Source organism: Vitis riparia, chromosome 12, assembly GCF_004353265.1.
Source record: "Vitis riparia cultivar Riparia Gloire de Montpellier isolate 1030 chromosome 12, EGFV_Vit.rip_1.0, whole genome shotgun sequence".
Classification (NCBI taxonomy): Eukaryota; Viridiplantae; Streptophyta; class Magnoliopsida; order Vitales; family Vitaceae; genus Vitis; species Vitis riparia.
In genome coordinates this window covers 9,774,479-9,829,136 of record NC_048442.1, presented here as the reverse complement: position 1 = coordinate 9,829,136, position 54,658 = coordinate 9,774,479, and the positions used below count along the sequence as shown (strand labels likewise).

Below are 54,658 nucleotides of genomic sequence, written 5' to 3'. Positions count from 1 at the left end.
ATACATAATTTAAACCAAATAGGTTGTCATTACAACTTCTTTTTTTTTTTTTTTCCCAATGAAGCATGCTCATATCATTTGTGAGAGGATGATAGACATTGATTTCCTCTTACAATCATTTCTAAGCCATAACCTTTCCTAGTGATTTATCACCATGTTTAGATGAAAATATAGTTAAAAAATTGTTGCTTTGTTGTCTTGACAAAAATTATGGTGAAGGCAATATGAGGCTCCATATTATTTCAATGTCGGGTCATGACAACTTTATCTTCCTTTCACCATGAATCATAATCTTTTGAACATGTTGGATGAGGTGAATCATGTAATAATTTTAAGTTTCCTTTTGTAATCAAATAAATTTCAACTTCCTTTTAGTAAGGGATGTGATTTAAGTCATTAAATTTAAATATAGTGATACATTTACCACTTCATAAGGTGCAAAAGAAATCATGGTAATATAAATAGTTTAAACAACACAAGGAATCAAATACAGAATAATTAATGCCTAAATAAATATTTTAGCAACCTTCAAATCATAAGGTTTAACTCTAAATAGATAAGCAAACATAGAATTAGATTAGTGGCAGCAATAGTAGAGGGAATAATTGAACATTCTAATGCATGGATGTTAACATCAGTATCTAGTAGGACATGACACTACAATAGTAGGGTGGGTTCTATATTTTCCAATGTAGGATGATGGTGGAAATGTGTAAGGATTGTGTTATGTATAATAACCATGACAATGTTGATTAGGGCTTAAGAGCTAGGGTTTGATATATATCCTTCTCTTATACCATAATAAAGAAAGGAAAAACTTCATATATAGTTCTTAGAAATAATACAAATATGAAAGACTCAAGGCAACATATGAATTTAATATCAAGAGAAGCATGGTAAAGAAGCAAAAAAAGATTTGGAGAAGAAATTAGACATCAAAAGGACTAAAAAATAAGTGAAGAGAGGTTGTATTAATTTTGGGATTTTGAATGAATGCCAAAGCCAATTTGATGGAAATTCATAGAAGTGATTATCAGTTGGAGAGCCTTATTTCGACACCATTTATGACATAGGAGTTTGCTAGGGGACCATTGTGATATTAGTCCAATAGAGAAAAGGAGTTGGTGAAAAATATCAACAAGTCATCAAGGTTTAACCTAATGACTTTTTAAGCCCAAATGAGGATTGAATCAATGCCACAATGTCTTATTAATTTATAAATTGACAAGAGAGGAAATTGGTTGTAGACATCATGCTTCTATTGGAACAAATCGATAGCAAAGGTGCAAACCAACTTAGAGTTAAAAATCCCAATTTGAGCATATTCTAAGTGAATTTTAAGTTGATGACGAATTTTACATTGATTAGCACTTGTTTAACTAGAGAGTACTAGAGGAAGTGAATGATTAAGGAAAATGTAATTTGATATCAAACCAATACAAAATTTAGTTGTCATCGATTTGAAATGACAAGACTTAAAGATTTATGAGAAAGAAAATCTACTATCGATAGACATTGGTTCAAATGAACACCATTTCTAACAAGAGACCTCTTAGTAATGCACAGTCCAATGTCAATTTTGAAGAGCCAATCAACCACTAATTCAATATGATCTAAAGAGTGTTCATGCTATTGGTTTAAGTGATACTGCATGTATTTCATGTATATTCATTTTGATATTTGCTTGTTTTTAGTTATTCCATTCCAAATATTGCTCCTCTTTGGTGTTTTGTTAGTTTTTAGGTTATTTTCAAAATTTAATATTAGTTTTTGAGGGAGAGGACATATATAAGCTTCATTATGTTTTAGTTTTTTATATATGCACACATACATTATCAATTGGACTATTTATTTTATTCAATAGAGATTTAATTTACACTTCCTTGAGTTACGATATCATTATTTCTTATCAAGCTTAATGAAAATTTACCTGAGAGGCTTGATTCATTGATGATTATTTGATCAATAATATCCAAAATCCTTGAATTAGAACAAATGAGTGGTGTAATTAGTAGATTGAGATATGAATATGAAGAAATGTGATACATTTAGGAAAAATGAGTCTGATTCCACTGAGATTAGAACTTGGGAATACAACCTACTCTTAATTGTTTACCATAAAACTTTTTTCGTTATTAATCACTTGATTTGCCTTTCTATTAGTTTATATCCTAAAAATTTTTTCTTTTAATTTATTAAGGTTAGATTGATCTATACTCAGTATTAAAACAAGTAAAACTGTTAGCCCAAGGGTTCTCCTAATTAGGTTTTGATGATAACAAACCATGGTTAAGTTACTAATTGGTTTGAATTATAAATAATTTTAGGTTTTAATTTGGAAATTCATCAAAGGACTTTTGGAAGACCTTTAATCATAGGAAACATATTTAAGATGAATGCATGGGTGCACTTAGGATTTACATATCATTTCACGCATCTTTGAAAAACTCGGTTTATTCTTTAAAGTTACATTTCCATCAAAACCCGAATTTTATCAAATGAATCTTAGGCAAATCACTTCGAAATTGGCATATTAATTTACCTAAAGACCTTGCCTAAGTGTTAGAAGAAAAAAATATATATAGGTTTTTGAGCCAAAAATGGTGAACCAATTGAGGCACTAGCCAATCGGCTCAACCAGTCAGGGTACCGGTCGACCGATTCCCTTGTCCAGATCGAGGTCCAATCAAGATTTGATCAAGGTCCGATCGAGGGTAACGGTCACCTGCCAAACATTAAATGTTCCAACAGCTAGTGAACCGGTCGACCCCCAGCTCGATCGATTGAGGCTGCTTTTTGGTTGTCTTGGCTCTCGAGGTTAGAAACCTATAAATAGAGAGCTCCACTTCATTTATGAGCAAGAGAACACTTGCATTTGTTTGTCTACCCACATTTTCTTGCCTTAAAAACTCTCATTCTTTTCTTGGTGCATTAAACCTCCATTTGCATATCCTTTAGTGCACCTTTGTGATTCATCCTAGCCTTGAGTTGTATTTAAGCCTTTGTTGAGCTAGGTTGAGAGATTCATACTTGCTAATTGAGTGTTAAAGCCTTCAAGTGAGTTGAAACTTGAACGGATTGTGTAAGAGCCCATTAGAGTCGGAATCTAAGTGTAAAGGTGATTAGAAGCTTGATTGAAACTTCAAGTTAGTGGAATCCTCACTCGGTTAGGAGCTTGAGGAAAGTGGACGTAAACAAGGAAGTGTCGAACCACTATAAAATCTAAGTTTTAATTCTCTAACTTTATCTCTTTTTATTTGCTCATCTTTTACTTAAATTTGTTGTGTTTAAAAAGATTTTTTGTTTTAATCCCAATTCACCCTCCACCCCCCTCTTGGGTGTTTTCTCTTTTAAATATTAGCCTTTATTTTCTCAATTGGTATTAGAGCTAGGTCTTTTGTTTGAGACTTAAAAGAGGAAATGGCTAATCCATCAAGCTTATCTCACATTGAAACTTTTGCAACTAATAAACCTCCATTTTTTACAAGAACCAATTATCCTTATTAGAAAACTAAAATGACTTGGTTTTTACAATCAACCAATTTAGACGTATGGGACATCATTGAAGATGACCCAACTTTTCCTTCAAAACTAGTTGATGGAGTCATGGTTCCAAAACCCAAGCAAGAATGGGATGAGCATGATAGAAGAAATTTTCAATTAAATGCTAAAGTCATTTATACTTTGCAATGCTCTATGGATAGAACTGAATGTAATAGAATATGTCAAAGCAAATTGGCTAGAGAAATTTGGAGATTGCTTGAAATAACTCATGAAGGAACAAATCAAGTGAAAGAGTAAAAAATCAATTTACTTGTTCGTAGCTATGAATTGTTTTCGATGAAAGATAATGAGACTATTGTTGAGATGATCACTAGGTTCACCGACATTGTCAATGGTCTTGAAGCCTTGGGAAAGACCTATAAGGAATCCGAAAAGGTGATGAAGATCTTGAGGTCACTTCCGTCAAAGTGGCATACAAAGGTCACTACAATTCAAGAAGCCAAAGACTTGACCAAGCTACCTTTGGAAGAGCTCATAGGGTCATTGATGACATATGAGATTGTGGACCCTCCCTCGATCCACTGATCGGCGTGACTCGCAATTTAAAAAATATATATATGGGTGGGAAAAAGTGTGATTTTCAAGTATTGGAAAATCCATCCCCGATGAGGAACGATTTTGTTTGGAGTCGCCACTTATTTTTTATTTTTTATTTTTTTTGAAATGAGGAAAATTAAGTAAGAACAAAAACCTCTCAATGACTCCAATTAAAAAAAAAAGGGCCAGCGAAACTCGATTTCTAGGTCCGGGGATCAGGTTACCTATTAAGAAGGTACCTCATATGAGGTAGCACCTCTCTAAGCCCGAAGTTCGGTCTCTACTAGTGAATTGGATACATTGGAGCATATGGGTCAAAAATCAATCAATTCCCCCTAGACTACATGGATGACAAGACTCATACAATCCTAGTTGGTATTCAACATGCATAGGAAATCAACAATTAGAACAATGATGCATACCTAAGGTCCTTAACCATGCGCTGCAAAAAGGGGTGAGTCAATAAGCACAAGCACACAACATATACAACCACCAAATCTACTAAAATTTAGTCGTATTTCTACTCGAATTAAGAGAATTTTCATCCATGAACCAACCCTATATATGTAACCTCTAATTTCCACCAAACGGACACCAAAATGCAGCCATGAAACTTCATTATGTGGCTAAAATTTAGCTATTCCAATTCCATTGATTTTCAGCTAGGAATTAACATATTTTCCACTTGAATTTCATCCACTAACAGCCACAAATTCCATAATTCTCCATAAAATAAAATAAAAAATTAGCTACCAAATATCAATTATAGGCCACCGAATTCATGAAAGTCACAAGCATTTTATCCATTAGACTCTCCGGCATTTTAGACGATGGAATTTTGGAAAATTGGAATCTTGAAAAATTGTTTTGAGAATGGAATTTCAAAAAATTAAATTTAAAAAATGGAATTTTGGAAAATTATATTTGAATATGGGATTGCTTAAAAAAAAATTTTAAAAGATAAATTTTAAAATGAGAAGGCATGTGGGCTATGTAGTGACCATATGGGCTGCCTATAGAAGATGTGGGTTGCACATGGGTGTTTCACAAGACTATATTGGACGTGTGAGGTGGCCATAAAAGTTGCATGAATACTGAACAAGGTTGTGGTCAGCTACACTAACAAAATTGCACATGAGTGAGTCGTGGGCTCACATGGGAATTGAAGGAATGACCATATGGTGGCCTTAAGGGTGGTTGTGGGTGCATGGTGGTGGTGAGGAGGCCATGGGTGAGCTGTGTGGGTTGCGTGAGTGAGTTGTGATGAGGTGTGGCTGCATTTGTGAGCTATGTGGGCTTTATGAGTGCATGAGAATGAGGTACGGCTACATGGGTGAGCTGAATAGGCTTTGTGAATGGTCATGGCTGCATGATGGTGAATGATGGTTGTGGGTGAGCTGAAGGGGGGTGGTAGTGGCCATGGGATGCATGTAAACTACATATGGGTTGTGTGTGGTGGTTGTGGAAGTCGTGGATGAGTCGTGGGGAGCATGGTGGTGGTGTGGTGGCCGTATGTGAGCTGAGAGGGAGGTGCGGGCTGCATGTGGTGGTCATGGTGGTCGTGGGGTGCATGTGATTGGATATGGGTTGTGTGTGATGGTTGTGGAAGCCGTGGGGGAGGTGTGGGCTGATCGTTTTTAGTCCCAATATCAAGCGGAGGGCTATACATAGAATTATCCCCTTCACCTTCCAAACCCATTTCAGAAAAATTCCATTCATACATCCAAGAAAGAAGTAGAAAATTGAGTGTCTTCCAAAATAGTTCCAAATCTTCTTTTTTTCACCCATTTGGAGCGTACCTAGAAAGTCGTCACTGTTCTATACCAAAAACTTGAAAAACTAATGATGATGGCCATAGAGTTGGGGATAAACTAGAGATGCTGGTGTTGTGGTGAGTTCGATGAACGGGTTGAAGAAGGTGGGTATGGTAGGTTAGAAAGATGAGATCACCAAAATCTGATCCATGGAAGTAAAGACAATAAAAAGATGACCAAATGACACAATAAAGGTGAAACAAAGTTATGATGCTCTCAAACCAAACTCACAAGAAAAGAAATGAACCAGCCAAAAAAACCAGATCTCAAGCAATCCAAAAATTAACATACTCAACCAAATAATCCACAGATATAGCAAGAGAAAAAGGAAAACATATGACAATGAAGAATAACAGGGGATTCATGACAGTCATACTTGAGAGTGTTCCCGTTCAACAAAATCAGCCCGGCTTCAGGTGACTATCCTCTTCTCACTTCCTTCTCAATCCTTCTTGCTGAAAACCTCTTCTTCTCTCCTCAAAACGTCTCATTCTTCTTCTTTCTCTTCTCTTGCTCCCTTCTCTTCCTAGATTTAAAGCCTTTAGAGGTGCCAAGAATCCCCCCCACACTTTCAGTCATCACCCCAACTGAATCTCTTCCCCAAAAAAACCAAAAACCTTTTTTTCACACTCTCTCGGAAATGCCTTTTATACCAGTTTCCCCCCTCAGCATTTTCACCACCTCATTCTTCTTCCCCTTTACCCTTGAAATCTCCTACCATCAGTCTCAGAACTCCAGCTTATTCAACTCCTTCTTCAATCATGAGGTGGGCAGCTACCCCACATAAATCCACCCTTGCTTGTCTGTCAAGAATCCACATGGATTCAGGGTGGGTTGCAATCAACCCAAAAACTGGTTGATCTGGTTGAAAAATAATCTCAAATTTTGACAAAATATTCTTTGAAGAGTAAGGAATCCAACAAAAAAAAAATGGTGCACAATTCCGAGCTTGGATGAGGAAGAAATGACTAAAACAGGCCAAAGTGCTCCAGACTTGGATGGGCTTCAACGAGTTGCCCTGACGAACCGGCTGAGCCGGTTGCAAATCGATTGAGCTGGTTGAGAAAAATTCTCAAATTTTGACATGATATTCCTTGAAGAATAAGAAATCCAAAAAAAAAAAATATTGCACAATTCTGAGCCCGGATGAGGGAGAAATGACTAAACCAAGCCAAAGTGTTCTAGACTTAGATGGGCTTTAGCGAGCTCCAACTGACGAACCAGCTGAGCCGGTTAAGAAAAATTCTCAAATTTTGACAGAAGGAATCCAAAAAAAAAAAAAAAACAAACAAACAGTGAGCAAGTCTAAGCTCAGATGAGGGAGAAATGGCTAAAACAAGCTAAAGTGCTCTAGATTTGGATGGGTTTCCGTGAGCTCCAACTGAATTGATTTTTTTTTTTTTTTTTTTTTTTAAGAGACCTTAACCTCTATCTTATAGCATGATATGAACCAAGGAGTTGGCCATGACATCATTTCATAATGGACCCAATGCTCGCGCTAAATCCAACCCTAAGTGAAATCATGTGAGATCCGAAAACCGATTAAGCCCAATAAGGGCTCCATGGCTGTGACATACAAAAATTGGGTGTGGGCAACACCCCCAAGATACATGCAAGTATCAAGGGACAAAATTGAGGGTCTACAGAGATCAATTTGGCAAAGAAGCAACTAGAAAGTGAAGACAAAAAGAATAAGATCATAGCTCTCAAACCTATAACTAAGGAAGAAAAAGAAGTTGAAGAAGAAAAACAAAGTGAAAAAAAATGAAGATTTAGCCCTCATCACAAGAAAGTTCAACAAATTCATGAGGGGTAAAAGGTTTAAAGGAAGAAGGTTCACTTCTAGAAGAGACCTTTCTAAAAAGGAATTTTCATCTCATGGAGACAAGGAGAGGAGAAGAGAAAAGAGACTTGGTGTGTTTCAAGTGCAAGAAACCGGTACACATTAAATATGATTTTCCTCTCTAAAAAAGTGAAGCCAAAAAGAGAAAGAAGAAGGCAAAGATGGCCACTTGGAGTGAAAGTGAAGAATCCTCCGAAGAAGAAAATGAGAAAGAAGTGGCAAACATGTGCTTCATGGCAATAGATGAACTTGATGAGGTAAACTCTAACCTTAGTGATGAAGATATACATGATGCATTTGAAGAATTGTATGAGGATTTTGAAAAACTTAGTTTGAAAAATATTTCTCTTAAAAAGAAAGTTCAAAAACTTGAAAAAGAACTTGGAGAAGTAAAAGAAAAATTTTTAAATGTTGAAATTTCTGAAACTCATCTTGAAAAAGAAAATGAGATTCTAAGAAAGAAAAATGAATGGTTGACCTCCTCTCTTTCAATATTTTCTTGTGGACAAAAATCTTTTGAAATGATTTTAGATAGCCAAAAATGTGTTTTTGACAAACAAGGGCTAGGATTCAAATCTTCAAAAAATCAAAAGTATTTTAAAAACTATTTTGTAAAGGAATCCATGAGTGCAAGTCCTTCCACTACTTGCAACTTTTGTGGAAGATGAGAACACATTAGTAGTACATGTCCTTTAAGAAATGGTTCTCAAAAGAATTCAAATGCAAAAGCTAAAAAAAAATTCGATTGAAAAATCCAAGGTCACTAACCCTCAAGGACCCAAAAAGATATGGGTACCTAAATCAACTTGAGTTTTATGTTGTAGGGTTCAAAGAAGGATAAGTGGTTCTTGGATAGTGGATGCTCAAGACATATGACCGGAGATGAATCCAAGTTTGCTTTTCTTACAAAGAAAAATGGAGGATATGTTACTTTTGGAGACAATGCAAAAGAAAGGATCATTGGTCAAGGCAACATTGGTAATGACACATTCTCTCTCATTGAAAGTGTTTTATTAGTAAATGGTTTAAAACATAACCTTTTAAGCATTAGTCAACTTTGTGAAAAAGGTTTTAAAGTGATTTTTGAAGCATCTCATTGCATCATCAAGGATATTCAAAATGATAAAATCATCTTCATGGGCCATAGATATGATAATTTTTACGCTATAAATATTTCAAAATATGATGGCTATGATAGATGTTTTTCAAGCATGCATGATCAAAGTTCGTTGTGGCATAGGAGGTTGGGACATACTAACATGGACCTCATTTCCCAACTCAACAAAGATGAACTTGTTAGAGACCTTCCCAAAATAAATTTTCAAAAAGATAAAGTTTGTGAAGCTTGTCAAGTGGGAAAGCAAATCAAAAACTCTTTTAAAAACAAACTTCATGTCCACATCTAAGTCACTTGAGTTGTTACATATGGATTTATTTAGTCCCTCTAGGATACCAAGTCTTGGAAGAAAGTCTTATGCATATGTTATTGTAGACGACTTCTCTAGATACACATGGGTCTTGTTTTTAAGTCAAAAAAATGAAACCTTTTATGAGTTTTTAAAGTTTTTCAATAAGGTTCAAAATGAAAACGGTTTTACAATTACTTGTATAAGAAGTGATCATGGGAGAGAATTCAAAAATATTGATTTTGAAGAATATTGCAATGAGCATGGAATTGACCCCAATTTTTCGGCTCCTAGAACTCCTCAACAAAATAGAGTAGTTGAAAGGAAAAATAGAACTCTTCAAGAGATGGCAAGAACCATGCTAAATGAAAACAACTTACCAAAATATTTTTGGGCCAAAGCGGTTAACACTTCTTATTATTTTTTAAATAGAATATTATTGAGGCCCACTCTTGAGAAAACTCCCTATGAGCTTTGAAAAAACAAGAAACCCAACATTAGCTATTTCAAATTCTTTGGACGCAAATGTTTTATATTAAACACCAAAGACAATCTGGGAAAATTTGATGCAAAATCGGATGTTAGAATTTTCCTTGGTTACTTAACTTCAAGTAAAGCTTTTAGAGTTTTGTAGAGGAGTCCATCCATGTTATTTTTTATGAATCTAACAATTCTCTCTAAGAAAAAGAGAGTGTTGATGATGATTTAGGTTTGGAAACCTCCATGGGAAGATTGCAAATTGAAGATAGAAGACAACAAGAAGAAATTGGAGAGGATCCAAAGAAAGAGAGATCACCATTGGCACTACCCCCTCCTCAACAAGTGCAAGGTGAATTAAGCCAAGACCTTCCTAAATAATGTAAGTTTGTTATTAATCACCCACAAGATCAAATTATAGGTAATCCATCAAGTGGGGTAAGAAATAGATCCTCTTTTACAAACATTTGCAATAATCTAGCTTTTATCTCTCAAATTGAGCCTAAAAATATAAATGATGCCTTAGATGATGAAAATTGGATGATTTCTATGCAAGAGGAGTTAAATCAATTTGAAAGAAGTGAAGTATGGGAATTAATACCAAGACCTTCAAATCAAAGTGTTATTGGAACTAGATGAGTCTTTAGAAATAAAATGGATGAAAATGGCATAATTGTTAGAAACAAAGCAAGGTTGGTAGCCCAAGGTTTTAATCAAGAAGAAGAGATAGATTATGAAGAAACTTTTGCCCCCATAGCTAGGTTGGAAGCCATTAGGATGCTACTTGCCTTTGCATGTTTTAAAGACTTTGTTTATATCAAATGGATGTGAAAAGTGCTTTTTTAAATGGTTTTATAAATGAAAAAGTATATTTTGAACAACCACCCGATTTTCAAAGTTTCAACTTTCCTAACCATGTTTTTAAACTTAAAAAAGACACTTTATGGTTTGAAACAAGCACTTAGAGCATGGTATGAAAGATTGAGTAAATTTCTTTTAAAAAAAGGTTTTAAAATGGGAAAAATTGACATAACTATTTTCATAAAAATCAAAGAAAATTATATGCTCTTTGTTCAAATATATGTTGATGATATCATTTTTGGTGCTACTAATGTCTCTCTTTGTGAAGAATTTCTTAAGTGCACACATAGTGAGTTTGAAATGAACATGATGGGAGAACTCAACTTCTTCCTTGGACTTAAAATCAAGCAACTAAAGGAAGAAACCTTCATCAATCAAACAAAGTATATAAGAGATCTTCTGAAAAGGTTTAACATGGAAGAAGCCAAAACAATGAAGACTCCAATGAGCTTATCCATCAAGCTTGATAAGGATGAAAAATGTAAATCCATTGACTCTACTATGTATAGAGGCATGATAGGTTCTTTGCTATATTTGACCACTAGTAGACCCGACATTATGTATAGTGTATGCTTGTGTGATAAATTTCAATCTTGTCCTAAAGAATCTCACTTAAGTGTCGTAAAAACAATCCTCAAATATTTGAAAGGGACAATGGACATGGGATTATGGTATCCTAAGAGTGATAACTTTGAATTAATTTTATTTTTGGATGCCAATTTTGCCGATTGTAGGGTTGAAAGAAAAAGTACTAGTGGCTCTTGCCATTTATTAGAACATTCACTTGTCTCATGGCATAGGAAGAAGTAAAATTCGGTAGCTTTGTCAATGGCGGAAATCGAATACATAGCAATCGGTTTATGTTGTGCACAAATCCTTTGGATGAAACAAACACTTAGTGATTTTGATTTATCTTTTGAGCATATTTCTATTAAATGTGATAATACCAGTGCCATAAGTATATCAAAAAAATTTCGTGCAACACTCTAGAACTAAGTATATAGATATTAGACATCATTTTCTTAGAGATCATGCACAAAATGGTGACATAACACTTGAATTTGTAAGCACAAAAAATCAACTTGCCGATATATTTACAAAACCTCTAAGTGAAGAACAAGTTGTTGATATTAGAAGACAACTAGGGTTGATTTCTTTATGATTTAATGATTGCTTAATGAATTCATGATGAATATACCCTCTGATTGCATGAATTTCATGTCATATGCATCATATAGAGACATACTTAGATAATGGTCAAATTTCAACCAAAAATCAAAATTCTCTTGGCATTGGGTGTAAAAAAATTGAGGATTTCAATTGAAAAGGGTAAGGAGAGGTCACAAAATGAGAAAGTGCGCAAAATTTTGAAAAGTCAAAACGTTGATCGCGTTGACCAGACTAGGACCGGTTCGTCAGGATTAAGGTTTTAAAAAGACTCCCACGCTTCAGTTTTTGCATCGCTCTCCTCCATTTCTTTAGGGTTTCTCTGATTTTGGCTTCTAAAGATTGATTTGAGTGCGTTTTGGACCGATTGAAGCCTTTTGGAGTAGATTTTAGGAAGATTGGAGGCTAGTGTTTCGGATTTAGGTTGCCTTCTCTTCCTCCCGGGTGTCACAGTCAACTTCAACACTGTTTCCTCTCCATTTTTGCACACCTAGGGTTTTAGTTGTGAGAATTTCTCTCTCTACCAGCCACTACTCCCTTGTTTTTTCTTCCTCATGGCTCCTAGGCGAGAGTCCGCTACCTCTAGGGCATAGGGCAAGCACCCAACTGAGCTGTCTTAGCCGAAGGTGCACTGGAATGTGAGGTTTGACACTGCCTTGTTTAGTTCTGTGGAGGACTACCAAAGGTACAAGTTTAGAGACGAGTAGTTCTAAGGAGAAATATTAATTTTCCCCAACTTCAGCATTTCGAATTCGATGACCTATTTACTAGGATGGGTTGGTTGCCTATGGTCACTGTTTCATAGCCGATTTTCCTAAATATGGTGCGAGCATTTTATTCGAGGGCGACTTATGGCATGAGTGGCCCTATCATTTCTACTATTAGAGGAGTTAAGATCTATCTGGACCCGGAGAACATCTGTCGTATTTTGATATTACTCCAGTTGGACTCAGAGTATATGAGTCCAAGATGTGACCCACTGTGCCAGGATTTGAGTCTAGAGAGGTCATTCAGAGAATCTGTGGACTTTCAGATGCCTAGGGGATGGGCAAACCCTCAGTCCATAGCTTGACCGTCATCAGTAGAGTGTTACACCATATAATGTGTTTTATCTTTCTACCTCAGGGCGGACATCGAGATGAGGTCTCTTAGTATGAGGCATTCCTTATTGACTCCGTTCTGACTGGAAGACGAATCTACTTAGGGTATTTGATGATGATGCACATGATTTCATGTTGCGATAACACAACTCGCGTACTCCCTTATGGTCACTTCCTCACCAGAGTGTTCAATGATGTTGACGTTGACTTGAGCAGAGAGACATATTTTGAGGCCTCCAACACTTATGACACTTATGATGATCAATCGATGGCGAGGATGAAATTTGAGAACGTCCCCGATGGTCCTTAGGTTAGGAAAGTAGAAAGAGCACCAACACAAGCCCGAGGATAAGGATAGGCACATCCCGGAGTAGAGGAAGAGACCGAGATACGAGAGATAAAGGGTAGAGTAAATCCTTAGAGTGGCTATGAGCAGAGAGAACCCAAACTTGACATTCCTCCATTCCAATCAAAGGGTGTTCAGTTTGAGGCTACCTTCTCTGAGTCGACTTATACAACGGGTCCATCTACTCAACCGTCATTCATTGAGCCTTCCTCTAAACCTGCATTCACTAAGATACCACCTCCTCAGGCACCTCTCGCTCCTTACCATTCTCCTTGGATGGATTTATCTGCTTACATTAGCTCTCTAAGCACTCGCATGGAGGAGCTTGTTGTAGTTAGTGATACATGGTTCTACTCCATGGAAAATCGTATGGATCAGTATCAGGCTAGCTTCACTTCTCAGTTTGAGTATCTGTAGTAGAGATTTGAGCGCATTATGGATCACATGGATCAACATCAGGCTGGCTTCACTTTATAGTTTGAGCATCTCCAACAGAGGATTGAGCGTATTAAGGATCACTTAGAGAGTTAGCATGAGGAGATGATGGCTTATCTATGCTATGTGTTTCCACCTCCACCTCCTCGGCCTTAATTTCTTAGAGACCCCCCTCTTTTTTTTTTATGTTGCCAAAATAGGGAGATATTTTAGGATCTAGAAGACTATAGGAGACTTACATGCATATCATTGTACTTACACTTTCATAGCATCACTTGGATCGTACATATTAGATATTGATACATTTGACTTATATATGATATTTCTATATGTTTCATAACTTACATTGTTTCTTATTACAAATTCTCTCTAGTATGTCTTGATTATCTTGGTTTTAACTTCGTAAATTTTGATTGTTGACCCATGATTGGTTTGAGGGGGAGATTCTTCTTCTCTTAGATAACCAAGGCTTGTCATCATAAAAAATGGGGAGATTGTTAGCCCAAGGGTTCTCCTAATTAGGTTTTGATGATAACAAACCATGGTTAAGTTACTAATTGGTTTGAATTATAGAGAATTTTATGTGTTAATTTGGATATTCATCAAAGGACCTTTGGATGACCTTTAATCATAGGAAACATATGCAAGATGAATGCATGGGTGCACTTAAGATTTACATATCATTTCATGCATATTTGAAAAACTCGGTTTATTCTTTAAAGTTACATTTCCATCAAAACTCGAGTTTTATCAAATGAACCTTAGGCAAGTCACTTCAAAATTGACATATTAATTTACCTAAAGACATTGCCTAAGTGTTAGAAGAAAAAAGAACATAAAAAGATAGGTTTTAGGGCCAAAAATGGTGAACCAGTCGAGGCACAGGCCAATCGGCTCAATCGGTCAGGGTATCGGTTGACCGGTTCCCTCTTCTCAATCGAGGTCTGGTTGAAAGATGCAAAAACACACACTCTCTCTCTCTTCCAGTAGCATTTCTTTCCCGATCGAGGTTCTGTCAAGGTCCGATCAAGGGTAAAGGTCACCTGCTAAGCATTAAATGTTTCAACAGCTAGTGAATCGGTTGACCTCCAGCTCAACCGGTTGAGGCTGCTTTTTGGTTTTCTTGGCTCGTAAGGTTAGAAACCTATAAATAGAGAGCTCCACTTCATTTATGAGCAAGAAAACACTTGCATTTATTTGTCTACCCACTTGTTCTTGCCTTAAAAGTTCTTATTCTTTTCTTGGTGCATTAAATCTCCATTTGCATATCCTTTTTGTGATTCATCTTAGTCTTGAGTTGTATTTAAGCCTTTGTTGAGTTAGGTTGAGAGATTCATACTTGCTAATTGAGTGTTAAAGCCTTCAAGTGAGTTGAAATTTGAAGAGATTGTGTAAGAGCCCATTGGAGGAGGAATCCAAGTGTAAAGGTGATTAGAAGTTTGGTTAAAGCTTCAAGTTAATGAAACCCTTACTCGGTTAGGAGCTTGAGGAGAGTGGACATAGGTAAGGAAGTGTCAAACCATTATAATATTTGAGTTTGAATTCTTTAAATTTACCTTTTTTTATTTGCTCCTCTTGTACTTAAATTTATTGTGTTTAAAAATATTTTTTTTTTAATCCCAATTCACCCCCCCCCCTCTTGGGTGTTTTCTCTTTTAAAGATTAGCCTTTATTTTCTCACTAGCTACCTATTTTTTCAATCCCTGTGGGATTGAACAAACCAATTGATTGGTAAAAATCAAGTCTTTGATAACACTCAATAGCCCAAGTCAAACCAATTTTGTCTTTCAAATTGTTTTTTCCATTTTTTTTTTTTGTCGTTCTCAACTTGAGTTTTGCAAGTACAAAAGCACAAATTTTACCTACTCTTTGCCTTTGTTGCCACTAATTGACATCCATCACCCGACCCCCTTTAAGTCATTAGCCTTTGCTCTACCAACTACCCCATAATATTTATTTTAATTTTTTATTATCATAAATAAATTTTGTTACTTTGAGATAATTGAAAATATGTTACATTACAATTTTCTTTTGTTAACTTATTAATTATATAAAATAAAAACAAATATAACATTTTTTTTTCTTTTTTGTAAGCTCAACCTTATTAGGTTATTAAGATATTTTTAGCATATAAAAATAAATAATTTAATACTTAATGACATTTAAACCTCCACAAAAGTAAACATATCACTCACACTTATGGATGAAGATTTATTTCATATTTTAGTTCAATTAATTTCTATTTATGCTTCGAAGGTGTTTATTTTTTTAAATTTTTGTTAAAAGTAATTTTCTTTCAAATTTTAGGTTGTTTATTCTTTTTTACTATTTATTATAAGTTTTTTACTAAATAGAAAAAATTAAAATATTTGACTTTTCTAAATAGAAAAAGTAATAGATTAATTTTTCTTTATTTTTTAATACTTAATAAAAATAAAATATTATAAAAATAAATAATTTAATACTTAACGCTATTAAATATTATTTAGTTTTAATTTTTATTTAAAATTAAGTAATAATAATAATCACCACCTTAGTGTACTTATTTACTTTCTTACTTCATACATTAATGCCTATGAGAGTGAATTTTGGTTTTCTAACTTTAAGGGTTTAGTAATATAAAATTTTTTCATAAAAATATTTAATAAATAATTTGTATTTTACTAAAATTCAAGATGGTTTGGGTATGAAAGATAGATGACAATTGGGTGGTGAAACAGGTCACCCCCATTTCAACATCACCCTATTTATTTAAAATAATTTTTATCTTCATCTCATTAAAAAAATTAAATAGGATATGAGAAATTTTCATACTTGTCACATCCCGTCCCGTTTAACTCTTTTTTGAAAATTTTAAAAATTTTAAAATTATTTTAATGACATTAAAATAAATATATTTTATAAATAATTAAATTATTATATTTTTATAAATTATTTTATTGAAAAATATTTTTATTTTTATTATTATTATTATCTATGTATTAAAAATGGAAAAATAAAAATTAAAGTAAATTAAATTTTAAAATTAATTTTATACATAGTTGGGGCGGGACGGGGTAGGACAAGACAATACCCGAATCCACCTCGAACCCATCTCGGGTTTTGAAAAAATATCTAAAACACGTCCTAAATCAATTTATTTAAATTTCAAACACATCTCATTAGAGGCAAGGCAAGATAGATATCTGGAAAAAAAACCTGCACTATTATCATCCCTAAAAAAAATATAAGAAAATAAAAAGAAAGCATATGCTCAAACATACAATCAACTTGACACAATTGTACTTTCATTGCCAATTATGACAAGTTGACAACCCTCTATCACTTTAGGAGTAGAATAACACTAGTTATATATGGTTAATCAACGGAGTATCCCAATATGAGTTCCTTATCTTTGAGTTTAAATCAATGATCTAGTGGAAGGAGTAATATCCAATATAAACCAATAGAAGGGAAGGTATATAATCAATATTTCAATGACTAGTTTAGTATCATTGCCGAAGAAATTGTGCAAATAGGCTTCCGCTAGCATAGGTCTTACCCGCATCAGGTTAGTAAACCATTACTATGGTAACATTCAACATATGCATGATCAATGGAGGGTGGGTGGCCCATGAACTAGCCTCAATGTCAAACATCTCTAGGCACCAGGTGCAAATTGATTACTCTCACAGAGGTTGAATCTAAGTATTATTGTTGAAAGATGCAAAAACACACACTCTCTCTCTCTTCCAGTAGCATTTCTTTCCCGATCGAGGTTCTGTCAAGGTCCGATCGAGGGTAAAGGTCACTTGCTAAGCATTAAATGTTTCAACAGCTAGTGAATTGGTTGACCTCCAGCTCAACCGGTTGAGGCTGCTTTTTGGTTTTCTTGGCTCGTAAGGTTAGAAACCTATAAATAGAGAGCTCCACTTCATTTATGAGCAAGAAAACACTTGCATTTATTTGTCTACCCACTTGTTCTTGCCTTAAAAGCTCTTATTCTTTTCTTGGTGCATTAAATCTCCATTTGCATATCCTTTTTGTGATTCATCTTAGTCTTGAGTTGTATTTAAGCCTTTGTTGAGTTAGGTTGAGAGATTCATACTTGCTAATTGAGTGTTAAAGCCTTCAAGTGAGTTGAAATTTGAAGAGATTGTGTAAGAGCCCATTGGAGGAGGAATCCAAGTGTAAAGGTGATTAGAAGTTTGGTTAAAGCTTCAAGTTAATGAAACCCTTACTCGGTTAGGAGCTTGAGGAGAGTGGACATAGGTAAGGAAGTGTCAAACCATTATAATATTTGAGTTTGAATTCTTTAAATTTACCTTTTTTTATTTGCTCCTCTTGTACTTAAATTTATTGTGTTTAAAAATATTTTTTTTTTTAATCCCAATTCACCCCCCCCTCTTGGGTGTTTTCTCTTTTAAAGATTAGCCTTTATTTTCTCACTAGCTACCTATTTTTTCAATCCCTGTGGGATTGAACAAACCAATTGATTGGTAAAAATCAAGTCTTTGATAACACTCAATTGCCCAAGTCAAACCAATTTTGTCTTTCAAATTGTTTTTTCCATTTTTTTTTTTTTTTTTTTTGTAGTTCTCAACTTGAGTTTTGCAAGTACAAAAGCACAAATTTTACCTACTCTTTGCCTTTGTTGCCACTAATTGACATCCATCACCCGACCCCCTTTAAGTCATTAGCCTTTGCTCTACCAACTACCCCATAATATTTATTTTAATTTTTTATTATCATAAATAAATTTTGTTACTTTGAGATAATTGAAAATATGTTACATTACAATTTTCTTTTGTTAACTTATTAATTATATAAAATAAAACCAAATATAACAATTTTTTTTTTTTTTTGTAAGCTCAACCTTATTAGGTTATTAAGATATTTTTAGCATATAAAAATAAATAATTTAATACTCAATGACATTGAAACCTCCCCAAAGTTAAACATATCATTCACACTTATAGATGAAGATTTATTTCATATTTTAGTTCAATTAATTTCTATTCACACTTAGAAGGTGTTTATTTTTTTTTTTTTTTAACTTTTTGTTAATAGTAATTTGCTTTCAAATTTTAGGTTGTTTATTTTTTTACTTTTTCATGACTTACTATAAATTTTTAACTGAATAGAAAAAAAATTAAAATATTTGACTTTTCTAAATAGAAAAAGTAATAGATTAATTTTTCTTTATTTTTTAATACTTAATAAAAATAAAATATTATAAAAATAAATAATTTAATACTTAACGCTATTAAATATTATTTAGTTTTAATTTTTATTTAAAATTAAGTAAAAATAATAATCACCACCTTAGTGTACTTATTTACTTTCTTACTTCATACATTAATGCCTATGAGAGTGAATTTTGGTTTTCTAACTTTAAGGGTTTAGTAATATAAAATTTATTTCATAAAAATATTTAATAAATAATTTGTATATGTTTGATAACCATAAGTTATGTAGACATTATTTTATATCCTCTTATGACCTAAGGCTGTATAGATACTTGCTTGGGCCACAAATGGCTAGACCTGAAATGGTTAAGAAGGTGACACGTGGAGGAAATCTTAGGAAGAGGTGGCGGCAAAGTGAAAAAAGGAAAGAAAGTGGAATTATCAAAGAAAACAAAAAGTAACATGGTGGAAGAATAACGAGTTAGGGGAGGAATTGAAGAATGCAAAGTGGGCTGCCCAAGTTAATCAAACGTAACCGAAAATCATTCAATGGGGCCTCGTTGTCCCACAAATGGTATCGAAAAATCAAGAAATTTAAATGTGGCTTGTTATTAGTGATAATATAAATTAAATGACAAATAAAGGTGATTGTGATAGGAAAATCATATATGGTAGAATTTGTTTTGACTTAGATTAATGCTAAGAAAGTTAATGTTAGAAAATGATTAAAAGAAAGGAACTTGACGACATCTTTGTTAGGAGGGAAAAAGATAAATAAGTGGACAATTTTTTACTAAAATTCAAGATGGTTTGGGTATGAAAGATAGATGACAATTGGGTGGTGAAACAGGGTCACCCCTATTTCAACATCACCCTGTTTATTTAAAATAATTTTTATCTTCATCTCATTAAAAAAATTAAATAGGATATGAGAAATTTTCATACTTGTCACATCCCGTCCCGTTTAACTCTTTTTTGAAAATTTTAAAAATTTTAAAATTATTTTAATGACATTAAAATAAATATATTTTATAAATAACTAAATTATTATATTTTTATAAATTATTTTATTGAAAAATATTTTTATTTTTTTATTATTATTATCTATGTATTCAATATAGAAAAATAAAAATTAAATTAAATTAAATTTTAAAATTAATTTTATACATAGTTGGGGCGGGACGGAGTAGGACAAGACAATACCCGAATCCACCTCGAACCCATCTCGGGTTTTGAAAAAATATCTAAAACACGTCCTAAATTCATTTATTTAAATTTCAAACACATCTCATTAGAAACAGGGCAAGATAGATATCTGAAAAAAAAACTTGCACTATTATCATCCCTAAAAAAAATATAAGAAAATAAAAAGAAAGCATATGCTCAAACATATAATCAACTTGACACAATTGTACTTTCATTGCCAATTATGACAAGTTGACAACCCTCTATCTCTTTAGGAGTAGAATAACACTAGTTATATATGGTTAATCAATGGAGTATCCCAATATGAGTTCCTTATCTTTGAGTTTAAATCAATGATCTAGTGGAAGGAGTAATATCCAATATAAACCAATAGAAGGGAAGGTATATAATCAATATTTCAATGAGTAGTTTAGTATCATTGCCAAAGAAATTGTGCAAATAGGCTTCCGCTAGCATAGGTCTTACCCGCATCAGGTTAGTAAACCATTACTATGGTAACATTCAACATATGCATGATCACTGGAGGGTGGGTGGCCCATGAACTAGCCTCAATGTCAAACATCTCTAGGCACCAGGTGCAAATTGATTACTCTCACAGAGGTTGAATCTAAGTATTATTGTGAAGTTATATAGTTGGAGGACTATAGTTCGAGAATGACCGACGTCCAACACCTTACCTTTAGGGTGCTTCCCTTGGTAAGGGGTTGTTGACTAATCAGCGTGGTTTGATAAATGATAAAAGCTTTCTATTGAATTATTTGTCTCTAAAAGTCTAACGTACACAAGGAGAAATTCTTAATAAAATGGTATTTTCTCCTAGTAAAGTTGTTTTTCCTAAAGTTATTGGGTAGTTTACTGTTGTTAACTAGTTTTTTATTTTTATTTTTATTTTTAAGATTAAAATTTTTGAGAAATTTAAGAACATGTGTATGATTTATTGAAATATTTCCCTCTCATTTCACGTTTTGAAACCAACAATAATAAATAAATAGTCAGTTGAATTTTCCAAGCACGGCTGGGACTCTGGGACCATGCTCTTTTGACTGACTTCTCCTTTCGAACTTTCCTGGAAAATTTAACGAGTCTTGTTTACTCGGAAGCCTGTTTGTTTGGTGGGTTTTGACTTTGACTTGAGTTGATGCATCAAGTGTTGATATGGAAGATTGAGATTCTTGAAGAGCTGGAGACCAGAGGCAGTCATGGAGGCAATCTTTCTGTGCTTAATTTCTCTGGTTTTGAGGGTTTCCGGTATTACTGAAGGTGTGTTTGCCATTTTCTGCCCCCCTCACTTTCTTTTCTGATATGGGTTCATTGTTCAATTGTTCGTTTTATATGGCGTTGATTACTGTAGAATCAAACTCAGAATCGATGGGGTAATAACTTTGATTGATTTTGACTTTCTGGGTTCTGTTTGGTTGCAGAGAACTTAGTTGGGTTAAAGTGGGTGCTGCAAGGGTCGACAAATCCTATTTGGCAATCCCTAGTGTTTTGTAATTTTAGTGCGGGATAAACGAATTGATAGGATTTCAATTATTGGGTTTACCAGGATTCTAGAACTTCGATTCACATTTTATCTGGAAAAATTCAATTTAATGTACGTTGTGTTATATTTTGGGAGATTTGAACAAGGGACTTGTCTATAGTCTTTTAAGTGAACCCTCCATTGCCCTGATACGACATTTAGCAATATTTTTCTGTAATTATTCCATTAAAACATGCTTTATAAGTTGTGAATTTCTGAGCATTTTTACGTGTCTTGCATATGCTATCGAAAATTTGAAGTCAAAACCAAATTTTGACTCTGAAACTTCACAATGATTATATAGGTATAGCAAAGTCAAAAGAACCAAGCATCACCAACCTTTTGAGTTTGATAATAGAAAAGTTCATAAATAATTTTCCTACAAAGATTAATGAACAAAATGCAAAAAGAAAAAAAAAATAAAAAATGAAAGAGACGAATGTGTGCATCTTGTACTCTGGCCACCATCTGATGTATAGGCTTGACTGTTCTATATAATTTCCTTCACTCTGAAGACCTACTAATTGATGTTCCTTATGTTTGCAACTGATGTTTTCCTCATGTGTGTAAACCAGGTGATGCCTTGTATGCACTAAAGTCAAGTTTAGTCGACCATAAAGAAGTTTTACAAAGTTGGGATACTAGCAGTGGTAGTCCTTGCATATGGTTTCACGTTACGTGCAATGGTGATGGTAATGTTATAAGAGTGTAAGTGCTTGCTCTTGTTGTAACACTTTCTTTTTTTCCCCCAATATATATGCTTATAATGCAACTTGTTACTGGGAATTAATTTTGCCTTCTAATGGTATTTTTATGCTACTGTAATGACACGTTTCTAATTTTATATTCCTAGTGATCTTGGAAATGGAAGTTTATCTGGTCAATTGGATTCAAGAGTTGGTCAGCTTACAAAATTAGAATATTTGTAAGTCAAAGTTTTGTACTGAAAATTATCTGGGTTATCTGTTTCTTGTTCAGTGTAAATGCTGATTATCTTTAATGTTCCTTTTCAATTGCTTTTTCTTCCCATGATTGCTGAAATTATAAAATGCTTGGATTCCATTTTTTTGCTTTGTCATGTTTGGTAATTGTTTTTTGGGCTCAATATCACGTTTTTGTTGAGTTGAGAAAGGGGCTATTACTCTTAAAACTTGACCCCTAAGTTGAGTGCTACATGCGTCAGTCCAGTAGCTGAAAAACTGAATTAGACTGAGGTAGTGTTTGTTTTTTAACTTAATATTGAATGCAATTTGCTTTTAGATTTTAAATGATTTGTTTTGAACTTTTCTTTTTACTTATTACTTATTTTAAAAAGCCAAATATTTGGCTTTTTGCCCAATGGTAAAGTAACTTTTTGAAACAACCAAAACACAACTCAATATGACCCTCAGCCTATTAATACCTAATACTTGAATAGAAATCAAATAATAATAATAAAAAAAGAAAACAACTTAATACTTAATACTGTTAAGTTGCATTTAGAGTTAAGTGAAATTAAGTTCTATTTAGATTTAAGGAAAAAAAAAAAAAAACACCACCTGAGAGTCTATTAGCTGTATTACTGAGCTGTATGCCCACACTCACCCCAGAGTCGAGTAACTACTTAACTAGGCCTAGGACACTCAAATTCATTGCCAGTTAAGTTGCTGCCATTGAAATTAACTGTGAAGTCTACTTTGTTGAAGATGCTTGAAATCGTAGCAGAAACTGCCAGCAAAACTACCTGTTGAAACTCTAGGCAGGAATGACAATACATGTTGTATTTCAACCCAAAAACAAGCCACAAAAGAGTAAAATATCAACAAGACATGTCATCAAACGCATGAGCAGCCACCCAAGAAGAGCAACAAGGTTCTTACAGAAAAACCTTCTAAGATGGAGATAAAAAAAACCACCAAGAAATACACATCCATGATTCAAAATGGGAATACACATCCAAGTGGAAGAGAACAACAATTACTTTCTTATCAAGCTTACAAAAAAATACAATATAATATGGAGAGATATCTTACGATACCTGACTTCCACACTTGACACAGAAAACCCTCTGTACACCCAAGCTCAGAAATGATGGAGAAACCTGCCTTTGTAGCTGAGATGCAAGCCTTCTTGGAGTCCCTTCTCATTCTCTACTGCTCTCTCTTCTGTTGCAACCAATGACAGCTCTTTGTCATGTCAAGCTGGCTGGATCACTATTCATATTAGTTGGTACCCACTTTTAATGGGCTAAGGAAAAATGAGTGCAAAAGGAAAGTGTCCAGCACTCATATGACTGGACCTGAATTTGGCCTAGCCCCACAGTTTGTGTAAATATATAGCCTCACTCCTAATGGAAAATGAATTTCAGTGATCCTATTGGTTGCTTCTTAAAATTTACTTCAACAAAGAAGTATTTGGTTCAATATTCAGTTCACCAAACAAAATTCTCATTTGTTCCATTGATGAATATGTGATTCTATAACTTACCTTAAGGCTCAGTTTGGATCATGGAATAGTTTACAAGAAAGGATGAGGAAAAGGGAGAAAGGAAGGAAAATAAAGATTAAGTTTGAGCTCCACTTCTCTGATCCTTTGCCAAAGTTATCCTCCCTTTTGTAGAGAATGAAGAGTTTGGAAACGTGTACAAGTTCTAAAATAATTTCATTAGATCTAGTTTTTTCTTTCTATTTTCATGGAAACTAAACAAGAGTTTTGTGATTCCTTCCTATAGTTTCGTCCTATATTTTCATTTCCATAGAGCTTTCTGAGATCCAAACTGGTTGTGAAAGTATATATGTTTTCCTAATACAGGTCATGTCCCATTAGGGTTTTCACTCTAAGAAATGTACTTTAAGAGTTTGTTTAGGTGCATTTTATTTTTTCCATTTCTAACATTTTTTTATTATTTGTTGGAGATTTCTGTTTTCTACTCTGCACTCACAAAAAGCATAGTCCATGGCATTTTGATTTCCATTTTCTTAAACAGAACAGTTTTCCCTGGCTCTGAATAGAATGATCATCCGTTATGTTCTTTGGTCGGTTAAATAGATATCCTGGCATCTTACTGTGTCTAAATTTAGTTTTGATAATTCCAGTCAGGATCATTTTACAAGTTTGTTTGATGAGGCTGTTAGAAGTGCTTGGACTTCACTTTACATATTTTCCATTACTTACTTCAGTAATACCAATACTGCCAAAGACATTTTATATACATTGTGAGTATCTACCATGGGAAAAACCTCTCAAAATGAACAAAATTCTACCACTTTCCTGTCTTACATTTATTTAAAACAAACATGTAGTTCATTATGACTATAGCAATTCAATATCTTTTCTTGTGTTTAAGTAGCTGTTGTTGAATGCTGTTTTCTGTCAACAATATGTTCTTTTATTGCTGAGACTTTAGTATTCAACATGCATGCAAGTTTTTCATATTCATCTATCATCTATGCCTTAAGTCTCTTTTATTCCCTTGGAGTTGATCATTTGTTTCTGTCTATTCCTTCATAAGTTGAAGCAAAAATTATGGATGCTAGTATCCATTCTTTTTCTTTTTCATTTTTTTTTTCACTTAGATACTTGGAATCTGCTTCATTTGTGATTTTTGTGATCTTTGAATGATTAAATTTCCATGGCAGGGGACTCTACAGTAATAACATAAGTGGAAAAATACCGGAGGAGCTTGGGAATTTGGAAAACTTGATGAGCTTGGATCTTTACTTCAACAATTTAAGTGGTCCAATTCCGGGCACATTGGGCAAGCTTCAAAAACTACGTTTCTTGTATGGATACTCATCCATCAGGCTACTTTCTTCAGCCATGAAATCTATTTATCTTCTGCTTGATGTAGTGTTTTTTCTTTTTCTTTTTGATTCTAATAATTTTAAGGCTTGCTCACAGAGAAGTTAGCAAGTTTAAAAGCTGATATAAGGCAATGGTATAGAGAGAATTGAGGTGGCTTAAGTATAAACTGAAACAGAAGTTAATACTAAGCTTCTTATTTCTCATTCCTCTCCATCCTCCTCTCTGGGTGGTATAATTGCCGCTTTCACATGCAGTGTGTGCATCCTTCTGGTGTAATTATTGGTTGTGGACAGCTAGGTGTAACCCAAGATTCAACTGCCTTCATGATGACCAATCGGTCCTCATGGAAATCATTGCTTCTCTGAACAGAGTTCTTTTTATTTGTATGCCTTATTTGTTATTTGAGGGTATGTTGGCCTATTATGCGTCTGGCAGTCATTGCAATGATTCAATTGTGATTATTATGGAACATAATGGTTTGTTTCCACAAATTGTCTGCTTGGATATAGGCGGCTTAACAACAACATCTTGATGGGAACTATTCCTATGTCTTTAACTACTGTATCATCACTGGAAATCCTGTGAGTACCTAACTGAATGTTTTATTGAGAAGAAATATAGTTGTGTTTGTTTTCTTAGTTCCCATGACAAGATTGTATTGCAACATTATGAAATTACCATATTTTTTATTCAGGGATCTATCGAACAACAAACTAACAGGAGATGTACCAGACAATGGCTCCTTTTCATTATTTACTCCCATCAGGTTTATTGAATGTGATTTACATTTTCATGATGATGGTGTTGGCTAGCCTATCTAAGTCTTATCCTAATTTCTGTTCTCCAATTGTGCAGTTTTGGTAATAATCCTCTAAGTAATAATTCTCCAAAAAGAACGCCTGATTCTCCATCTCCAATTTCTCCAAAGCCATTGACTCCACCGACTCCTTCAGGTTTGTCAACATCATTTTCTGTAATAGCTAACATTAACTCTAAATTGACTGATTAAAATGGAAAAAAAAAAGTATCATTGATATTGGGCTTTCGTTATGTTTTCATCACTATGTTTGCTTGTCATTTTCAAAGGGATTCTTTTGCATGTTTTGACCCCTTGCCTGTCCAAGTCATCCATCTCATGAGTTTGTCTTGCTTTAGAAGTCATATATCCATTTAGTACTTCTTAATCTGATTTATATAATATAATATAAGCACAAAGAATTTTTGTAATGAAAGTTGACATAAGAAGATTGCTTACATTTGCATTTGAATCCTCTACCAATGAAGAATGTGGTACTTAATTGCATTGCCTATCTATTATTCTCAAGCTATTAAATTGTATTTGTGATGAAAATTTTTGTGCTTCTTTGGTCTAAATTTCTGCACATAAACTATATTTCCTCAGTTTTTAGAGATGATATGGATTGGATAAATCAGATCCAGTTTTTTGAGATCAGGACTAGTGAGTTATCCCTTTGATTATGGTCTAATTATTCTTCTTGAGGTTTTGTACTCTAACTTTAGAGAAGTAGGGAATCATTTTATTAAGTTGGGGTTGCTTCTAGATAAGGATTTCAATGGTTACAAATATGCTTGGAAAAAATAAGTTCAGAATATTTACATTTTTTGAATTTTATTGATATAGGAAACAGTGCCATTGGTGTCATTGGTGTCATTGCTGGATTTATTGCTCTTGGTGTGTTCATTGCCTCTGCAATTGTTTTTGTTTGTTGGCGACTAAGGAGACCACGGGCGCACTTTTTTGATGTACCTGGTGGGTAGTTTTGGTGAAAAGTGGGTTAAGATGATCAGTTCAGGTTATGGAGTTTCTGTATAGGATGCATTCTTCACCTGTTTTCCTTGCTTTTGCAGCTGAGGAAGATCCAGTAGTTCATTTGGGACAGCTCAGAAGGTTTTCTCTTCATCAACTACAATATGCAACAAACAATTTTAGCAATAAAGACATACTGGGTAGAGGTGGATTTGGTAAAGTTTACAAAGGACGCTTGGCTGATGGTTCTCTAGTGGCAATAAAAAGATTGAAAGAGGAGCGTACTCATGGTGGGGAACTGCAGTTTCAGGCAGAAGTAAGAATGATCAGCATGGCAGTGCATAGGAATCTACTTCGTCTGCAAGGCTTTTGCATGACATCGACAGAAAGGTTGCTTGTCTATCCTCTTATGGTTAATGGAAGTGTTGCATCATGTTTAAGAGGTATTGCCTATTGGTTTCTTTGCATTATCATTATTAATATTATTATTTTAATCAACAGATCAGAATACTTATTTCCTTGAAATGCAGTCTGTTTTATTTGACATTATGGTTGTCAATTCATCTGTTATACCAATTCTTGACCTTTAACCATGGTTTTAAATTTGAACTTTGACATCATTTTCTCTTGTGTTTTCGATCTAAAGTTGTACCCTCATCATCTTACTGATGCATTTTTGTAGAGCGGACAGATGGACAATCCCCTCTTGATTGGCCAGCAAGGAAACGAATTGCATTGGGATCTGCAAGGGGGCTTGCTTATTTGCATGATTCTTGTGACCCTAAGGTAATTCATCGTGATGTGAAGGCAGCAAACATACTGTTGGATGAAGAGTATGAAGCAGTGGTTGCAGATTTTGGGCTGGCTAAACTCATGGACTACAAGGATACTCATGTTACCACAGCTGTACATGGAACACTTGGGCATATTGCACCAGAGTACCTCTCCACTGGAAGGTCTTCAGAGAAGACTGATGTTTATGGATATGGGATCATGCTTCTTGAGCTCATCACTGGGCAAAGGGCTTTTGATCTTGCTCGGTTAGCCAGTAATGAGGACGTTATGTTACTCAGTTGGGTATGCATTTACCATCTTCTCATTATCTGCTCTATGTTTTAAGTTTATAACTTCAAGTGATGCATTTTCTTAAGTAGTTCTTTGAGTTCTTGAAGTCCTTTTGCCACATGTTGGGTGTTGGGGTTTTCAATTGTTGCTTCTAGTTAACTGACTAGGGTGCAGGGTACTCAGAGATCAGTGGATTCTTTTCAGTTTTTCACATAAATCAAATGATATATTTTGACCTTGTAACATTCGAGTGTTTTACTTAACACTTGTTTTAGGTATAGGCATCCATGCTTACAACATAAAGTGATGTACAACTTGGTGGATCTCTTAGGCTGCTGTCCCTAAGAAAAGCAGTAAAATCAAAGTGATGTTATCATAAGGGTCATAAAAGTTTTCACCAGAACTGAGATAAAGCGGGAATCAGAAAACACACACGCACACAAAAAGAAAAAAAAGACAATGATCTTTAAACTGTTGCATGTCCAAAACACAAATAAGTCTAGGACCCGCTAATGTTTGTAGAGGACCCATCGATGCTCATGATGATAATAGGCACTGAGAGAATAACAACTCGTATGTATTCCAATGGCTTTCAAAGAGTAAACAATCACCTATTCACAAGTCAAAGCATGAGCCAAGAAGGAAGAGGAGTGGATAGAAGCACAAATAGGGTGAGAAACAACCACCAGCAATAGTCCCCTTAATGGAAATTCTAGCATGGCACTGATATACCTCAAAAAGAAAAAATCAATGATAGATTGAATATATGGGACAATGTTGAAACCAACAGTTATCCTGGGCAACATGCTTCAGGATAATGATATTTTGCCCATATATATTAGAAAGAGCAGTAATAATAGAGATCTAAGACTGCTGATCTCTTTTGAAGTGAAGAATGCAGTGGTTGAGAGATTTGCAAATTCTCTAGCATCAGGGAAAGGGATATATTTATCTAAGTGAGGTAGACTTGTTCTCATTTATAGTACCTTTTCAAGCTTGTCTCTTTACCTTACATACTCCTTTGAGATGCATAGAAAAGCTCTGAAGGTATTTTCTCTGGGCTAGAGGTGAGAAAGTACCACATTTTGTGAACTGGGGGACTTTTTAATGCCAGATAAGTTTAGTGGGATGGGAATTAGAAATTTGTTGGTTTTTAATGGAGCCTTGATTGGTAAGTGGTTGTAGAGGTTTTGTCCTCTTTTTTCACATGGGGTGTTGTTGGTGGGGGATTGCAGGGGGTCATACAGGGCTTGGGAGAAATTTGTCAGTGGAAAAGTTCTGAAAGATGGAAGGGACTAGCTTCCTGTGACTCAGGGGGTTCTTCAGGGTGAAGCCTCTGGAAATCTATTAGGAAGGATTAGTTTGTTCTTCAAGCTTGATTTCTTTATTAAGTAATGATTATGGGACAAAGTTTTAGCCTCATGTGAGGTTTGAGGAAGTGTGCCTGAGGATTTGGTTCCCATCTATTTTTGCTTTGACCTTTTGTATGGAAACATGGATAGCTTTCAGTTGATGGATGGTAGTTCTGCTTATTAGAATGGTTTCACTAAAAGCTTTCATGATTGAGATTTGGAGAAGATGGGGAGTTTTATGGCATGCATTTATAGGGGAAATGAGAAAGGATATGTTAATTTGTAATATCAACAGAACATTTTTTTGTCAAATACCTTTGCTGCAGTATCATCATGGTCTAATTTTAGCTTCCTGGTATCATCATTCATCTGTTTGGGAATTTTTTTGCTTCATCCAATGTTGCTTTTTCTGTGTTGGTAGCTGCTCATGAGGAGATCCAACCATGGACTAGATGATGCAAAAGGGGCTAGGGGTTGTACTCTTGTATATTGGTGTGGTTTTTTTGGCAAGGATGATAAATTGGCAAATCATATTCTTCTTCATCATGAAGTAACATATGAAACATGGGCCTTAATTTTTTTTCGTTGTTTAATGTTTCATGGGTTTATTTCTTCTTCAATCAAGAGCATCCTGTTAGCTTGGTGTGGCGGTTTTAGGGGAAAAATAAGAGGGAAGTTTGGAGGACTGTTCTGTTCTTTATTTTTTGACTTTAGGATATTTTTTCCTATTACAGATGATGGATGGAGACTAAAAGTTCTAAACACATACAGCAAATTAGAAAGGACAGGCTGTGGCCAAACCATTGATGTATGATGAGTTTATATCTAAAACAATGGAAATCTTTAAGAAGCAGTACTTTGTATGTGGAACCTTGGTGCAATACATTTATATTCTAGTTCTTTTGAGTTGGGGTTCACAATAGAATACACTATATATGCCTAGGCTCAAAGTAGGAGAGGTAATTGTACTTGTCCTTTATGCTGCACTAAGGATATTGAAGTAAATATAGGATTGACTAATGATGTAATGTGAAGACTGGAGGGAAAGTTAAAAGGAAAAGCCTTTTCTTCGTATTGCCTTATTCCAGCAATATTTTCCATTACAATCCAATCAATTTCCTTGTAGAATTTATTTTCTTTTCCTTCATTCTGTTTGTAACATAAATGTTGCCCTAGTTTACATTGTGGCTTAAATCTTAACAGCTTAAGCTTTTGGGAAAGTTTGTAGCTTAATATGATATCAAAGCTAGAGATCTTGGGTTTGAGTGTTTCTTAATGCTGTTGTCCCCATCTATTTATCTACTCAGCTTTTAGGAAAGTTGGTAGCTTAATAATAGGCACAGGTTTTCTTTGGTAGGTAAGATATAGACTTCTTGACAGGAACTTCTTTTGAAGTTGACATTCATTTTCTTTTAGTCCTTTTATAAACTCACCACATTGAATGGGTCTATTTTTCTTTTCTTGACAAACTTTGGAATTAAGGCATTTTAGAATTTCAATTAGGAACTTCATCCATTTTGTTTCATTCGTGGTGACTATGGCCATACCTTCATATCACATTATAAGCTTGTATATTTGAATGTTTTCGAAAACAAAATTTGACAACTTCAATTCCATGGAAGCCCTAACACTTATTTAATGTAATCCTCACAGTTAACACTAAATCTCTTTTTTCCAGTAGTTTCATTCTCACATCCTATACATGGCACAAGCTTTTTCCAGAATCTTATTTCCCATTGCTGACTTATGTGTACATTTGCTGCTCTTTTGGAAAATTTAAGGTTAAGGAACTGTTGAACAACAAGAAGTTGGAAACACTGGTTGATTCCAAGCTGCAGGGCAATTACATTGTGGAGGAGGTAGAGGAGCTAATCCAGGTGGCTCTCCTTTGCACACTAGACGCAGCTTCAGACCGACCCAAGATGTCAGATGTGGTTAAAATGCTTGAAGGTGATGGTTTAGCTGAAAGGTGGGAACAGTGGCAAAAGAAGGATATAATTTGCGGAGAGCAAAATCATAGCAACTTCCCCTCTAATAATTGGATTATAAATGACTCCACTCCAGGCCTTCATCCTGAAGAATTGTCCGGTCCCAGATGATGCTTTTGCTATTCCACATGCATATGTATAGGTATCTCCTTTATGATTGTCTTTGAAATCCAGACCATTAAATAAGTGCATATAATCTCTTTTTCTCATTTTATTTTTCCTACTACCAATTTATATTATTTGGTAGAGTTAATTGACGATGATTATATATTGTCTATTGTCTGTAGGGTTGTCTTGGCTCACACCTGAAGCCTCAGCTTCTAGTTTGTAGCAAAGTTTATATTGGAACAAGCAGATTTGCATAGGTGTGCCAGAGCTATGAGTTCAATCAATCTAATTCAACTTTTGCTCCAAATTATCATGATTATGAGAAATTTTTACAGGACATCTTCTAAATGCTAACAGAAGATCGTTCAAGGCAGGGACTAGATCTGCCTATGCTTTGTTGTATATGAGTTGAGACAGAATCATAACATTTGTGGAAATTAATGAGTTGAGATAGAATAATAACATTTGTGGAAATTAGTGAAAATATAAGTTTTGTATGTTGGCAATTCCATTCCAATTGTAATAAAACCAGCCTAAGGAGAGCTTAATCTCATCTTCTACCTAGTTGAAGATGAAGGGGCTTGATGGACTAGCTTCCCAAGTCTTGTTGATAAAGTTGTCATGTTTGGGTGCTTTTGTATAAAAATTGTATTTAAAAGCTTGATATTTTAAGTTGGATTGTAATCAGGAGCCACTTTTGGAAAGTTAAGCTCATTTGAGGCTAGTTTTGGCAGGTAGCTGATAGATGATGCACTCTGGGACTGAGATCACCAAAGGGAAACTGTAAGCATCTGACCAAACTGGCAAATGGGCGAGTCAAATCGGTAACCATAGAGCAATGTTCAGTTTTCTTTGTTGCTACATCAACCGATTGAGACCAGGAGGATCTCATAATTCAAATTTGAGGAACGTGAATTGATCAGTGAAGTCTAAGTGAGGATTGTAGATCTTAATTCTGGTAAGACTTGTACACTCAACTCCTATTCCTCTTAGTGGATCCTTGAGGTAGCTTTTATGGCTCTTGGTTTTTGACCTTCCCTTTTTTTTTTTTCAAGTTTTTCTGTGGTTGAATATTAATTTGTGGTGTGTGATAAGGATTGTAATTGAATTGGATCAATCCATATCAAAGTTGAAGCAAAATCCAATAGAAATTTAGTAAAAGTCAAGTGTTAAAAGCTTAGTTACCAACCCCTCTTCCTGACTGTTCCGAGCCCTCATTCTGCTCCCCCAGCTTCTCTTCAGCTCAAGGATTTGCTCTTCCCATCTTGTCTGTTGTATCTGACTTCATTTTTTTGTCTGAAATCAGCCAAACCCATATCATAATCATACTGCATTCTTAGAGTGGGATCAGACTGTCTTGTAAGCTGCATTCCGCTGTATAAACATCATTGTTGATTCTTCCTTCATGGAAGGATCACAAACATCAGGGTGATATTGCAGGCTCATCTATCTATAAGCTCTCTTTATATCATCAATACCTGCATTTTCTGGACGCCAACCAAGTAGCTTAGAGTAGTTGGGAGACTCATTTTGACAAGGCCAACTTGGGTGCTCTTCTTGCTACTCTGCATGAGACCAAAACGAACCTGGAAGGCCACTGACAATTATGAGCTAGTAGATGAAAATAGCAGTGATGAGGCTTGATCTTCGAGAAATGTCCATGGGACTCTGGCTGATCAGCTTGTGTTGAACGTGGATGAAGAAGAGGGGTTTGAGCAGTGCATATAGATATGGAGGACAATGACGAGAGGGAGCAAAGCATAAGGAATGTATGTGAAGTAGGCAACAAAGCCAAGGCTGCTGCTTCTGAATTCAAGGCTGTGCTTCGGAGACATCATCATATGGACATGGGATGAATATCTTTGAAAGGGTGAAGTCGTGTCCATGCATGATCTTATATTAATATGAGGAGGTTCATGGACGGTTTAGTATATAATTTGAAAGAGAATCCCTCTAGGTTCATGGATAGTCTTTTTTGTTCCAAGATAATTCTATGGTACACATTTCCCATTTGTCGAAAACTTATAAAAATATAAGTGTCTATTTGGTAACTGTTTTCGAGAACAGTTTTCGTTCTCCAAAAAAAAAGAAAAGAAAAGAAAAGAAAAAAAACAAACAGGAAAACATGTTTGACAAGAAAAAATTGTTTTATGTTTTTTGTTCTTAAGAACAAAAAATAGGGTATTTTTAGAAAACATCTTTTAGTTATTTTTTGTTGTTTTTATTTATTTTTTAAGGGCTGTTTTAAAAAATAATTATACAAATATGTAGAATGATTAAAAATAAAACACTAGACATAAAAATTACTTTTTAAAACATATTTAAAAATATTAAAAACATTTTAGGTTTCCAAATAGACTTTTGTTCTATAAAACATAACGAACAGTTTTAAAAAACTGTTCTTAAAAACTGTTTTTCAAAGCTGTTTTCGAAAATGGTTATCAAACATGCTTTAAAGCTCTGGCTAAAGGCTAAAGTTAAGGTTCAAGTGGGAAATGACATCATGCTTCTTTTTAGGTTTTTTTTATTAATTATAAATAAAATAGGTATTAATGTATAAAAAAAAAAAACCATTCAATCCTATGACAATGGGCACAACCCCATTTGGCAGGCCGTCGACATTTATTTATCAACAAAGGAATGGAAACAATGTGTAGGCTTGACTATAGACAAAATGTTGATGATTTTGGTGGCCTTCTAGCTCATGTTGGCTTTTCCTTATCAAAATTTCTGAGCTCCAGATATAATATTGTTGGCAGAGGATATTCTTTCTTTTTAAAAGAATTTCATATTCTTATAAAGCAAATATTTTATTAAGAAAATGTTATTTTACAATTAGAGGAATTGTTATGTTGTAGAAAATGTTGATATTTAAATGTTGGATTTGAAGACATAAACTGTTGTAAACAATAGTATTAGTCTACAAGGAACCCATAGTTGTCATCTATGTGTCCACTTACACCCAAACTATGTACAAAACAAATTGATTTGACTAAGTGTCCATCAAAATAATAGAGAGAGAAACTATTTGTGCACAATACCAATGAATGAATAGGAATCATATATTATATAACAAATCTTGCAATATGTCTCACTATGCGAGGCTTAAAACCTAAAAACTCTCCCACTAGCCTTAAGTGGACTAGGAGTACATTTAACACCATAAGCATCCCTATGAGAACTGAATACTCATGCTTGTAAGGTCTTAGTAAAGGGATCTACTAGGTTATCCTCAGATGCAATCTTCTTTTCTATTATATCATCTCTTTATCCTATTTCCTTGATGAGATAGTATTTCATTTCAATTTGTTTTCCCTTCCATTGGTTCTTTAGTACTTTAGATTGTGTTATTGCCCCACTATTGTTGCAAAACAATACTATGGTGTTAGGTACAATAATAGTCACTACCCCTAACTCCATCACCAACTTCCTTAGCTAGATAACTTCTTTAGCTGCTTCTAAAGCTACTATATATTCAGTTTCCATAGTGGAGTCAGTGATGCATGACTACTTGATACTTCTCCTACTAACACCCTGCCTCTAAGTGTAAACACGTAACCTAAAGAGGACTTGTGAGAGTCTCTATCAAACTAAAAGTTTGAATCTGTGTATCCTATGGGTATTAACTCATTACTATGATAAACAAGCATACAATCCTTTGTTCTCCTAAGATACTTGAGTATATACATAGCTATTATTCAATGCTCTTGTTCGGGATTAGATTGGTATCTACTCACTATATCTATTGCATAATGTATGCTGGGTTTGGTGCGTAACATAGCATACATAAGGCTACTCACTATGGAAGCATAAGGTATCGCCTTCATGCTCTCTTTCTCCTCAATCATCTTAGGACATTGATCTTGAAAAAGTGTCATTTTATGCTAAAAGGTAGCATACCCTTCTTGGAATTTTGCATGGAGTACTTGACTAATATGCAATGTTCTTATTCTTTCTACTATGCAATAGCTTGATTTCAAGAACATAGTGGGCCTCGCCTAGATCTTTCATTTGGAATTGAGTAGATAACCAAATATTTACTGAAGATAACATTTCTACATCATTACCAATGAGTAGTATGTCATCCACATACAAGATTAGAAGGGTCACCATGCTTCCCTGTGTATGGTTGTACCATATAATTATCTTCCTCAAGAAGTCATTAAGAAAGGTAGTCTTAACATCCATTTGCCAAATTTTGTAATCCAAATGAGTAGCAATGGACAAGAGTATCCTGATGGACTTAAGCATGACTATAAGTGAAGGAGCTTCCTCATAGTTGACCAGGTTTCTATCTATAACCCTTCACAACAAGCCTTGCTTTCAAGGTTTTAACCTTTCCATCAACTCCTCTTTTCCTCTTGTAGACCCACTTACATCGTATGAGTTTTATCTATTTAGTTGCCTCTACAAGAGATCAAACCTAATAAGTGTACATAGAATCTATCTTAGATATCGCAGCCTCATTCCATGAAGGAGCATCAATATTAATTGTTTCATCATAATTTATTGGACCAATTTCAACTCCTAAAGGATTGCCTCGAAAGACTCTCTTAGTAATATAAACCTATTTCATTTTGAATAATCCTCCCACTACGATGAGGCTTTGGTGGTGTACTAGAATCAGTAGGTTTGCTTGGTATCTGGTTTAATAAATCATGTATCGTTCTTATTATAATGGGTTCATTAATAGTCTTAGACCACCCTATATCACTTCATATTTCTTTATTCGGCATATAGTTTTCTTCCAAAAATCTAGCATTTGTGCTAACAAACACCTTTTGATTGATTGGACTATAAAAAAAAAAAAGCCTCTTGTCCCCTTCAAGTAACCTACAAATAGATAAACATCCGATCTTAATTCTAATTTGTTAGCCTGCTTCTTTAGCACATGTGTTGGGCACCCTCATATGTGGTTATGGTGTAAACTATGTTTATGTCCACTCCACATCTCTAAGAGGGTAGTAGGCACTAACTTAGATGGAACTAGGTTAAAAATGTTGGTCGCTATGTACAAATCAAAGTTCAATTTTTTTTTCTACTATTCCATTTTGTTGTGGAGTTCTAGGGGTACTTAATTGGGATATAATCCCATGCTTCCTCATAAAAGAATTGTATTCACCAAACATGTATTCACCACCTTGATCAGATTAAAGTGCTTAACATGTTTCCCTAATTGCTTCTTTGATTCACTTTAAATTCTTTGAATTTATCTAAGGCGACAAATTTCATAATTATTAGGTAAATATATCCATACCTAGAGTTACTATTAGTAAATGTGACAAAATACTCATATTCTCCACATGCACGAACATTGAAAGGTCCATATACATTGGTATGCATTAACTTCAAACATTCAAATACTCTATGTCCTTTAGCTTTAAAAAGTCGCCTCGTTATTTTACCTTTAATGCATGATTCACATAATGGCAACTATTTAGAAACCAATGTTTATAGTGGGCTTGAACTAACTAATCTTTGAATCCTATTCAAGTTAATATGACCAAACCTTAGGTGCTAAAGATATGTTTAATTAGTGTTAGGTTGTTTTCTTTTATAAGTTAATTAATGTATTCTTAACTTGGTTAGTTTCTATAAAAATTGTAGTGATATTGTACAAATTTTAAACATTAATGTGCCAGTACAAATGAATATCTTATTCTTTCTTATAATAATAGAAGTGCCATTGAAAGAAATTGAATAGTTCATTTTACATAGACTAGAGATTGAAATTAAATTATTTCTAAACTCCGACACATATAGGCAATCTTGAAGTTTTAGGATATTATTCCTTCTAACTAGTAGTCTAATTGTTCCTACAACATGAACAACTATATGAGCAAAGCAAACAGGATTTAGGTGTTGGGAACCCTAGATTTCTTCATTCCCTGTCCCTAGATCTTGTAGGGTGCATGCATTTATCCCTATGCATCTCTAAATCTATTGTAACTGAATAAAATGGAAATAAAAACCATTATTAACTATAGATCTAGAGATATAGTATTCATACTTGGATTTGGATGTTCTTAAATCAATTCTTGATGATGAAGAACGTGCCCAAAGGTCTTGTATACCCAAGATCTTTTGCCTGATAACTTGAACCACAATCTTGGCTCTCCAAAGTGTGGGTTTTTAGAAGGGAAGAACCTAGGCTTTGTTTCTGGAAGTGGAAGACGACTCTTAAGGGGTATTTATAGGGTTCCTCAATTGTTTCACCAAATATTAGGTTACTTAATGTAGCCTAAAATAGGTCTTGATTGATTAATTAAACACACAGGGCCATTTAATTAATCAATTAGCCTAAACCAGAGAACTTGTTCACTATCCCTTATGCAACCTTGCACAATTGCCAAAATGCCTTTATGCACAATAATGAACCTATAGCCAATCTAAGCCTCATAAACCATGTCATCATGGTATATGAGCTCAAAGTGGGGATCACTAAGACCTATAGGAGTACTGACTCCCTCAGAATTCAATTTCGAAGTTGATTTAACATTCCACTAAAGAGAATCAATTACACTTCAATACCCTACGTAAATAATAATGAGACGAAGTTTGGGTCCATGACCTACTATCCATTGCATGAAGACTCCCCATGAATTAGTGTTTGAAATCTAACAAGGTAATGCTATTACCTATCAAGATTACTTTTCCAATTCTTAAGTTACAGATGCCACTTATTATGTGATCCATTGGCATATTCTAACTCCAATAAACATATGTCAAATTCCACTAAAGGAATTATTGTAGTCACAGGTATCATGATCACATATCCTTTGGATCACCCAAGGGATCACACTATCTTAAACCTATGAGATATCATGGTGCTTTTATTGAGAATACCTATTACCACCAACCTCCATCAATTGTAACCACAAGATATATGACCGTTTTAGGGTCTTACCTATAGGTCAAAGCCTCTTATTGATTTTGGCACAAACTCAATATCCTCTCAAGGTTGAGAGTCTATGCAGTATAGTTGCTTAGTGAATCATGACAATTGATAGCCTTGCATCATGATTCATCGTAGGTTTTGTCCAATGTGCGTTACATACAGTAGTGCACTCACCATAGGAAACCCATCTCGATGACTAAGATAATTTATCATTCTAATTAGGAGGTGGTACATTACGATTTCTACTAGATTACCCAAATCCATGAACTGACAATGAACAACTTATCTACTTACAAGGAATCCATGACTTATATATTCTATGTAACTCCTAATGCCCTTAAGTCATGTACAATGTAAGAGATATGAGTTGAATGCTCAAATCAAAATCAATGCATAAAAGGGATAGTGTAGACCCTCAATTTTGTCCCTTGTCACTCGCATATATCTTGGGGAGTGTAGCTTGCACTCAATTCCTGTGTGTCACGACCATGGAGCCTTTATTGGGCTTAATCGATTCTCGGACCTCATGTGAGTTCACCTATGGTCCAATTTAGTGCGAGCGTTTGGTCCATTATGAAATTCCCTCATGGTCAATTCCTTGGTTCGTATCATGCTTTGGGATATAGGTTAAGGTCTCCACAATCTCAGTTAAGTTGGAGACCATGACAGAACACATTGGCTTGTTTTAGTCATTTCTCCTTCATCCGAGCTCGGAATTGCGCACCGTTTTTTTGTTAGATTCCTTATTCTTCAAGGAACATTGTATCAAAATTTGAGAATTTTTCTCAATCGGTCGATCGGATGGGCAACCGGCTCAACTGGTTCGACAGGTTTTTTTTTAGGCGGTCGACCAGTTGGCAACCGATTGACCGGTTCGTCAGGGTTGCTGGCGAACGACTCTGTTTTTGGTCTTTTTTTATGCCCTTTTTCTGGTTGGTTTGAGCCCTGGTGCTCCAGATAGGTTTGGAGAATGGTTTTAGGTCTGATTTGGGCCATTTTGTGGATGGATTGTAACCCACCTTGAATCCATGTGGATTCTTGGCAAGTAAGGAATTATTAAGTTATGAGGGGTAGCTGCCCACCTTGGGAAAGGGGGAGCTGAATGAGTTGGGGTTCCAAGGTTGAAGGTGAGGATTTCCAAAGATGAATGGGAAAGAAAAGAGGGTGGTACGGATGCTGAAGAAGAAAAAGAAAAAAAAGAAGAAGAAGAAAAGAGGAGACGTTTGGAGAGAAAAAAAATAGGGGTTTTTGAGAAATCCTTGGAAGGAGACTCTGTAAGAGGAGAACTGAAAGCGTGGGGAAAAATTCTTGGGGTCTTTGAGGGTTTGGCACCTAGAGAGAAAGAAAAGAAAGAAGCAAAAAAAAAAAAAAAAAAAAAAAACAGAGCTGGGAAGAGAAGTTTGAGAGGTTTTGACAAAATAGAGAGAACGAGAAAAGGAAGAAAATGAAAAAAAAAAAAAAAAAAACGAGGTCTGAGAAGAGAGATGAGTAGTTTTGAAGAAGAAGGGATTCGTGAAGAGAAAGTAAATAGATAAAGAAGAGGAGAGGTTTTCAGTAGGGGAGGTTTTGAGAGAAGGGTTGAGAAAGCAAGAAGAAAAGAGCGAGAAAGTAGAGTTGGAATCCAAACATATTCATGCTTGGAGAGAACCTTGCAGGTATATTTGTTGTGATTCCCTTACTTGCTTCCATTTATCGCTTTATTTTTCATCCACTTTTGTGGTTTTGAACATTGTTGGATAGTTTGGTTGTGAAATTGTGTTACTATTATGCTTTTCTTCCCATTTGCTTTCGATTTTCATCAAAGGGTAAGCTTGGATGTGGTTTCAGATGTGCCACTGATCATGGATCCCATCGACTTCTACATGAAATGGGTTTCCATTTGATAGGTATTTTATTTGTTCTTCTAGACTATGCTCTGTTTTGGGACATTTTGTTCATCTGCATTTGGGGTCTCTTTATCCTCTCACTGTTCCCCCATTGTTAAGGATTTTCAAAAAGTCCGGATTTATTTATTTATTTTTAGTGTCAATTTCAAAAAATTTCCAAAAGTTTCAAAGATTTCGGATCTAATTTTTTTTAGTGTCATTTTCCAATACTTTCCAAAAGATTCAAAAAGTCCGGATTTATTTTTTAGCATCAATTTCCAAAAGTTTCGAAAATTCCGAATTTGTTTTTTTAATGTAAATTCCAAAAAATTTCTAAAGTTTCAAAAATTCCGGTTAGCGTCAATTTCCAAAAATTTTCAAAAGTTTCAATAAGTCTGGATTTATTTTTTTTAGTGTCAATTTCCAAAAAATTCCAAAGTGCAAAAAGTCCGGATTCAATTTTTTAGTGTCATTTCCAAAAATTTCCAAAGTTTCCAAAATTCCAGTTATTAGGGGATGAAGTTCAAACGGGAAAAATGTTAGACCTTAGCTGAAAACCAATGGAATGGGAGTAGATAAACTTTAGCCACGTAGTCCAGAGTCATGGCTGCGTTTGGTGGCCATTAGGTAGAGCTTAGAGATTACATATATATAGTTTGGTCATGGCTGGAAATTTTAGTAAATTTGGAATTCGCATATATTATGTGCTTGTGCTTATTGACTAACCCTTTCTCGCAGCGCACGGCTAGGGACCTCAGGTACACAACTTTCTTCTGGTTATTAATTTCCTGTGTGTGCTGAATACCAACTAGAATTGCAAGTCTTGTCATTCATGTAGCCCGAAGGGGAAATTGACTGATCTTCGACCCGTATGCTCCAATGTACCCAATTCACTAGTAGAGACCGGATTCTGGGCCTAAAAGGTGCTATCTCGTATGAGGTACCTTCCTGATAGGTAACTTGATCCTCGGACCCAGAAATCTAGTTTCACGGACCGCTTTTTCCTAACTAGAGTCATTGAGGGGTTTTTATTCTTACTTAATTTTCCCCATTTCAAAAATAAAAATAAAAAGTAAGGGCGACTCCAAATGAAAACTGTTCCTCGTCGGGATGGATTTTCTAAAACTCGAAAACCACCTTTTCTCTACATTCACCATCATTTGTTTTAATTCGCGAGTCGCGCTGGTCGGTGGATCAGGGGAGGGTTCACAGATAGTAAGGGGATAGTCAAGTCCGACTTTGTTACATTATGTCTTACTTTTAGGTGCTCAATCCCAACATCAGGTACATTTCTTAGTTGGCATCTCAGATTTAAGTGACGAAAACAATATTAATTTTTTTTAAAATTGATCTTTAGAATTAAAGTACTAACCTTTATATTTGGATGTTCCTTAACCTTAAATTCAAGGGTTAAAGAATTAAATCATTGTCGTCGGAAGTCTCGTAGACTTAACGATTTTTTCGTCCGATGACTCTTCTTTGATCTTGACACACTTCCAATGAGAGGATGAAAGGTGGAGACTATGACACTCTCTTTGAAGGTGGAAGACAACTCTATGGAAAAGCTATAGAAACTTTAACCTCAAAGAGGGTATTTATAGGGTTCCTCAATGGGGTTTAAGTAACTTGAGCCCATTAAGGGCATGAGTCACTTAATCTAGCTCAAAATAAGTCCTAATTGATTAATTAACCCAATAGAGCATACTAATTAATCAATTAACCTAATCTAGAGACCTTGTTCACTTACCCTTATGTAATGTTGCGTAATTACCAAAACATCCTTATGCCCAAAAGTGAATATAAAGCCAATCTAACCTTCATAAACTAAGCCAACAAGGTACATGAGCTCGAGTGGGGATCATTGAGACCCATTGGACAATTGGCTCCTTCAAAATCCAATTTTGAAGTTGATTCAATATCCTACTATAGAGAATCAATTGAACTTTAGTATCTTATGTAAATAACAATGAGACACTATATGCTCAGGTCCATCATCAGCTATCCATTACGTTCAGTCTCCCCATGAATTGGTGTCCATAGTATAACAAGGTGAAAGCTATCATCTTTTCATGACTACTTCTACTATCCTAGAGTTACAAATCCTCCTATTGTGTGTTTAATTGAGATGTCTTAGCTCTTAAAGAGGTAATGTCAAGTTTCACTTAAGGAATTGCTATGAACATAGTTTTCTTGAACACACCTTCTTAAGATTACCCAAGGGGACACTTTGTCTCAATCTCATGAGATATCATAGTGCCTTCATTGAGAATACCTATTGCTACCGGCTTCCATCAATAGTGATCCAATCCATAGGAAATATATATATGATCAGCTTACGATCTTACCCATAGGTCAAAACTATTGCTAACTTTAGCATAAGTTCAATATTTTCTCAAGATGAGAGATAATATAATGAACTAGCTTGGTGAGGTCATGACTAGTTGATAGCCTTAAGTCACGACTCACTATAGGTCATATCCAATGTGTAACCACACACACTAGTGCACTCACTATAGGAAACCTATCTCGATAGCCAAAACCGATCATCCCTCAAATTATGAGGTGGTGCACTACAACCTCTAATGGGTTACCCAATCCATGAATCGGCTATGGACAAGTCATCTATTTGCAAGAAACCCATGACTTGGATCTTCTGTGTAACTCGTAATGCACCTAGATCATGTAAAATGCAAAATATGCTAAGCGAGAATGCTCATAAAGTGTAATGCATGGAATAAGGATAGATAAAAGTGAAATTGGAATATCATTAAATAAATAATGAATTTCAAATTTGTTACATCATGTGATATTTTTAAAAGCTCTATCCTAACATTCTCCATCATTATGTCCCTTATAAACTTAAAGCCTCTGTAAAAAATTACAAATATAGTTAGTGGCTCTGAAATCTATCCACCAATAACTAGTAGAATCCGCCACTAAGCAAGACTCAATAACTGATAGTGAGTGATTATGTTAATTCTTTTTGGGGAACTCAAGACACTTTTTTTTTTCCTAGTGGCCCTTCTTACCATAAAAGAAATACTACCTTATGGAATTCTTTCCAGTCACCTTTTCATCCTCATTCTTTCCTTGTTTGGGTTTAAATGAATTATTAAGATTAGTGTTAAAATTCTTATTCTTTCTTTTGGAAGGGTTTCTTGAAACTACATTAACTGACTTCTGATTCTTAAGAATCCTTTCAACCATCTGCAATTTCTTCATCAACTTTGGTAAGGATAGGATCATCTTATTCATTATATAGTTCAACTTAAACTAACTTAAGAATGTTGGCAAGGTCTCAAGTACCATGTCAATCTTAGTTCCACCATCAATATTTGCTCCAAGGATCTCCATCTCATTAAAGAAACTAATCATTTTGATCACATTCTCTCTAATAAGGGTTCTTTAAAACATCAGTGTTCACTATGGACCTTAGCAATGCTTGTCTAGCATATTGACCCTTGTCTCCAAACATCTTCTGTAGATTGGAAATGATATCATACATAAAAGAAAAAGATTGATGTTGTTGTTGTAGCACATTGTTGAGTAACAAAAGGATGTAACACCCCATCATCTCGTCATCCTATGTGGAGGATTCAAAATGAGCAATTGGTGGAAGCTCTTGAGTTATCCAAAGGAGTTGTTCAACAGTAAGGATTATGATTAAAATCCTCTACCAATCAACATAGTTTGGTTATGTTAATTTGTTTTAGGTGAGAATGACTATAAGTGGACTGAAAAACATGATTATATATAACAAATGTAAATTAAATATGCATTAATAATAATGAATACTTAAAATGGAAAATAAATTAATATGCATTAATTCTTCAATAATTTTAAATATTTTGTAATACTCTCTAAAACTATAAAATTAATTACTGTGGTATCCTAGTTTCATAGAACTTGTTATTCTACATAGTTAGAATCTTTGTATTCTAATATAGTTTGGGTTCCCATAGAAGCACCTAAATGGATAAAACCCATAGGTGTAAGTTGGTCTACAAGAGGAACACAAGAGTAGATGGAAAACTTGAGTTTTATGTGGCTAAGACTATAGCTAAAGGTTATAGTTTGAAACTTTGTTTTGACTATGGAGAACCTTTTTAATAGTGTCATACTCAAATCCATCAAATTACTCATATTTATTGTAATGTGTCTCATTTATGAGATATAACAACCAAACATTTTCATAGCAAAGGGCCTTGTGTATACTAGAAGACACAATGAAGTGTGGTGATGCTCTAATATCTTGTAGGAAGATGGCAATCTACTCATTGGATATAATGTAGGGATATTGTCATCTGCCAAGATCTAGTTGTTTACTCAATTCTAGATAAAAATCTAGAGAAAGACACAACGTATTCTTGGGGTTAAGGTCCTTTAGGACTGCAAGATTAGGAAAATTGTGTCTTGTCACCTACATTAATAAACATTTAGTCAAGTACATGATGCAAAACTCCAAAAAGGGTTTGTTACTCTTTGGATTTGGAGTTGTCTTTCTTAGGATCAATGTCTTTGGACATTTGTGGAGAGAGATCACATTAAGGCGATATACAATGCCTCTATAATGGATAGCCTTAAGTACGTGATGCTATATGCTAGACCAGATATTTGCTTTGCTATAGGAATAATGAGTGGATATTAGTCCATTTCCTGATTAGAGTTTTGGGCTGATGTCAAATATATACTCAAGTATCCTTGGAAAACGAGAGATTTTATGTTTGTGAGTCTTTGCGATGAGTTGGTACTCTTTAAGACTCTCGCAGGTCTACTTCTAGGTATATGTACACTCTAAGTGGTTTTTGTTGCTTTTATAGCAACAAAGAAAGCCTTTTGGCTTATGGATAGTTCCTTTGGCTATATTGTCTAAGATCCTATTATGTGATAACAGTGGGACTATGGCATGGTTTGAAGAAAAAAAAATACCACTAGAAGAGCAAACGCATAAAGAGGAAGTGTTACCTTATTGTGAGATAGTACATATAGGTGATATGATTGTGGAACTAAATCTTTCTATGATGCCCAATCTTCTTTTGGGGCTAGTGGGAGTTTGTTGGGATTGAGTCCCTAAAAGAAAGACATAATGTAACAAAGTTAGACTTAATTGTCCCTTTGCTACTCTTTTGGTGTGTTGACATTGATTTGAGCATTCATCCCATGTCTCTTATATTGTATATGAATTGTGTGCATTAGGAGTTGTAGAAAATATACAAGTCATGGGTTCTTTGTAAGTAGATAAGTTGTCCATAGTCGGTTTATGGATTTGGGCAATCTAGTAGAGACTTAGTGCATCACCTCCTAATTGGAGAAATGGCTTGTCTTGGTCGCTGGGATGGGTTTCCCATGGTGAGTGTAGTAGTGTATGTGATGCACAGTAGATAGGACCTACGATGAATCATGACACAAAACTATAAATTGTTATGATTCACCAAGCTACTATATTACATGGACTCTTAACATTGAGAGGATATTAATCTTGTCCCAAAATCAATAAGAGGCTTTGACCTATTGGGTGAGACCTTAAAGTGGTTTTGTTGATGAAGGCTAATGGCAACAAGTATTCTCAATAGAGGCACCATGATATTTCATGGGATTGGGACAGTGTGTCCACTTGAGTGATCCAAAGGACATGTGATCATGAAATCAATGACCACAGTAATTCCTTTAGTGGAATTTGACATATGCTCCTTGGAGTTAGGGTATGTGAATTGATTACATGATAAGTGAGATTTGTAACTCAAGGATTTGAGAGGTAATCTTGATAGGTGATAACACTACTTTGTTAGATTATAGATACCGTTCATGGGGAATTTGCATGTAATGAATAGTAGGTATGAGCCCAAATTTCGTCTCATTGTTATTGACAAAGGGTACTAGAGTGTAGTTGATTCTCTTTGGTGGAATGTTGAATCAACTTCAGAATTGGATTATGAGGGAGTCAATACGCTTATGGGTCCTAGTGGTCTTTGTTTTGAGCTCATATCCTATGATGACTCGATTTATGAAGGTTGAATTGGCTCTAGGTTCATTCTTGTGCATAAGGGCATTTTAGTAATTACATTACATAGGGGATAATGAAAAGATCTTTAAATTGGGTTAGTTGATTAATTAGATATCCCTATGTGATTAATTAATCAATTAGGACCTATTTTGGGTTAGATTAAGTGACCCAAGTCTTGTAAGTCTTGATGGGCTTAATTCACTTAAGCCCAATGTGCAACCTTATAAATACTCATTTATGGGTTAGGGTTTCCTAATGACTTTTGGTGAGATTTGTATTCCACCTCTAGATAAAGAGAGAGAGAGAGAGTCATACCTTCTTTCTTTCTAAAGGCCATACTTTAGAGTGCTAAGATTGTGGTTCGAGTCATTGCATAAAAGATCTTGGGTGTACGAGATCTTTTTGGATGAAGGGCTATAGTACTTGCATATGCATAGGCCGCGTGCACGAGACGTGCACATTGGCAATAGTATGAGGAGAGAGACTTTCAAAATTTTCCATGCATGTTATTCAATGGATGGATTTTGATTTGGGAAACATTCAATGGTTTTACAACCATTATTTTCTATTGCATTAGATCTAGAGAGCCCTAAAGAATGGAGTAATCCAGGGTTCCCAGCACATGTTGAATTTGTAATCACCCAAGATCATATCAATATATAACCTCCATGTGTGTCTTACTCGTATATGAATCAAAGTGATCACTAAGCCAAACATTAGCTTGAGTACTCCTTAAGGTTAAGAACCCTCACAAGATAGTAGCTAGGAGAACACATGCTACTCATATAGCAATAGACTTGGTAAATAGTAGGTCTTGTTCAATGTATAACCAGACACATTGGCATACCACCTCAGAGGCCCACTTTGATAATTAAGACAAGTCATCCCATCTACATGAGAGGTAGCACACCAAAAAATTATTGAACTACCTAAGTTCATCAACTATTATGAACAACGATATTGGTTTATAAGGAACCCATACTTTTGTCCTCTCTGTATCCACTGACACCCAAAGTGTGTACAATGTGAATTGATTGAGCTAAGTATCCATCAAAATAATAAAGAAAAAGAATCTATCAAAGCACACAATACCAATGAATGAATAGGAATCATACATTGAGATCAACCTGAGTTTTATGCCTCATTGTTACATTTGAAGCCTAATTTGCTTTTTAGTTTAGATTTCTGATTACCATATAATGAATGAAATTCAATTCAATTCAAGTCCAAGTCTAAGCTTTTTAGTCCTTCGTATTGGGAAATCCTAGATTGCTCCATTCTCAAGCCTTGGATTTTTAGGGTGCATACAATCCTATTCTAGGCTTCTCTAAATCTAAGCATAATAGAAAACATGACATTTAAAAACCAAAGATCTAGAGAAAGGTGTCATACCTATGATCTGCCTGTTCCCAGATTGATTCATGTCAATGTAAAAAGCTCCAATTTTGAAGAAGATCTTGTAAACCCATAATCATCCACATGGTGACTCCTCTTTGAGTCTAAGCATTGAGATAGTGAAAATCTTAGGGCTAAAGACTAAGGTTCTCTCTCTAGACTATAGGAAGAGTGTCAAGACTTGAAATAACCCCTAAGAAGGGGTATTCATAGGCTCAAGTTACTTAAGCCTATTATAGGCTTGAGTCATTTAATCTAGCCCAAAAATATTGCTAATTGATTAATTAACATAGTAGACATTACAAGGAAAAAGCTACATGGTGAAGTTTATAATGAGTCACCATAAATAAAGAGTGTCACTACAACATAGCGTCACCTAATCCATTGACACCATAGAAGGTACCAATTGGTGACGTATATGGAAGTGACACCAAAGTAGATAAATGGTGATGCATTCAGAAGCGACACCATATATTTTTAGTGATGCTTATTTTGTTATAAAGATGTGTGAGATATATAGGGTGTCACATTAAATGCATCACCTTTGAGTTGTGATGTCATATTAAATGCATCACCTTTGAGTTATGGTGTCACATCATTGTAAATGATTGTGGAAGATATGGTTGCTTTTGGTTGATTAACCTATAGATTTTTGTAATGCTTATGTTTAACAAGTAAGATTAACCCGTGTATATTTTATCCATAAATATAATAATCATATTAATACATTGCATCATCTAATAATATTTGTATATCAAATGTTCACAAAAGGATAGTACATCAAACATATCAAACACACTAAAACATGATTTAAAAATGTTAAACATCCCAATATTCATGTATACCTCCATTTCATAAGCATAAAACCAGCTAACTATAAAATGACATAAAAGTTGCATCTAAAAACCTAAAATTTTCACTACCAATTAAAGTAATGTTTATGTCCTACAATGTATGATATAAGAATCACATTTAAAAACCCAAAATCTTGTTGCCTTGTTCTTTTTATATATTTTCCATTCCTTCCTCCCAAGAGTGTATACCTACATTTCATAGTTTAATGAATTTTAGAGTTTTTATTGAAAATAAATATGAATTGATGTTATCATAAATGAACAAATCTAAGAACTATTTTTTCCCTCTTTACAAATAGAAACATTATTAAAAGAATAAGTAATACTATACAATGCATATGAAAAAATTCATATAGTAGCCAAGGGACTCACCATGCATGATCATATTGCATCAACATGATTCATGACTAATGGTAACACAAAAGTAGCCCATTCTCCTGTAATTTCATCGAATTCTACATGAGAATATGTTTTTTTTTTAATCACAAAACTAAAATCAAATAAGAAAATAACATTAATATAAACAACAATTGGAATCCTAAACTATCTATAATTCATTAAATGAGTAATACATTTGATGCGATAATTATAGGATCAACAATTATCTCTTTAATGAATCTCATAACAAAGTAGCCATATTCGAACCCCCCTTCTTGTCTTGAACACTAATTGATCAATTATAAAATAACATCTATATATAAATGGTGCAAATGCATAATATGAATGTGTAAAGCAAAATTTTGGATGCCACCTGCATTAATTGCTAAGATAGCTCATTTTTAGATGTTTTCTTCGCAGATATTCGAAGAGCCCTATGTAAATAAGTTTAATGGGTAGTTTTTTAAAAAGGTAAATGTTACATGTTTTGATATATAGAAATAACAAAAAAATAAAATAAAATTGTGTTTGATGTGAATGTCATTTAAAAAAAATGCATGGTTCATGAAAAACATGGGATATGGAGCCTTTTAGCTGAGTTGGTAGTTAATAGATGGGGTGATGTCATATGGCAGGATGACTTGTTACGATGGTGGCATCACATCTAAATTTTTGTGACCATATTTTATATAAAAAGGATATTAAAAAATATACCTGAAAAAAAATTATTTTATTATTTTATGAAAATAATATCTTAAGAAAAGTTAATAACTCACTTTATTCTCAAATTATCTAGACAAAAACTTATTAAAAAATATTTCATTCCAAATTTATTTTCAAAACTTTCTTATTGACAACTATCTCATATGTAAATTATTTTATTATACAAAAAAAAAATCTTATTTATTTGTGAGAATAATATGGAAAAAGTCATCTTCATTATAGGGTAAAGCAAAGCAACAATCTTCAACATTGAAAATTAGAGTTCAAAGCTACAAAGCAATAGTCTTCCATGTGGAAGACACCTTTAGTGATAGAAATTGTAAGTCTAAAATTCAAAACTCATTAGATAATAATACTTAGAGAGAAGAATTTTTCTACTTTTAATATTCATTTATTTATAGTTTGCTTACTTAATATACAATTATTATTTAAAAGTTTTATATATGAGTAATGTTAAAACCTGTATCAAGTACAAGTTTCAGGAATAGTGGATAAGTGCTATGATAAAGGTTTTGTTGCAAAAAAAGTCAAAATTTATAGAAAAACAAAAATTAAGCTTTAAAAAATAAATTAATTAGCACAAATGATTTTATGTAAACTTGTTTATTAGACATATCAAAGAAGTCTATTTTTATATTATTTTTTAAATCCTCTTATTTTCATATGAGAAATTTCCATTTATGCCTAAATTACTTTTAAAAAATTAATCATTGCCAAAACATTTTATTTTTAAAATTATTTTCAACATTCTTATTAAAAAAGTATTTTATCATTTGATTATTTTCAAAAAAGATAAAGTCCTAAAGAAACCATTTATAGCCCAATTTAAACTCAAAAATTATCCCCAATATTATTTTTATACTCTTAAATTATTTTCAAACAAAATAACAATTATTGATATATTGGTTTATTTTTAAATACTTTATTTTAATTTATCAAAATATTTTCAGGAAAGGAGTTATTATCCATTTATTACAATCCTATTTTTCAGAAAATATTTTCAGTCATTTCATACACATTTTCAATTACTAGAATGATTGTTTTTATAGAATAAACAAAGAAGCTTACATTTCTTCTCCACTCACTAAGTCAACTATTACAATCATCCTGATATTTTATTCACCTACCAATATTTCATTCCATTTAAGTAACTCTCAACAAAATTATATCTATATTACCCTTTAGTCTCCTATGATACCAAATATTTTAGTCCATTTAGGTGACTCTTGACACAGAAAGTGGGGAACGTCTTCTTAGGTTAATTGAACAAAGACCTTTTTTTTTTCTTTTTTTTATTTTACTTTCCAATATGTATAAAATTTTTTTGCTTATTACAAGGAATGTGCTAGAAAGATTATTTTATTTTTAAAGAATTTTTTAGAATTTCGTAAGTATTTACAAAGAATAGATCCTAACGATTTTATTTCTAAAAAAATTTATCAATTCAAAAAAGAAGGAAGAATATTATTTTAAGAAAAGTTAATATCACTTTATTCTTGAATTATCTAAAAAACTTACTAAAAAAATATTTTATCCCAAATTTATTTTCAAAACTTTCTTATTGACAACTATAACATATATAAATTATTTATTATATAGAGAAATTCTTATTTTATTTTTTTTAGAGGAAAACTCACTTGTTTATTAGACATCAAAGAAGTCTATTTTTATGTCTATATATATATATATATATATATATATATATATATATATATAATATTTTATTTTTAAAATTATTTCCAACATTCTTATTAAAAAAAATTATCATTGGATTATTTTCAAAAAAAGATAATCCTAAAAAAGTTAACCATTTATAGCCCAATTTAAACTAAAAAATTATCCCCCCTAAATTATTTTCAAACAAAATAACAATTATTGATATTTTGGTTCATTTTTAAATACTTTCACAAAAATATATTTTAACCATAAATTATTTTAATTTATCAAAATATTTTTAAGAAATGAGCTATTATCCATTTATTACTATCCTATTTTTCAAAAAATATTTTCAAGCATTTCATTCATGTTTTAAAACTTCAAATACTAAAATTATTGTTTTTATAGAATAAACAAAGCAGCATACACTTCTCTTCCATTTACTAAGTCAACTATTACAATTACCACAATATTTTATTCACCTACTAATATTTCATTCCATTTAGGTGAATCTTTAAAAAAAAAAAAAAAGTCATATCTACAATACCCTTTACCACTCTATGATACCCAATATTCTCTTCCATTTAGGTAACTCTCAACACAAAGAAAGTGGGAACGTTTTCTTACATTAACTGAATAAAACCCTAAACAACTTAAGTGCTTTTGGATTAATTGGGCATCATCTTATAGTAACAACTACTATGCTATTGTTAGACTTCACCAAAAAACTCCTAGCATGGTGGAAAAAAGTACCAAATGTAGTCAAGTCTTCAATAAAATATTTTCACATGTGAAAAATTACAACCAATACACTACAGTTAAGTCTTTAATAAAATATTTTCACATGTGAAAAATTACAACCAACTAGTGTATCTCCCATTCTCAATTAGACAAAAATTAAAAAAAAAAAATCATTCATTTTTCTTATTTTCATTTGTTTTGGGGCTTATTTACAATGAAACGAAAAATATGTTAGAATGTTAAACCTAGTTTTTACTTCCTTGGAACTCAATAAAAAACGCCATTTACAAAACCCATATCATAAATATACTAAATCAAGCAATATAAAACAACTATACTAACAAAGATTTTTGCATTAATAAAAAAAATGAAGATGATAGACAAGGGATTTTGACTTACTCGAGATTTTACGAAGCAAAGAATATCAGTTATGGGTGTGCAGATCATGGGTGTGAGAAGAAGGAGAAGAAGACGATGGTTAGGGTCAAGCAAAAAAATCTTTTATACTAGTTAATGCATATATGGAAACAATGGACTTTTCATAAATTGTTCCTACTCACTATTCTAAAAAAAGGCCCATTGAGTTATAAAATTGAAACTTTTTTATTTCATATGGTGCCACTACCCCAATTGAAGATTTTTTATATGATGTGTCATTTTTATAAATTTTAAACTCTATGGTGTCATTATTTTAAATGTGACACCATAAATAGTGACACTATAAATTATTTTTGTAGTAGTGAAGACTCTAATTAATCAATTAGCCCAGTCTAGAGATACCGCTCATTTACCTTTGTGCAACCTTGCATAATTATCAAAACACCCTTATGCATACAAGTAAACTAAAAACCCATCAAACCCTCATAAATTGTGTCATTAAGGAATATTAATTCGAGCAAGGACCACTAGGACCCATAAGATAATACTAGCTCCCTCATAATGCAATTCTAAAGTTGACTTAACATCCCATTACAGAGAGTCAACTACACTATAATACTTTATGTATGTTATAAAGAGATAGCAAGTGCTTGGGTCCATGACTTGCTATCCACTATACATAATTTTCTCATGAATCGGTGTCCATAATCTAACAAGGTGAAAGTTATCAACTTCTCAAGATTACCTCTACCATCCTTGAGTTACAGATCGTCTTATTATATGATAAAATGACATACTCTAACTCACTAAGAGCATATGTCAAATTCCACTAAAGGAATTATTGTTGGCCCACAGATTTCATGATCACACATCCTTAAGATCACCCAAAAGGACACATTGTCACAAAGTCTATGAGATATAATGGTACCTTTATTGAGAATATATGTTGCTACCAATTTCCATCAATAGTGACTCAATCCATAGGGAATATATGATCACTTTAGGATTTCATCGATAGGTCAAAGTCATAGTTAACTTCTACACAGACTCAATATTCTCTCAAGGTTGAGAGATAATACAATGTAGCAGCTTGGTGAAGTCATGACTATCAAATAGCCTTATGTCATGACTTAGTGTAGGTTTTATTCAATGTGTAACCATACACACTAGTGCACTCACCATAGAAACCCCATCCTAATGGCCAAAACCAATCATCTCTCTAATTAGGAGGTGGTGTACTACAACCTTAAATGAATTACCTAAGTCTACGAACCTGCTATGAACAAACCATCTACTTGCAAGGAACTCATGACTTAGATCTTCTATGCAACTCCTAATACACTCAAGTCCTATACAATACAAGAGATGTTAGGCTTATACAAACAATGAGGTGAATGAAATAAAAGATAAGTAGGTTTCATGTGTTAATGGAATTGTAATTGTTGGTGTATGCAAATTTCATGAGGTCCTACAAAGCAAAAACTATAGGAAAAATAATGTGAACAAAAATTTGTATTAAAGTAATTAATTAGGGCACAATCTAAATATTAATATTCTTTACAAAAAAAAAAAATTGTCCTTTTGATTATTTCATTTTGATCACAATTTGAAAGTAAACGACAATAATGGTTTCTTAATTTTTGAATATCAATCGAGAGGCTAGAGTGGCTTTTCCCTAATGAAGTTGTTGAATGGTGAAGAACATGTGCGTGCTATTTTTTCCATTTCTTAGACTTGTCGGGAGATTTTATGAAACCTTTTTTTTTTTCTTTGTGGAGCCTTTTTTTTTCCCATGTGAAGTCATTTTACCGATCCCTTTCATTGAAGGAAGTCACCATTATTTATAGGTGAAATAGAAAATTAAATTTGGAATTCCCAAGATTTGGTTGCTTAATTTGAAGGTTTTCTTTCCTTGATTTTTTTTTAGCAACTTGTCTCCTTTATTAAGGAAATTTACCAACAAGAGAATATATATATATATATATATATGTATATATATTTTATTCTCATTTGACTCCTACTGGAAGATTTGTTTCTTTTGTTTAGGAAATTTGTCTGTAAGAGAATATTTATTTTTAATTCTCTTTTGACTTCAATTTGAAAATTTGATTTTATTTGCAAGACTTAATTTTTTAGTCTTCCAAATTTTGCAATGTGTTAACCTTTGGAATGCATGCCACATGTTCAATGTGTATAACTTATCACTTGTTGGGCCTGAATTTTGTTGAACTAATGGGTCACATGTTCAAACACTAA

At 33.8% G+C, this 54,658-nt stretch overlaps 1 protein-coding gene across 4 annotated transcripts; it reads left to right on the top strand.

Moving 5' to 3' along the window:
* The first annotated feature begins 20,936 nt into the window (after positions 1-20,936).
* Positions 20,937-32,182, top strand: LOC117926715 (BRASSINOSTEROID INSENSITIVE 1-associated receptor kinase 1-like). 4 transcript variants are annotated; one of them, XM_034845965.1, is made up of 12 exons: positions 20,937-21,184; positions 22,022-22,154; positions 22,300-22,371; positions 25,064-25,207; positions 25,739-25,810; positions 25,924-25,995; positions 26,085-26,182; positions 26,872-27,000; positions 27,099-27,440; positions 27,680-28,074; positions 31,196-31,544; positions 31,690-32,182. In XM_034845965.1, the coding sequence occupies exons 1-11, from the start codon at positions 21,124-21,126 to the stop codon at positions 31,511-31,513; spliced, it is 1,836 nt and encodes a 611-aa protein (XP_034701856.1). In that variant the 5' UTR covers positions 20,937-21,123; the 3' UTR covers positions 31,514-31,544; positions 31,690-32,182. The 4 variants fall into 4 exon arrangements, with proteins under 4 accessions (XP_034701856.1, XP_034701858.1, XP_034701857.1 ...); XM_034845967.1 differs by lacking the exon at positions 22,300-22,371; XM_034845966.1 differs by lacking the exon at positions 25,739-25,810.
* Positions 32,183-54,658: the final 22,476 nt, after the last annotated feature.

Bases quoted from the DNA above. Each gene is read 5' to 3' on its own strand.
- LOC117926715 (XM_034845965.1), top strand. From the start codon at position 21,124: ATGGAGGCAATCTTTCTGTGCTTAATTTCTCTGGTTTTGAGGGTTTCC. The intron at 22,372-25,063 runs GTAAGTCAAAGT...TTTCCATGGCAG, and splicing joins CTTACAAAATTAGAATATTT to GGGACTCTACAGTAATAACA. The intron at 27,001-27,098 runs GTGGGTAGTTTT...TTGCTTTTGCAG, and splicing joins GCACTTTTTTGATGTACCTG to CTGAGGAAGATCCAGTAGTT.